The 72,089-nt window shown below is 34.8% G+C and overlaps 4 protein-coding genes and 1 long non-coding RNA gene across 6 annotated transcripts; 1 reads left to right on the forward strand and 4 right to left on the reverse strand.

Moving 5' to 3' along the window:
• Nucleotides 1-5,647: 5,647 nt before the first annotated feature.
• Nucleotides 5,648-5,989, reverse strand: LOC115985715 (keratin, type I cytoskeletal 13-like). The gene has a single exon (XM_031108627.1). It carries the CDS (start codon nt 5,987-5,989, stop codon nt 5,648-5,650), a length of 342 nt encoding a protein of 113 aa, XP_030964487.1.
• A 2,953-nt stretch (nt 5,990-8,942) lies between these two features.
• On the reverse strand, nt 8,943-11,537 carry LOC115983989. Its single transcript, XR_004090328.1, has 2 exons — nt 11,381-11,537; nt 8,943-11,283 (listed from the first exon to the last, which is right to left on the reverse strand). It is a non-coding gene; the product is annotated as an uncharacterized LOC115983989 (long non-coding RNA).
• A 4,621-nt stretch (nt 11,538-16,158) lies between these two features.
• Nucleotides 16,159-17,754, forward strand: LOC115987986 (heme-binding protein 2). The gene is made up of 2 exons (XM_031111603.1): nt 16,159-16,522; nt 17,112-17,754. Exons 1-2 carry the CDS (start codon nt 16,236-16,238, stop codon nt 17,542-17,544), a joined length of 720 nt encoding a protein of 239 aa, XP_030967463.1. The 5' UTR covers nt 16,159-16,235; the 3' UTR covers nt 17,545-17,754.
• A 167-nt stretch (nt 17,755-17,921) lies between these two features.
• On the reverse strand, nt 17,922-20,314 carry LOC115987740 (protein POLYCHOME-like). The gene has a single exon (XM_031111332.1). The coding sequence runs from the start codon at nt 20,204-20,206 to the stop codon at nt 19,727-19,729; it is 480 nt and encodes a 159-aa protein (XP_030967192.1). The 5' UTR covers nt 20,207-20,314; the 3' UTR covers nt 17,922-19,726.
• A 6,303-nt stretch (nt 20,315-26,617) lies between these two features.
• Nucleotides 26,618-39,977, reverse strand: LOC115986427 (ubiquitin carboxyl-terminal hydrolase 15). Of its 2 annotated transcripts, none has more exons than XM_031109432.1 (14): nt 39,856-39,977; nt 37,843-38,273; nt 34,297-34,738; nt 33,769-34,216; nt 33,533-33,684; nt 33,342-33,430; nt 32,835-32,920; nt 32,568-32,730; nt 32,234-32,357; nt 31,956-32,113; nt 31,759-31,843; nt 31,025-31,237; nt 28,529-28,590; nt 26,618-27,935 (listed from the first exon to the last, which is right to left on the reverse strand). In XM_031109432.1, exons 2-14 carry the CDS (start codon nt 38,127-38,129, stop codon nt 27,239-27,241), a joined length of 3,006 nt encoding a protein of 1,001 aa, XP_030965292.1. In that variant the 5' UTR covers nt 38,130-38,273; nt 39,856-39,977; the 3' UTR covers nt 26,618-27,238. The 2 variants fall into 2 exon arrangements, with proteins under 2 accessions (XP_030965292.1, XP_030965291.1); XM_031109431.1 differs by having other exon boundaries at nt 33,760-34,216; nt 39,856-39,976.
• Nucleotides 39,978-72,089: the final 32,112 nt, after the last annotated feature.

Raw genomic sequence — 72,089 nt, forward strand, 5'->3', positions numbered from 1 at the left:
TTCAATTATCTCATGTCAACCATTGAAGACAAGACAAAAACATGTGTTTCATTAAAGTAAATTTAGCGTGAGTTTGGCTGAAAATTTAATGGATTTTTTTTTTCATAACAAATTAATGATATTTAAATCATAAAATTAAAAAGATTTGTGAATGTTGCTATAAATTGGGTACTTCCTTGGGTATCATGCTAAAATATTAGTTTATAAAACGGGTACTCTTGTCATCTGTGCTCATTAGATTTACAATATTTAATGTTTTGCTTATGGGTATATGTCTTTGTATGTCTATGCTTTGTATTTGACATTTTATACTCTTCGTATTTCAAAAATCTTTGGTTAAGTTTCGTATTTCCGAATACCTTTTATTCTTTTTAACACAAGTTATAGATGTCTTTTCTATAAGCTTTCACATGGTAAATTGTGTGCACTATATCTATAGATGGAATTGCCATCATGTGAGTAGAAGACAAACTCTCCTAAATGATCATTATGTCTAATCATTTCTCTCATCTCTAAACTAATTGCACTGAAAATCAAAATAGTACTTGCGGGTGTTTTTGTTTTAGGCAAAATTTGAACATTGAGATCTTAATTAACTAATCTCATCTATCCCTACTCAACGCTAATTGCCATGGTTGAAATAAAGGAAGTACTTGTTGATTTCGCTTATCACTTAAATAAATTTGTGTTGTTTATAAAATTTACTTCACTTTTTTTTTTTTTTTTAGTTGATTTAAGAATAATAACAAAATAAAAAGGGAAAAGGGCATGGAAGAGATAACATGGGAAATCACACACTTCTCTACGTAGATACAATTTAGTACATGTGTGTACGTATTAGGTAACTACCACAAAGAACTTCTTGATATTGTCGAATTTTCATTTGGAACATATAAAATAATTTGTTGTCATTTGAAGCCATTTTTTTGAAAAACAATTTCATGTGTTCTGTAATTATATTCATATATCATTATATATAAAAGTTACCCTTATTTCTTCCAAGGATCCAACGGTGAAAGCAAACGCTCAATGGCAACAGAAAAAAAATTGTCGGATGTTGAGATTGAGTCTGATGATGATTATGAGCTTGATGAGATTGAAGAGCATGAACTAGATGTAAGTTTATATCTTGCACAAATTATTCAATATTCGTTTCCTATTCTTATTTGGTTTCTTATTTTGTACTTTTTTACAACGTAGATTAAATCAAAACAACTCCAAGAGGAGGCTGAGGCTCTCAAGAAGGAGTGTAAGAGGTTGGAACTTGAAATAGAGGAATTTACAGCTTCTAATGCTTCTTACATTGAAAGTACGAATTCCATTGAACAGGGAACTGAGGTAATAAAAGCTCTTTTCCAAGCATATGAACTTTATATCGCCTTAAGGAGCAATTGAAGGCATCACAAGATCTTCTTAGTTGGATCTAGACTCAGATCATGTAATGGTAGAATTTTTCTTTTGATAAATGTGTTCTTCGATTTTCATTTTGGTTCAATGGCTTTGTGAGTGTAGGGTTTCTCTTGAAGATTACTATTAATTTTTGAATGTCTGTTAATTAATATAATACCCTTTAAATTTAATATCTTGTTATCTCTTTCTTACCTTTAAATATGATAACGTCACCACCCAAGTTTCCAACCCTATACAAGCTTTAAAGGATTAGTAAAAAAATACATTCATTGTGGCTCGTCGCTTGTGTTCGTGAGTCATGATTGTCATTTTGACTCCACCACAAGAGAATCTTAGATAGACGTTCTTGTGGGCAATCATGCACTTTATATTCTAGAGCATCGCAGAATGTTGAAAAACATAGCTAAGCTGTTAAAAACTTGATATGGGTTGGGGCTTACGAGAAGACCTATAGATCCTTTCGCCATGTCATTTCCTCAACGTTAGATTGTTTTTTCTTTTTTTCAGGGTTTTTTTTTTTTTTTTTTTTTTAAATAGTTCCTCCAACCCCTTGCCTACTATTTTACAAGACCCTTCACATATAATAACATGTACAAGAAAGTTTAGTTTTTTTTTTTTTTTTTTTTTTTTGTTAGCAATTTTCTTTTCTTCATGAGAATGAAATAAATTAAATAAATAAATAAAAAAAGAAGAAGAGAGAAAATGACTTAGCATTCTATATTAGCTGTGGGTAGTTTGTAATGTTTGTAAGACTTTTGGGAATAAAGAATTATAATAACAAGTGAATTTTGTTATTTTATTGAACCGATGGTACATTAATCCATGCAAGTATCAAACAGGACCAACACCATACCCAAAACCCAGAAAATAGATTTCCAACTTACATATCACTCAGATTTTATTCAAAGCCCAACAGAAAGCAAATGGATTTATTTAAAGCACTAGAATAAAGAGGCAGGCTACCAATTGAGTTGATGTCAACTGCTGGTAGTAACATAACTAGATGCAAGAGAAGCCTTCTATATTGATATCTTCTTATCAAGTTCCACCACACCCTCCACCACCGTGATGGCCACCACCACCAAGATGGCCACCGCCACCACCACACCCTCCACCACAGTGATGGCCACCATCACCACCACCCCCTCCACCACCACCTGCACTAGCTACTACTGCAGCTGTATTATCATAAGTGGAATGCTGAGTTTCCTCCTTCTTCTTATTTCTTGTTCTAAAGAAAATACAAGAGACTAGATAGACGGCCAAGACGATTTCCACAGGTGTTCCCATCCACGTTGGAGAAATGGAGCTATATAAATTTTTGTTTGATATAAAGAGTACAAATACTTGGTGCTAACTGTCTATCATCAAAGCAAATAAAAGCACAGAAACGAAATTTAGAATTTAGATGCAAGAATCACTTAGCTCTTATTTATAATGAATGCTGGTGACATTGTCTTTGAAAGAATCAACAATAGCTCTCAGTGTCAGTGCACTTGTTGTGACAATTCCAAGGTTTAGCACATACAATAGGAGAGACACACAGATCTTTTTATGACTTGTGGAAAATTTTACAACCCCATGTTCCTGTTCTTTAGAGATACTTATCCAAAAGAAACAAACAGATATAGGAGCAAAAATATCTAACTTGTGTTGGTATAGTGGGGTGCATGTTATTGGGCCACCACGATTAGAAGTTTCTGCAACTCCACCTTTTGCTCAAAAAGGAGTCGGCATCAGCCCAGTAAAAGAGTTTGAAATTTTTGTTTTGGCTAAATATTCTTTAACTCTGGTTACGTCCATTATTTCACACACATATATATTACGTTCTCTCTCTTATATATAAATCCTTCACTTTTTTAAATAGAGAGTGTAGTCTGAGCTAAACTATTTTGCAGATTACTCTCTGCACATTTCTCTGGTACTCCGTGTCTCGCTCTTTCTTTATCTACACGAGTATGTCTGTGATATTAATGGTGGAGAATTGGATTGAAATACTTGCCTTTCCAAACAAAAAATTTGCTATCCGTGTTTTTTATTCGTTTTTTGAAGCACTAGATAGATCTTTGTTGGTTTTAGCTTTTGTTGAATCCGTTTGTGTACATGAGGGTTTTTGTTAATCTTTATTAGCTAGATGCTAGTAAATGTGATTTATATGTTTTGTAATTCACTCTATATGCTTCTTTTACTTCTAATTTGAACTTTATTTATTTTCTGGTAGTTATTATTTTCAACTGTTTGAAATTCTAGCTCAAATGGTTAAACTTGTGCTGGAAGTTGAACTCGATTACATTTCTTTGGACTCATTAAGAATATGTTTGGTTGCCAAGAAATCCTAGGAAAATATGAGTTTGGAATGAATCTGTTTTATCTGGGATTTTTTTCTTCATTCGAACTTTTTAGTGTTGTTTTTTTTCATTGCTTAAATTTCTAGCGCCAATTAAATTGTTAACTTTTGCTAGAATTTGAGCCTGATTATATTTCTTTCTTTCATTCAGAATCTGTTTGGTTACCAAGAAATCGTAGGAAAATAAATGAATTTTGGATATATTAAGCTTCTATCAAATTGGGAAAGGATAGAAAATTAGTGGTTGGACCTGGTTCAGACTAGCATTTTTAATATTAGAGATGCAAAAATGGAAATAGTTCTAACAATTTTGTGATAAAAGTAACTGAATATGTATAGAGGTTAGGGCATACTCTGTGTTGAGCCAAATTTTGGATATAGTAAGCTTTTAGTTTAACTTAATTTTAACTATGGAGATCTTTTTTACCAATATCCCAAATTGATAATAACTTCATTACGTGTGATTGAATGAACACATTATCCTTCTGGTGGATAAACTTTTGGATTCAATAAACAATGCTGGAAGCAGTTTGTGTACTAGAGTGTCAAGTGTCATTCAGGAACAGCATAGGAACTGGATGCCGGCCAGATCAAAGGCTGTAGTTGACATTCAGATCATAGTTCATCAGTTAGTGCTGGTTGAAAATGAAAATTTTACTTATTGAGAAACTTGGAATGCAATTAGGAAAAAAAAAACACACAACATGCAGTAGAGTTGAAAATTAGAACAAACAAAGCTTCTTGGGCACCTGAAACTTTTATCTGTTTCCTGCTTCAGAGTGTAAAAATGGAGACTGAAAAGGTAGCAGGTTTTTAACTATATAGCTACAACACCATTAGCCTAAGCATTTCATCTAGATCTCAGGACCTTCCTAGTGGATCAGTTGGAGCCTGACCTCACACAAGGACCTCTGTAATCTGTATCCTTCAACAAGGATGAAAATACTATCTATATATGCATGTGTGTTTGCATACATACAAGAAGATGAAAATCTGATTTCTGTCTTCACCCTGAGTTTCAGTCCTGAATTAAAATGTGGCGTGGATAACATCCGAAGTTTTAAAACTACACCAAGAAAATAGTGATCAATTGTGTCTATATCCCAAAATTATATCACCATGTAGTTGGGAGTAAGAGCAAACAATCCTTAATGGTGGAATGACTTCAGAATTCATGACCCCTTGTCTATTTTTCTGGTTTTGCTTAACTTTGTTTATCCATAATGATAAGTTTGAAATTTCTCTTTTAAGTTTATGAAAGCTTTTTGCTATTAGTTCCTTGAGTACATGTCTGCTAATTGTCTCTTTTTTTCAGTATTATTACACAAAAATTCTCTCCTTTTTTTTTTCCCTTAAAAAATTTCTTTTCTAAATGACAATGAAATATAAAATTAAAAAAAAGAAAGAAAATGAGAAGCCATTCTATTTTTGGAAGCGGCTCTTCATATATAATCTACTTTTTTTTTCTTTTTTTTTTGTGAGAAATAAACACACACATTGAGCGAGAATGAAATTTTAGCACAGAGATACATTACAAAACCCACTTATCATGGTAACTTTTATACATTAATAACACTTTTGGTAATAAAGAATTATAATAACTAAGGTGAAATTTTTGTTATTTCATAGAACCACTAATACATTTCCAACATCAAACCCAAAAATAGATTTCCAAATTAAAAAAAGAAATACAATCTTCTATTAACAACTAACAAATTCACATGCTTTATAACAACTTACAATTCACTCTTATTTTATTCAAAGCCCAGCAGAAGACAAATGGGATTTATCTAAAATGAGGTAGAATAAAATAGGAAAGGTACCAGTTAATTTCAACTGCTGGTAGTAACATAACTAGATACAAGAGAAGACTTCTATATTAATGTCTTCTTATGAAGTTCCACAACCCCCTCCACCACCACCACACCCACCGCCACCACACCCTCCACCACCGTGATGGCCATCATCACCAGCACCATATGTACTAGCTACAACTGCAGCTGTAGCAACAGCAGCTCCCCCCAAAACAACCATCCCACCGTCTTTTCCACCACTTCCTGCTGCATTAGTAAAATCTAGTTGCTGGGAAGCAGCACTCACATCTCTCTTGGCAGTGGAATGATTAGTTTCCTTCTCCCATATTTTTCTTTTTCTAAAGAAAATACAAGCAAATAGATACACTACTAGAGTCCCTGCCAAGACGCCCAAGATGATCACTGCAGGTGTTCCCATCTAAGTTGGAGCAATGGAGCTATATGAAGTTTGTTTGATATAAAGTTGGATATGTAGTACAATACTTGGTGCTAATTTTCTTTCATCAAAGCAAATAAATAACCACACTAGGCTTTGGAACAAATCATAGAATCAAAGAGACGAAATTAATTAGATGCAAGAGTCACTTAGCTGTTGAGGAATGCTGGCGGTATTGTACAGTGCAAATTCCAGTGTCCCAAAAGGCCAACAATTACTGTGACAGCTCCAAAAATTTAGCACAACCAATTGGACAAACTTGAATGGCAGGTTGAAAATTTATAAGACAAAGCCAAGGTGCTGCAAGGAGAGAGAGAGAGAGAGAGAGTGAAAGAGAGAGGGGGAGAGAGATCATTATATGAGTGAAGAAATAGTACAACCACATGTTGATCTTGCTCTAGTGATGTGAGATAGTGGAGGAGATTGTGGTACCAAAAATTCTGAGCCCACAAACTTTTACACATCTTTTGTCTCAATCATCCTATCTAGTTGATTGTGATTTAAGTCCTAAAGAAAAAGTAGTGGATTTATATGAAAGTGTCAAATAGTTAGTAATAATCTACCTTATATGATAGTTGGAGGAAAAGAGAATAGCAAAAGTTGTAATCCTAGAATACTCTTATAATACCTATGAGTGCTCAAAAAGAGAGACAGCAAAAATTTCAACTCATTACATTAGTCAACTCTAACAACTCATTATTCACTTCTAAGAGCACTCACAGCAGTAGAACTATAACTATTTTTTTTAGCTTTATTGCTACAGTACACATCTATAGATAAATGTGCACTGTAGCTGAAAGCTAAATATATATATATATATATATATTATTAAATTTCTCTCTCCTCTTTCATTTAAAAAATATTTTCTCTTTCTTTCTTTTTCTCTCTCTGGCTTCTCTTCTTTCTTCCTTTTACCTTCATTTTTTTTTCCTCCCTCATCTATTCTCTGCTTCGCCAATTTGCTTCACCGCTGCCAACCCACCCCCACGCTACTGACCCATGCCACCGACACAACGCAAACCCACGCCGCCAATCCACGCTGCCAACCCATTTCACCCTAACTTTTTTTTTTCTTTCCTGCTGTGGGCTATGGTGTGGTGGTGGTTGTGATTGTGTGGGTAGATCAGCGTTAGTGGGTGGCTGGGTTCGTCAACATCAATGGATATATTACCTAGTGAGGAATGAAGTAGATCGACGTTGGTGGTTGTGGTTGTGTGGGTAGATCAGCGTTGATGGGTGGCTGGGCTGTGGGTGGGTTTGTGGGTAGATCAGTGTATTCGCAGTGGTGGCTCGGGTGGGTTTCGTGACGATGGGTGTGGGCTTGGTTGATTTTTTTTTCTTTCTTTGTTGTGGGCTGTGGTGGTGGTGGTGGTGGTGGTTGTGGTTGTGGTTGTGTGTGTGGCTGTGATGGTTGTATGTAGTGAATATATTATTTTATTGTAGTGAGATGGATTATTTTATTGTAGTAGATATATTATTTTATTGTGATGTTTATATTATTTTATTGTGTTAAAAGCTAAAATAGAATTACTACTGTAGCATGTGTGTAGGTAAAATAGATAAAACAACTTTTGATGGAGCTAAATAGCTAAATTTTTAGCTCCACGGTTGTGGATGCCCTAATAAGTGCATTGTCCGTACTATTTTGTTTCAAAAGTCAAAACTATATATGATTTCTTAGCATTATTATATCTGGCATTGTTATACGTAGAGTAATTATATAATATTTTGGGAGTAAAATAATGTCGTATTCCTGCTAATTGCCATAACAAATTTGAACAATACCAGCGTTATAAATGTTGGCTATGCTACAGCACCCAAAAACGTTGGTATGGAGCCAATTGGACTATGCTAGCGATTACTAGAACCACCTTTCAAGTGAAAATTTTTTTTTTTTTTTTTTGGTGATTGGGCTATATTGGCACTTTTGCTAACCGCTGCTATGAATTTTTCCTGAAAAAATCTTATTCTTAATATGAAGAAAATAGGTTTTAGGGGCAGTTGCCGGTTTGAAAATTGAAACTACCGTTATATGTCTAATGTTTTTTTTTTTTTTCACAATGAATATTTTTAAATCCGTTTAGCGTAAAAAAAAAAAAAAAAAATCAAATATATTTCATCCTATCTAGATGAAAGCCAGCGTGCAGCACAGAAGAGGAGAGAGAGAGAGAGAGAGAAATCTTTGTATGACTGAGGAAATATTACAACCACATGTTCCTTTCTCTCTACAGATAATCATATCCAAGGGACACAAACGTGGGTTAGTACTTAGTACAGTGGGGCATTATTGGAGCAATGATATTATGACTTTTAGTTGCGATTGTGGTACCATCTGTGAGTGCTCATAAAGAGACGAAAGTGAAGCATTCTGATGTGTCCCAAGACAGAATTACTACCACCGGTTGATAGACCAAAAGTCTAGTGGTACGTTTGGATTGAGAGAAAAGGAGGAAGAGTAAAGTAGAATAGGATAAATTAGGTAAATCACAAAATGCCTCAATTAGGAGTCAAACCATAGACTTCTAGGTTTATAGTTAGTCCAGACACTCTCCCTTACTGCTGAGGCATCCGAGTGGAGGGCCCTTTTAGCTAGGAGATTGGTTAATTGTTATCTTTTATCGTCTATTGTTATTTGAATTTAGCTTAGCATTTAGGAAGGATAATTGTTATCCTATCTATGCAGACAACTGTTACGGCTGATTTGAATTTGATTTTCAGTTCCCATAAATTTCTGTTTCCTTCTTCGTTCTTGAAAATTGGTCATCTTGAATTGACTGCATAGTCTACATTCCTTACAAAAACAACAGGGGCAGATCACATTCCAACTCAATTCTTATGATGAGTCAGTTATCTATATTCATCATTAGCAACTATCGATACAACAAAAAAACTCATAATGCAGTTTTTGCCGCATACAATGATGCTAAACCTAATCTCATAAACCCCACATCTTATTTCCATACTGACATTGCATCCAATATCATATCCTATATACATATAAATATAATCTAACGAATTTTTAAGGTTATGGTACAAGTAAAAACAATTTTATCCAATTTCTCCAATTTACAATAACTGAAATGGATAAAGATCTAGCAAGGAAGACACTCAGATGAGTAAGGCAAACATCATATACAGCCACATAACCACCTGCAGCAGTAAGCTGGGCAGTCATGAGACAACGATCTGCCACTTTGTTTCCTCATGGTCTGCCATTCGCATGATGATATAAAAGCAAAAGTAAGGCTAACAGAAAAAAGTAGCAGCAAAATTTTTACTTACATATACAGAACATAACTTGGAGACCTGAATTTGTATTCTGTTTTCCTTTCGCCACATAGAAATTAAATCCTAGATGAAAAATAAAAAATAAAAAGTATCAAGCACATGGCTCCACACAATAGACATTAGTTACTAAAAACCAACTTTACATCTAGGTCCAATAGGAGATAAGTACATCCAGTGCTCCAGTTCTCAATCCTGGCAATTAGGATTCATAATGAATGTGAAATTTTGGATATAACCAACAGCAATAAATAATGCAGCACGAGAATTGCTTAATGCTTCATATTTAGTCAAATATAGAATGAATAAGACATCAAATTTTCAAGTAAGGCCCCATATTCTCATCACATAAAAATTACTTAAGATTAAGAAGCTAGGAGAAGGTATTTTCTGCTATGGAAATAATGGAAATCAAAACATATAGGAGTATCACTGAAACCTGTGGAGATTTGGAGTCTAAAAAGCATCTTAACTAGACTTGATATACTTTAAAATGGGCAATGGAACCAAAAAGATGAGACATTTAAGCAATCGTATAGCTTTTTTTTCAATAAGTAAGCAATCATATAGTTCTTAATTCTCAACACAATAGATGAAATTTGGTTAGTTCACAGATTAATCCATCCTATAGGAGAGAGAGAATAAAAGGCCAGGATAGAAAATGATGAAATATGATCCGCCTGAAATAACATTGTTGCAACAAGTCAGCTAAAGTCTTGAGATTAATTTCCTATTAACTGATAACACTTCAAAAGAGAATCAAAAGTTAAACCCAGCAAAAATTTAAATGACAATGATCAATCATTTCATCATAAAGAAACCAGAGTATCATGCATCAACTAGTAACCTTTCCAGAAAGTCATTTCAGAACTTGAGAGACACTACTTGTCTCAGAGCTAAAGATTGGGTTTTTGACGAGAAATAAAACCTTTTTTCACAATTGCAACCATATACATAATATCAATGGTATTTTTCCATAATTCCTCAGTAAGGAGCAAAGTAAACATGACATAAGAATACATATAAAAATTAGAAAAATAAACACCAAAATTACCTTTATAAGATAATTGCCATTGCAACAAAGTTTTATTTCCCTAATATACAAAGATATTCAATTTCCCCCACACTACCGCATGAGCTCTAGCTCAAATTGCAATTCCTTCTTCTACAGAAATGGGAGGATGGTGAGGTTGGTTTAGTTCACCATCTAAGAAAGTAAGAATTCTTTGCATATAACTAGAGATTAGCAAGAGAATGCCTGATAAAAATAAATGCGAAAGTTTTACTTCTTTATGGCATGGTGAACATTGAAGGTAAGCATAACTGCATAAAGATCAGGAAAACACCTTGATCTTCCCAATATAATTGAGATGATACAGTCAGGACAGACTTCAACCAATTAGTTTCCAACAAATATTTTAAAAGGGTAATGCTAGAATTACTACCAAGTTTACTATAAAACTGCAATGAACATGATTGTTAACTTCAACAGCATTAGAATTTATAAATTAAAGTCAAATTTGTAGTATCTTTAGCATCACTTTAAAAAAAAATTATATAATAAATAAAAAAGGAAACAAAGAACTAATAAGCTGCAGTAGAAAATACAAGATTGGACTTATTTCAAAAGCCAAACCATAGACTAAAACATCTACTTAGCTCCAGCCCAATAATAACAGCACATCAAAGACATTAATGCTCTCTAATAGAAGCTCCAAGAGTAAAAGTTGAGTGCACCAGAGAAGAATAACAACAAATAGGGGGTATGGAAAACTGGTTAACTCAAAACTAGTGAGCATAAATTGCATGATAAATAAATGCATATCAAATCAAAACCATCATATACTGTTAACAGAATCAGAAACATAAACAATAAAAAGAACCCATTATGATATAAAAAATAAAAAAATAAAAAAAAATAAAAATAAAAATAATCTCTGCAATGAGATTTTTTGGCGTAATCTTGAATTCTCAGGTACCCATAATTGTAGCTGAAAAAAAAAATGAAAAAGTACAATCATGAAAAGGCAAATTTAGGGCCCAAAAGCACAGCTTAATACATACAGACTACTTATAATGAAAAATTACCTTAATTTTGCTAAGGTAATGGAGGAGAGAATTCACCCATCAATATGAAATATCGATGCTTTTTTGGCAGCTCCGTTTGGGTGGCCGCCTTCCTAAAATTTACCGGCCGTTTCTACTTTCTAGGGTACTCTCTACTCCTCCTTTTTCTTTTACTCTTTTTTTTTTTTTTTTTAAAATGTTCAATTAAATAGGCTTTTTATCATTTTCTAAAAAAATAAAGTTAAAATATAAAATAAATAAAAAACAAAAACAACCGCAATTAATTTGGGCGTGCAAGCCAATGAATTTTTGACCCTTTTTTGTTTTTGAAAAAAGAATTATTGGCATTTAAAAAGAAAAATATGCATTATAATTAAATATTGAAAATTTATTATTCATTAAGGCGTGCTCATATGGCACTCGTAAATAAAATGATTAGTGTTTGAAGTCTTTTCTGCTCTCTTGTCACACATTACAAATTAATAAACCTTTTTTTAATGGCCCTGAATTAAGTTTGGGAAGTCAAATCCACTACTTGCATCCACACAAGGGATGAGGAAGGCTAATGGTGTCTTTTTCAATCATGCAACCAATGTGACAAAAAAATAATAATAATGCTAGATAGAGCTCTCACAGCTTAAGAAAAGTTAGACATTAGCTTTAAGAGAACAAGGAAAATAGAAAATAATGAGTTGAAGGAGAAATGAGTATCCCTATTTGTGTATTCTAGAACTCACAAATGCATTTTATATACTTGTTGAATGAACCTATGTTCCGAGATATATGAGAATTAAGAGGCTTCAAGAAGGAGCCAAGAGTCTTGTAGATCAAATGTTTGGCATCTCTTGAAGTTTCGAAAATATCTAAAATTTGAATGCCACCTCCTTGTTTTGACAATTAAATTATCAAAATGAGGTTTCAAGTATGTTACGTGATTGTGTGAGTACTAAAGTTTTATTAGACGAAACTACATTATTGGTCTTTAAAGTTTATCTTGCAAGCACAATTGGTCCCTTAAATTTCAAATAAATGCTATTAATCCCTCAAGTTTTAAAAATGAGTAATATTAATCCTTCTATTAACTATTATTAATGGTATTACTTATGTGGCTAACGAAAAAAATGACTTGTAATTTTTTTAATGATGTGTCATTTTTTAATAAAAAAAATTACAAAAATTATTTTACACATCATAACCTATTAATACCAAAATAAGGGACCAATAGTGTTTCTATTACTGACCTAACCTTTTTCTCATGCCTTATGGACCAGCCACATAACAAAAGCCCATGGGTATTTTTATATAACACTTGTGGGCCTATCCTACTTGATTGTTGTCCCAGTTAATAATAAGGCCTATTTATTTAGACTAAACCAATTCATGGGCACTTCATGGGCTTTGTCCCATTGATGAGTTCTTGGGCTAAATTTTGGAACTTTTTCTATTAGGAAAATCAGTGGGCCCTGGAGGTTAATTTTGCAGGCCGAACTTAACCGTTATTTTCGGTTCTCAACTTTATAGATAGTGAGGTAGAAGTAGGCTTTGGATTGACTTTTTGGGCCTTATGCTTACTAGTCTGTTGTCAAAAGTAAAAGCCTCTTAACGATCGGCAAAAATAAATGAGTGATAATTGAATCATTTAATCCAAAACTTCAAAGGAGAGCAGGTATTGTGAAAGCCCACTACCTAATAATAAGGACAGGTGATCAAGATTCAAGGCGATGGATAAAAGGAGCGTAAGCCTTGAGAGGAATCGTCAGCTCTATCCAATGGAGAAAGTAAGACCTAAAAAAAAAAAAATTTGAAAACCTATTTCAAAAATGATATTTAAAGGGTTCTACTCTCTTTTTTTCTTTTTTCTTTTTTGCTATAGTACTTTTAGCAAAAATATCAATCAGCTTATTTTGTTGGGATAATTACATTCCTCTAGAGGAATAACATTTCATCCCAAACCTTAAAAAAAAAAAAAAAAAAAAAAAAAAAAAAAAAAAAAAAAAAAAACTCCCCTTTCTTAAAATATGAAGAAATTAACACTCTACTCCATTCTGTTTATATGAGTAATGAAATATTCTAAATTTCTATTTAAATATTTTTACAAAAGTTTAACCATGATTAATAAAAAATAACTTATAAATTTAAAATAAAAATGCAAAATTTATCAAGCACCATAACACTTGCAATGGTAAATCTCTCCACAACCTACTAAAAATAATTAAGCAAAATGTATACTAATATTTTAAAATACACTATAACTAAAAATTAAAAAAATGAATTTTAATTTTGAAATAGATGATTATTTTGTAAACCTGCTCTTAAACAAAGTATATTTTAGTACACAGCTTTTTAAATATTACTTTAACAAAGTTTTTTCAATTGAATGTCCAGGGGAAAGCAATTTTTTTTTTTTTTTTAAGTCTTCAAATTTGGGGTAAAGTGTCATTTTATTTAGCTTTTATGTGCACTACTTCTAACAAAAGACTAGATATGCTATTCTAAAAAGAACATTGTATATTTATTTATTTTTTTATAGTTATTTTTTTTTAGAAATATTTATTTTGATAGTTATAACAATAAAGATGGGTGAATTTGAACTCTTGATGTTTTTGCAAGAAACACTTAAAAATACTAAGGGCATGTTTGGTAGACTATAATAAACACTGTAATATAATAGATATTCTTATGGCATAACTATTCGGTTGTTTGACTATGTTTTATTACAATGAATAGTTATTCTTTATGAATAGCTATTCTTCAAAATGAGGAATAACTATTCCTTATCAAAAGTACTGAATATTTATTCCTTCACCTTATGTAATAACTTCTTTAAAAAATTTCCTAAAAAGCCATTAGTTGCCACATCTTCAAAAGGAAAGATAATAAATTTTCCTTATTGTTAATTATTAGCTCTATTTTGAACACCATAAAATAAGTGTATTTTAAGAAATTTGACTTAAAAATTATTTAATTACACCTTCTTTTTTTACTCTACTAAATTGCGGATGTATATTCAGGATTCTATTCCTAAATAGTAACCAAACTAATGAATAGTAATACTTATTACATTCCAGCTTAATGTCTTCCTTGTAATACTTATTCCGATTCTCATGTAATAATCATTACAGTGTACCAAACGTGCCCTAATTAAACTACAAAACCCTAAACGACATAATGTATGCTTAAACCTTAATTACTTGAAAGCATATATTTTAGATATATATGGTAATAATTTTGCAACAGCACAACATATAAAAGAAAATTACAAATTCTATGATATCTAGACAAACATTAAAATTAATATAAGCGAATATTTTCGTAAGCAATAGTTATGGGATAAAATTTAATTTAAAAAAAAAACACAATGAATGATTATGTTTGATAACAGTTTTTGTTCTCTATTTTCAAAAACTTGTTTTGGGAATATAAAGAAAAAAAAAACAATTTTCTTTTATTTTTGAAATCAAAAACATGTTTTGTTAGTTGAAATTAAAAAAATAGTATTTTGAAGAAAAAAATAGAAAATATTTTAATATGTTGTTACTAGGATTTGAACTCTAATGCTAACACATTAAATAAGACAGATTCATTAAATTAAATACGTTTTTTCATTGACTTTTGAAAATTAGAAACTGAAAACAGTCTTTTACATGTTTTTAATTTCCTTTACAAAATGAGTTTTGAGAACAGTTTTTGTTTTCTATCTATTTTGGATTGCCAAACAAATTTTTTAGTCTCAAAAATAGAAAAATTTTTTTGGAAACAGAATATAAGAAAAAAAACAATTACCAAACATTGTATAAGTTTAATTAATATAAATATAAGTAATAAAAATTAATATAAAAATATTATTTTTGCAATTGCCCCATGAGTCATGGTAAAATAGAACCCGACCCGACCGAATGGAAGTACAAAGTATAAGGGGCCCCCGTTTATGTCGTCATCTTCGTAATGCCCATTATTATGCACAAAGTACAAAAAGAAAAAGTTAAATGAAACTTATACGTAATTTGGAACAGTTGCGAGGTCTTATGGATTTGATGCCGAAATTGAGATAACCCTTCGACCACGTGCACTCATATGAGCCGTTGGCACATAAATGCCACTACAACTTCCTATAGCCACATAAAATAAAAGTGCCATTTTCTCACCAAATTCTAGCTGCGACTTTGGACAGGTTTTTTAAAAGGAAAGATATTAGGATATATTTTAGTATTAAAATTCTATAAATAAATTTTTCAAATTTTCTTGTGTTTGATAGCAGTAAATAAAATGGGTTAAAGGAAAATAATTTTGATAAATAGAAAACTTATGATTTAATTTTAAGAAGTTATTTTTTCCTAAAAATTTTCAAAAAACAATTCTATCTCACATCTTGTTTTAGTAAAGATTCACGTTTTCAAACTTATTTTTAATGTTGTTACCAAGCACAAAGAAATGAAATATTTTTCTAGAGAATATTTTATATAAAATGACTCATTTTTCCTTTTTTTTTTTTTGAAAAATAACTCTATCTCACACCACAAAGAAAAGTGGAATGGCAATTTACATTTTTAGGCTTATTTTTACAGTTAGTTATCAAATACAAGAAAATTAGATATTTTTCTAAAAAATGACTATTTTTTAGAAAATGCTAATGTAAAAATGAACAGAGAGATTTGTAGTTTCATTTTTTTTTTTTTTTAATGGGAGATTTGTAGTTTCAATTACAAGCTCCTAGAAGGTGGTATGCAATGGATATGAGATGGGATATACCATGCTCTATATATTTCTTCATGTTATCTTAAAAAGTCGACATGTATAAAATAAGTGGCTATAAAACATTCATATTCTCTTTAAAAGCAACCATTCGTTTCATCTGCATTTATTTTTGTTGGCCACAATGAAGTACTCCAATTCCATGGCTGCTTTCAACTTGTTCAAGCTTTCAATCCTCTTGAGCATCCTCTTAAATTCACACTTTGGTCTTTGTTCAGAGACTAGTAATAAGCAGATAAGCAAAGGGGTATCATCACCACCGACATGTAGCCGCATAGAGTGCCCCAGCTATGATGTGATTCATGTTGGCAATGGCTATGAAATTCGTCGCTATAACTCCACGGTGTGGGCGTCAACCTCTCCCATTCAAGACATTTCTCTGGTTGAAGCTACCAGAACTGGCTTCTTACAGTAAGTTTTGATTATATTAATTCCAGCTTGTCTGTTAGCTTCTTGCATTAGAATCATTTTCCTATATAACTTTATTCATTAGGTGACTCCATTGAATTGCATCAGACATGGTAAGTATTTTGTTGACTTGTTCACCTAACAAAGTTGTTATAAAAGTATGATCAACTAATTTGGTTTAGGACATGAATTTAGAAACAGCACTGGAGCTGTTGTCATTTGAGCAGTTATGACTATAACTACTAAGGACTAATGACATGTATACTGTACTGAAACATGTTCCTGGTCCTGGCAATTTTTTCGTTTCCGTTTAAACCTGTTCTTACAAAGATTCACCACTAGTTCAACCTGTCCTCGTCTAATTTGCATTACTTTGTCCTTTGCAAAAGTCTGTGAATAGAGGCTTAAGCTTAAAAATTAGGTAATCAACATTTACATAACCGGCTTCCATTAACCTAGAACTAGAGAGAACAGATTTGTTTAGGCTTTTACCATGGACCATTGTTCCTTAAATGGCTCTCATTGGATTCAATTATCTCCATATTGTTAAACCAGATTAGGAAATTGAAGTCTTGTTTCTGTCTTCTGGCAGGCTATTTGACTATATTCAAGGAAAGAACAATTATGAAGAGAAGATAGAGATGACAGCCCCAGTGCTCTCTGAAGTCTCGCCTAGTGATGGACCTTTATGTGAGTCCTCATTTGTTGTTAGCTTTTATGTACCAAAAGTTAACCAAGCAAACCCACCTCCAGCCAAAGGCCTTCAAGTCCAAAGGTGGAATCCTGTGTATGCAGCAGTGAGACAATTCAGTGGATTTGTGGCTGACTCAGATGTTGGAGTGGAAGCTGCTGCCTTGCAAGCCAGCCTTGTTGACACGGTTTGGTCTGCTGCCATTGAGAAAAGCCATGGAGCTGATCACACATCAGTCTACACCGTTGCACAGTACAATTCCCCATTTGAATTTGATGATAGGGTGAATGAGATATGGATGTTGTTTGATATGGAAGATGATTTTACAGAGTAAGGAGAATGTCTGAAAAGATGAAAGACTATGCTAATTACATCAATTTGAAGAGATGTACTCTTATGTAGAGGAAAAATGGTTAAGCTTAATGTGGGAACTCAATATGCTAATTACTAAACTTTTCTGTTAGGAGAAATCTTGTATGGCTTGATTACAAGTTACTCGAGTTGTGTCTGATATATTGAATAAAGTATGACTTACTTTTTATGATGGTTGTTCAGAATTCTATTTTTAGTCAAGTTACCCGTATTCTTCCATGCAAAACAATAAGATTCGAGATGCAAGCATCTAATTTATTCTGCACGGCAGTTGGGCAGTAGTAACTCATGAAATTCATGGTAAAATTTACTATATCATGGACATTAAAGGCATTTTGAGCAAACCAATGCATACATTTTTTTTTATATTAAAAAATTTTATTCATACAACACAATGAAGCAACAAATATTCAAATACAAGCAGCACTAGCTGCAGACCTGCCTGGCTGCCTTATCAGGCAACAAACTGCTTCTATACATTCAAGATTCAAACACAAAGAAGAGAATTCTCCACAAGGAACTTCTATACATTCAAGTTCACATCTTGAACTACTACCCTCGAGTCAGTTTTGCAATTCACAAAATGAATTCTTAAGTTTCTTTCGATACCCACATGGTAAACTGCTTCCCATGCTTACTTGCAGATAACTTTCTGCAGATTTTTGCCTCAGTTTTTTCGCTTGAACTCATCATTTCAAATGCTAATCTGTCTGGTTGCGAGGCATCTATTCAAAACTGCCATATTCTTCAGGAAATAGGAAAACCAACGTAGATGTGATCTTAAGACATTATCCCTGTACAGAAATACATAACCGATCTCCTTGATATCCCTATTTAGCCAATCTTTCTCTGTTCAATTATCTGTCTTTCATAGCTAGCTGACAGATATAAGCATGTTTTACTACGTGTTCAGATCATCTCATCAACTCCACTCATCATCTCATCAATTGCTCTATGACCTTTTTCTCAACAAGATCAAGTGAGTTGAAGAGTCTCTGCGCAGTTGCTAGGGATGATAAGATTCTCAAGCACTACAGCATCATCAGTTGTGTGTAAGGCACCAGAAACTGTAACCAATCAGCCGAGATTGGAATTGGAGATGGAGAGATCAACATATAACGCCTGATTCTAGCAGCATTTACAGGAGTAACAGGACTCCCAATTTGTTCTTCTCGAGATGAGAAAAACAAAATGGGAGTAACACTAATAGGAGTTTTGGGTCTCCCAATTTGTTGCTGCTGAGAAGAAGAGTAAGGAAAGAAGCATCTCTTCATTACAGTCATTTAGATCGTCAAAAAATATTCCCCCAAGCCCGCCTCTCACCTTGGTACTGCATATACCGTTAGTAGTCAATACAGGGCCTGACTGTCAAATATTCAATAAGTTTCACATGTAAGATAAATAGAGCCAAATTAGTTGTAGAAGATCACTGTTATCCTATTCAACCAATGAAAACATACAACCAAGAAAGAAAACTGCAGTAAACAAGCCTGCTCTCTGATTTGCACCAATAAAGAGACAAAACCAATAAACATCAGTCTGTTGATGAGGAGGGTGATATAAAGACTATGTTAACCATGAAAAAAAGAATTTTGCAGATCATTTTAATTTTGAAATTAAAGCCTCCAAGGGCAGACCAAGCTAGAGTTATCAATGTACAATGTTTGGGTCACTTTGAATTTGGTATGTCCAAAATTGGCCAGTGCAACCTGCCCCATAAAGGGTTAGGAAACCTGATCCAGAGCCAGAAATAACAAGATAATGAAACTCACTTTAGATTCCTAATTAACTCTAAACTCACAAATTTTATAAGAACCCATTATTCAAAATGTTAGTTATGTACTTATGTTTCATAATGTAAATCAAAAAGAATCTAATCCTTACAGTTAGACATTCCTATCAACAACAAATTTGTATTATTTGAGGACCAAGACAACCAAACCTAAAGCAATAAGTAACAACAACACAGAAATTATCAGAAATCTAATAGGCACTATGTTAGATTTCCATAAAGTGATGCATATTTGAAGTTAGTATTTGATGGGTTTTCTGAAAAAAAAAAAATCCCATTTTGGTGAGTGAATTATGGTACTGTTGGTGTAGTGTAGTGTGCGTGTCAGCGTGTGTTGTAATAAGAATAAGAATTAGCGCATAGACATCAAAATTCGAATTTTCTTATCTCTGACCCCCATCTGAAAAGTGGGGGTCTCTTTAATTCTCTCCAATTGCTGCGTGACCTTTTTCTGAACAAGATCAAGCGAGTTGAAGAGCCTCTGAGCAGGTGTTAGGGTTTGGGACGATGAAGAATTTGATTTCATCATAACAGAGCGAATGATGTGGATAAGATTCTGAAGCACTACATCCTCATCAGTCGTGTACGGCACCCGAAACTTGAACCGATCAGCAGAAGAGATTGGAGAGATGGAGAAAGTAGGGTTCATGATTTTCGGAGCATTGAGAGGAGTAAATGGAGTCCCAATTTGACTTTGTTGTTCTCGAGATGAGAAAAACGAAACAGGAAGAACGCTCGTCGGACTCCCAATTTGTTGTTCTTCTTCTTGAGATGGAGAAGGAGAAGTGTAAATGACAAAGGAAAGAGGAGCCCCAGTGAATCGAGAAGCCATGGATGAAGAATGTCAATTCAAATTTCAAACCCCAAACGCAGAGAGAGAGAGAGAGAGAGTGTGTGTAGAAGAAGAGGGTTTAAGCGTTGGAGTGAGAGTGACTTAAATAGGGGCAGAACGCAGAAGGCGGTTTACGGTTAGCGTTTGCGTTAAGCTTAAGCTGAACCCCGCGTTTGCGTTAAGCTAACGCTGCTTTCATTTTTTTTTTTTTTTTTCCCAAAAAAAATTTATTTATATATATATTGACTGTTATTTTTTCTAGATTCTAAAATAAATAAATAAATATAAATTCTACACCATTTTCAATTAATTAAAATTTAAAAAAAACGTAAAAATTTTGTGTGTACTAAAAGGTGAATTTTTATAAGGTTTGATGGTTTTTGTATTTTTTTGAAATTGTTGTAATATGGAATAGAAAATTAATAAATAATAATATTATAGTATGAAAGTTTGCAAGACGTACAAATTGATGTGGCATTATATTATGAATTAAAACTCAAATATTTTTTATTTTATATTTACAAAATATAAATTAGACAGAGAAACTAAAAATTTTCAAATTTCATAATGGATTGAACACTAAAACAGCAAAACTAGGGGCATCTCATCATTGGCCTAAAGAGCAACGAACAGTAACCTTGTGTTTTTTTAATAAAACGGGATCCCTAGGATGCCAATTGTCATTCCATAGAAAAATATTGTCACTTTGCCCTACTTTATTTCTAATCACATGTCTAGTGTCTTGCCCTAGTTTTTCTATTGTGCATTTCCACAAAAATAGGAATTAATATTTTTCTTTGACAAATAAATAGGCATTAATAATAAACCTTTAATACACCATTTTTTTTTTTTTTGAAAACTTTTAATACACCATTTTGATTGCTCTCTTTGGTAATATGAATAGGTTGGCCCAAGAATTTTTTTTTTTTTTTTTTTTGAGATAATTACATCATGTTATTAACTCTGTAATTCGAACTCTTTCTTCTTAGACCCTCAAGTACTTTTTTTTTTTAATGCCAGAAAAAAGAGGGGCAGAGGCGACTATTGTGACTCATCCCTATGGGCGTGACCATAAGGGTACCCCCCCTACTAGAGAATGTTGGATTGAGCATGGGCGGTGCTAGATGTATATCAAGGGGTTCATTTGAACCCTCTGACTTTTTATTAAAAAAAATATATTATATATACATATAATATTTTTTTTACTTACTTAATTTATCATTAAAAATATTTTTGCACATCGTGGCTTAAATCTTGCGCATCCTGATCACATATTAACTTTACCATGTTTTTTTTCCTCAAATCACTAACTTTATAACAAAAAATTATTATAACATGATAACAATACATATACTTGTATCAAACCCTATGTATTTCCTAATTATTAAATTATATTAAGTTATATAATGTTTACACTATATATGCATATATTCACACACATCACAATTCACACAAATTACTTTATAACAAAATAATAATAATAATGCACATATCATACACATACGCATAACTAACTATTGATGCCCATTTTTGGCAAAAGGATCCATTGGCAGAAGAAGCCCAATAATATGAAAGAGAGAGAAAAAAGAAAATAGCAAAGTAAAGACCACTGGGCCAGAATGGCAGGAATAATGGTCCACAAGCCTACAAAATAGTAAAAAAGGTCCTAAAGAAAGCAAATGGGTCCAAGGGAGCCCCAAAGAATGAAGTAGTAAGCCCATGAGAATCATAAGAATTAAGAAATAGAAAGAAATCAAAAACAGGTCGGAGGAGCCCAAAGAAACGAATTAGTAAATGGGATCAGTTCAAAGGCCAATGAATCCAAAGGTAAAGGATGTGGTAATTGGGCCGAGGAAGCCCAAAAGATTTAGTAAAAGTGATGTGCATTGATAATAGCTTAATTTCGCATGTTTATATCATTGTTAGAAAGCATTATCATACTTATTTTGAGGTAATTCATGCATTTTATATTTGGTTTTCTTCCATGACAATTAGTTTTATTTTATTTGTCTAGCTTAATGTTTAGTATTTTATTCTTGTGTTTTCTTTCAATTACTATGAGTAGCTAAATTTATAATTAAGGTTGTGAATGAAACATTATTGAGGATTATCAGTATTATTTATGTGATTTGATTTTTCCCACAATAGTTGTTCTTTAATGATTATAATTGTTCTTACTTCATATCAATTAACTAAAATGTTTCTCATGATTTAGGATTTGTATTAATTAATTGAATGCTTAATTTATTATTTTTTTATTTTAAAATTGGATATCTCTTGTGATTTGCTTGGCTACGGATACAATTGATGATTTGATTTTATACTTTAGAAGCGAAAAAGAACATGCTTTAGATATTTAAATAGAAGTTTTAATGATAATATTTTCCATGATAGCAAGATTAATTTCTAGATTATCAAGCAGTAGTTAGAAAAAATTAATGATCATAAATATATGTTGATGTAAATTAACAAGGCGGATTCCAAAACCTTAATTCATTTCTCTAGATTTTTAACATCTCTTTACTGCTTTTATATTATATCTTTGCTTAGTTTAATTATTTGCTTAGTATATAATTGCAAATAACCAATTTTTATTAAACTAAATTATGATTAATTTGATTAAGATTTGATTAATTTTCCTGCGTTCGTTCAAGTCCTTGTGGGTTCGACCTCGTTCTTGTCAAACTATACTTCGTTACGGTTCATATACTTGCGAGTACTTTAAAATTTCACAACAAAAAGCCCATGAGAATGTAAGAAGCAGGAAAAACGAAATGGGTCAAGGATACCCCAAAGAATGAAACAGGCCTAGGATGTCCAAGGAATAAAATGGGTTAGGGAAACCCAAGATGTTATATGAACTGACCTAGCAGGAATACTGGGCAGTGTAAACTAAAAGAAGGAATAACACATGAAACTAGCATGGCAAGGACTTCAACCTGCAAGCCCAAAAGTGGTACAATAAACAAGGGTAAACAACATCATAGTGAGAACAATGTAGTGGCATGGTAGGAGCACCAGCTAGCCCACGGACCAGAAGTGAAGGAAGATAGGGGCCGAATTAAAGAAGAGAAAGCCTACACCCAAGCAATGCCCAATCCAAAGAAGAAATGAGACGCAAAGAATGAAGACTCAAGAACTCATGGGAATGTAAGAAGCAGGAAAAATGAAATGGGCCAAGGATGCCCCAAAGAATGAAACGGGCCTAGGATGCCCAAGGAATAAAATGGACCGAGGAAGCCCAAGATGTTATATGAACTGACCCAGCAGGAATATTGGGCAGTGTATACTAAAAGAAGGAATAACACATAAAACTAGCATGGCAGACACTTCAGCCCACAAGCCCAAAAGTGGTATAGTAAACAAGGGTAAACAACATCATAGCGAAAACAACGCAGTGGCATAACAGGATCACCAGCTAGCCCATGGACCAGAAGTGAAAGGAGACAAGGGCCGAATTAAAGAAGAGAAAGCCCACACCCAAGCAATGCCCAGTCCAAAGTAGAAATGAGATACAAAGAATGAAGACTTAAAAACTCATTCATGCCACAAAAGTTAAACAAACACCAAACATACAGCAAAGGCAGACAAATCTATGGGCAATGGCAAACGCATGAACGCCAGAAAAGCAATAGACTCATATGTAAGTGGTGCCTCATATGGAAGTGGAGCATGCACAAGTCTCAGACACTACTTACATGAACCCAGCCAATACAAGGAAGGTGGGTCAGGGGTCTGAGATAAAAGAGGGTGTGGTCTGGCGGTGGGGAAAAGGGGGAAGCCTATTTTGGGGTTCCCGCTCAAGCTCTTTTGGGAGAAATATCCTACTAGAATGACATACCACTCAAAAGAGGTAAACGTGAGCTAGAATCACTAGGTGCATACTATAAGGGTTGGTAAGAGAGAAACCCAGCCCTTATCCGAATAGGAGTGCTAAGAGAAGTAGAAAACAAAAACAAAAACAAAAACGACTCTTGTCTGGGAATGAGGCATGGCTCGGTCAACGCAGTGCAGTGGTGGTGGCTAGGCAACCAACAGACTAGTAGGCAATCAGGAAAGGACACCCACAACAGGCCAAAAGTAGTTGAAGGGTAAAAATGGTAAATCTTATCACGATAGGTAGTATAAAAAGACCCTAGCCGTGCATAATAAATAACAAGGAGAAATGAGAGAGAACACGAAAAACAGAGAAGTAGAGGAGAGGAAACAAAGAAAACAAAGAAAATAAGATAATTGAGAGTGAGGAAGAAAATAGGAGTGATAGGAGTGAAAAACATGCATGAGTAGGCTACCCACTTCTCTCCCTCTCAATAGCCCACTCTCTAGCAAGTTAAGAATCCGAGATTAAGCCACTTAAGTCCATTTTTCAAAGTGAGTAATATTTATGGTAGGATTCTCCTGTGAGGTTACCCACATTGGAGATTGGTTCCCTTCTTGGACTTGAATCTGCCAAGGAGCCAAGTTTAGCATACTAGTCCTCTTCCTTCTTTTGTTATGATTGATTAAGGACTAATGTTGTTTTCTTGTTATTAATTTACTCCTGTCATAATTATATTATCATATTTTCCCTTTGTAGAATTGTTTAAGCATTATCGTTGTTAGTAGCAAGTACTTTCGTTAAAACATTTTAGTTATCCTGTTATATTATATTTCTCCTGTTATAACGTTTTTTGTGATAGCATTTCCTACCATGGGCACGCAACTCCACCAAGATTCATACTAGGGGTTCTAATTTGCGCACAAGCTAGCCTAAGGTAAGTTTTAATTAAGCCAATCCCAACTCTCCTACCCTAGAATCATTGGGCCGTAGTACGACAGGAGCAATCCAGCCCAAGACATAAAAAGGCCCACCACACTAACAAACACTTAATTTTTACTCTTAGAATGAAAGATATCAAGATGGTCAAATAGAGAAGAAAGATGAGATGAGATTCATAAGAGAGATTCAAGCATTTGATTAGTTAGGTAGACACTTGGTATATTATTGATGTATGGATGTGTGTGGCTGTATTAGTCAATAATTCATACAATGCAAGTGGGATGAGTTTTGCCTTTTAGTTTAAACTATTTTTATAGAAACAATTACAAATACTTAGTGACAATTGCATAAAAATAAAAATGTTATACAAACTCAATAAAATAAAATGGTCATATCTACCCACATTGACAATAGATAATAACAATTGATAATAAATTTTCATGTGATGATTTCAAAATATGAAAACTCATAGAAGGATATTGTAACATTTTATGTATTTGCGACTTTTTGTTTTTGTTTTTTTTTTTTTTTTTTGGGGTCAATAACTAAAGATATTTTTCTTTTTATTAAATTTTGTTAAATTGAACTTTCTAAAAGAAAAGGCATTAAATTAGGTGTTTAGAATACCAACATTGGATTCTACCATTCTACTAGTGATCTTATCAACTAGTGGTTTACAGTCATGCATGCAAAACTTCCTAGATCGCACTCTATTGGAAGTCTTCCTACTCTAAATTGCAGCTTGGCAAGAATCTAATTTTTAATCTCTTCGGTAACCAGTAAAATATTTTTATGTTGCTAGCATTAGTTGATAAAAGAGATAGGTTTTAAATCCTCAAGAAGCTACTGTGCTTAAAATTAAAATATTAAAAATAATAATTAATAAATAAAAATTAAAAAAAAAAAAAATCAAAGGGTTGACCTAGTGTTGTGTAAGGCTTCATAAGGTCCTAGGTTTGAAACACAAGAGACCATCTTTGGGGACTTTCTCATTGTAATTATTATTTTTTGTTAAGAGAACTACATATCTAAGAAAATAATCAGATACTTGTGGACTTCTGGATACTCTAACTAGCCAAAAAAAAAAAAAAAAAAGTTGTTAAAAAGAGCATAACCAGAGTAACGACCATCAGCATTTAAGGTTGGAACTTGAATCAACCACCTAAAGTAGCCCGCACCAGCTTAAAAAAGGCATCCATTCCTATTTCCTATTATAAAAAGATAAGAAGATAGAGCATCTTCTTGCTTTAAGCCTTTTCTTCCATTTAAAATAATCGATGGGCAGACAAAATCTCTATTTCTTGGACATATCTGAGCCTCAAATACACAATCACTTTTGCATATTTAGCATGGTCCCATCAAGTTTTACCTCACAGATAAACAATACACAAGTGACAAAGCCCAGGTAAACATTAGGCAAAATGCAATTGGTAGTGCTTTGTGGAAGTGAAGTAAATGGAACACAATTGGTGGAATGAATATAGTAATTTACCACATCCTTCAGAAGCCTACAAAATCATAATCCTCAAGGGGCTTACAAATATAATCCCTACAACTCAAATGAGAAACACCAAACTAAAACCAATTGATCCACTTTAGCTAATACTCGGAAACACTTTTCAGCTTCAGTTAGTGAATAATTTACAGCTACATTAAGGACAAAAATTTGGGATGCAGGATTTAAATAAATAAATTTGATTACAGTATATTTAAATTCAATACAGCAGAGCTCTTAAACTATTAGACTGAATTCCCCAAGGTTTTAATTGATTGCTAAGAAAAATAAAGTGAAAAGCAACAATTGTTTTAAAGATCCAGTGAAATATAGAACGATTTGTGATTGGTCCCTCTTTTACAAGCTTAGATGAGTCCTCATTTACAGCTTATAGAGTACTAGAGACTCATTCAGTGCTGTAGATTATGCTGATTCATGCAATATAGATGCAATTCAGTCAATCTTCAACAAGTTATATGCTCCAGAATACTCCTGCAATTTTGTTTCTTGTAGAAAAGTTACAATACTAGGTTTGTCTCTGAGCTACTCATGAGCAAACCTAATGAAAATTTTATTTTCTGACAGTCGACAATTTACACAAAAACAGGACGGTTTGTGAATTGCTAGCTCTTTTCTCCTAACAACAATTTCAATGCTAACAAGAATAAATTTTTGTTATTCTAATATAATCACAAGCCCCAAAAACAATGTACTAAAACCAAAAATTTTGAGGCAACTCCCTAGCTAACTTATCACTATTGTAGTTAAATTTCATGGACTACAGTTTACAATGATCAGAAGTTCGTTCAAAACCATGTATTGGGTTACTCCCATATTTTACAAACATGTTGCAGTTACTGTCAGAAGGGAATTGGCTTGAAGGATCACTGACCTGTTTTGAAAGCACTCGTTTCTGTACTTTGTCAAGAGGTTGTGTTGACAAATATGAGTCCAAAATATGGCCCTTTTGCTCAGAAACGAACCTCGTGTGTGGTCTACAATTTGAAACTTTTCTGCAAGAATCAGAATTGTGGGAGTATTCTGGTGCATATAATGTATTGAAGATCGACGAGATTGTATCTGCATTGCATGTATCAGCATAATCTACAGTACTGAATGAATCTCTAGTACTCTCAGTTGTGAATGAGGCCTCATCTGAGCTTGTAAAGAGGGACCAATCACTTGATGTTGCATTAGAGAAGTCCATGCAGACTGGTTCAGCATATGCTTCCATCACTGGCTGGACATTTCTGCTAGCACTCTTGAGGATGCCATTTGAAGTATGGTTGGTAGAACGGGGAGGCATATCTGGTCTTGGATTTGTTGAATCTTGTAAGCCAACAGATTGGCTGCTAGGTCTGCTTTGACTGGTCCTTGCAAGCTTCTGAGCTTTTGATATGCAGTTCCTTGCAGAGTCAGGAACTTGCTGCTGGATGGTTTTCTCAATATATGTTCTTTGAGGACGTGGGCAAGACCTAAAACAAAATCATAGAGCATCTACAATCTGAAGAGCATATAAATGAATTGCAAAAGAATATATACAAAAAGACATAGCATAAAGATACAGGGGAGGGATCCACTGAAATCCTTGTAAGGAGATTGATATAAAATAAAATAAAAAAAGGTTGTACCTAGTGCACAAACTCCCACTTTTGTGGGTCTAGGAGAGGTCATGGTAAGCAGTCTTACCCCCAACTTATTAGAGAGGCTAATTCAAAAACTTGAACCCCTGATCTATTGCATTTGGTGGATGGCACTTGCCATCACACCAAGACTTGACCTTTGACATAAGTGATAAAAAAAAGAGGTCCAACATACACTTGCCTATATGATGTAATACTAAAAGTAGAACTGATCTCCCTTGAAATGCCCAAAGTATCTACATCACTATAGTTTGGGAAGTACTTGTCATTACTTATCAAACAAAGTACTTCTGAGTGATATAGATATACAGGGTTAATTTAGGCAACATATAAAAAAGGGCAAGAGTAACCAAACAAACAAGGAAAGAAAAAGGAAAAGAAAAAAAAAAATTAAGTGAGGACTTTTAGCCCCAGACAATGCATACCTCATGTAAAACAAGATATATGCTCCTTCAGACATCACCTGGCTCATTGGCACGGGCTGAACCTGTCAATGCAATTCATTAAACCAGAAAATCATAAGAAACAATAGGAACATCAATGCTAAGTGTAGTCCCAACCTTTTCAACCATTAATATTTGCATTGAGAGGAACCATGTCAAGCATAAAGGGGAAATAAGAACATGAAGGCTGACTATGACAGTTGTTTCTGATCTGCTTATGTGAATAGGAGCTAGAACCATATCAAGTGAATCATATAGTTTCACATCCATAAAATAAGTCTAGAGGATTCCTCACTTTTTTTCACTCATTCAAAACCATAATGGACACAATTTGGATATTTCAATTATATATATATATATATATATATGTCAATTTAACAATTCATGGAGGCATAAATACTAATTATACAGAGATGTCACATTTGAAACAACAAAATATAGCTATCTCAACTAGCACTCTCCTACAGCATCTCAGATTCGCATATGTATATCAATCATCCAAGAAACATAATCTCCTAAAAGTAAATATATTTGCATTTAATCCTAAAAAAGTATGTTGATTAAAGATGTTTTCCAGATAAATCTCAAAACATGATGCATTAAATGACAAGGCTTCCGACCTCATTGCCACAGCATTTAGTTGACTGAGCAAAACTCTGAATTCACAATTATCATCAACCCCTTACTGCTCACTTAGCTTATGAGGGCCTCGTTGTAAACACCAGATTGGGTCATTTAGATATTAGTAAACTAAAGAAGCAATTTTGAACCATATGATTATAATTTATAAGTAGTACAACTTATTTTTGCATAAAAAGCTCTCTTTACATTGCCTCAACTGCAATGCAAGAGCACTTAATTTCTATTATGAGAAAAGTTTCTCTTGGTAGGTGAATATATAGAATGCACTGTAAAATCTGTAAAAGTGAGGTTTTTTGAAACTCTTCTAATACTATCACAATTTATTCATAACTTAAAACATTCATTGATATTGATATTATATACTTATCAAAAAAGAAGAAGAAAAGACTCCTCTTTTTGCAAGACAAGGTCGTGCTAGAAGGGAGTACTCTATAATTGGAGAATAGGTAAGGGCACCAATCATCAACAAGAGAACCATGTCTAAGCATCTACGTTGGTTGTAATGTTATAACCAAAAGGAAGAATAAGCAACGTGTCATCACACTCAATGCAAAAAGCATAATAAAAAATTTAATGGAACATGTAGAGTTTACGATACATGATATAGATATCACTTACAGCTTGTTTGGAAGGGTGGATAAAAAGGGATCTTTCTAGAATATTCAATCTATTCCCTATTTGGGAATTTAGTAGGAAGGAATGGAATGACTAGGAGGGAATGTTCATTTCATTCCCTCTTAAGCATTCCTCCTAAAAGTGGAAAAAATAAGCATTCCTTTAATGAAAGGGAGTTGAAATATTGATTGTATCTCTAGTATAAGAAGATAAATAAAAGGTGACGGATATATTAGTGAAATTAAATATTTCTTTCTTTTCTATTTCTTCTCATATAAACTCCCAAACATACTAAAGAAAATAAATCATACTCCATCCCATTCTTTAAACTCCCAAACCTAATGTTAGATAAGGTAGATTTTCACATTCAGTAACTAAAGAAATTAAGACTGATATTGAAATTTCTTTCATTTTGATATGAAACGCTAAATATTATATAAATTAGTTAATTCAATTGAACTTCTATAAAGAGAATCTAATTATGTTTAGCCTTGCCAAAAATTGGATGTGAGGTTGTCTACCAATCATCCACCTCTCCTAGACCTTGCATAAGTAGGAACTTTGTGCACCAGGTATAAACCTTTTGGTTGACCAACACGGCTGATTTGCAGACAAGAGATATATTTTATGACATTGACAAATGCAGGTCTTCATTCATGCTTTTATCGTTAGCTTGAAAAGGCATCTTTGGCATTGATGCATCAATTTTAAGGTTAATGTGACAATATCACATATTTAAGGGAGTATTTAAATCTTGTATTAAAACCTCAAGAATACAAGCAATCTTGCAAGAATATATTTCCAAAGTCAATTTTTGTTGTTCCCCTGATTCTCTTAGATAAAAATTTACCCAAAAAAATACACCCAACCAGACTATCAATTCTTAAAGTTTGGAACATAATCATAACATAAGTATAAATGTGTTCCATTATTTTGAACAAAGGATCAACAAATGATAAGAGCAAATCATCAATTAGAAACAATGATCACTGACCTTTCTTTTTTCTTTTTTCTTTTTTCTAATTTTTATGAACAACAGAAGAGGAAAAACACCATCCAAAAGACTAGTGACATGCCTTGAAAAAATTTGTCGAAATGAACCATCAAATGCATCTTTCAAATGGTCAAATGCCAAGACAAAAATTCTTAAAAGAAAAATAAAATAAATTTTGAAACACATAATCAACGTATCCCATAACACTTATAAGGAGAAAAATTTACCTCAGTGTCATCTATCCTGAACCAATTTCCACGCATATCTTTCACATATGACACGTAATGTCCAGAGAAAGATGCATTTAATGTGTCCAAATGCACAACAACAGCATAAAGCAAGTAAAGTGGTGGCATGTCTTCGGTCCTAGTCATAAAGGGAATCATATCCAACATGTCGGGAAAAGTGATCCGCTTACTTATTTTCCCATATCTTCCCTCCTGATGAAGCAAAATCCAATATTGAAGATTCCAACAAGTTTTTTCACAAGCATAAAACATGTAGATATCTATTAGAAAATGTGCCAAAGCCAAATCCAGAAATCATTTAGTGTAGTAAAAACATGATGGTGTCCCATGTTTCAACTTTCAAGTGTTGACCCTTGTGTAGGTTCTAAAAAACAGAGAGATAGCATATGGCTTCACCTTTGATAATATAATCATTGGGGGAGGGTCTCCATTGGAAACACTGAGAGGAGCCAATTGAGAAATAATTTCTCATTACTAAATCTTTTTTTTTCCTTGATATTACCTAATGGGTAATAAAAGCAACTTATGTAGCTGCAAAGCAATTTGTCAACCACTTGTAGACAATTAAATTAAGACTCAAATCTAATTCTGTCTCAATCATGATCTCATGCACTGATGTTTAATGTCTAATTGAAATTAATAGAGAATCACAAAGACACAGTAACATATGGCAGGACCTCCGACTCATCACTAATGCAGTTGCACAGTGGTACCTGAAATCTCTTCAAGACAATTGTCAGGATATTTGGAGCCTCATGTATGCTCAATTCCTTCCTAGCTCGAACATATGTAGCACATCTGTACATCAAAATATATGAACAGCTTATAAGCTATTTGAGTTGAAACCCAAAACTTTTAACTTCTACAATACATGGTTACGCTAAGAGTTAATAAACTAAGGTCATCAAACCTTCCACATCTGTACATGTTTTCTCCATCCAAATCTTCAGTGGCCGTAAATTGAGTCAACGCATCTTCCAATGATTCAACCCAACCATATATCTCTAATGTGAGATCCATCATGTTTTCATATCGTTCTGATTCTTGATGACATATCATACACTTGACCTAGTAACATTGATATTAACTTTAGATGATCATTGTAGGTAAGAAAAAAAAAAAAAAAAAAAAAAAAAAAAGATTTCACAACCAAGCTTTAAGACAAAAGTTAAAAGAAGAAATAAACACCTTTGATCTAAGACGGCCACCAAAAATATGTTGTATAAAAGTTGTTTCTTGCAATATAGGATCAACCTTTTTCTCGCCACCTAGTCCTTCCAAGCATATAGATTGCATTGACGCAATAATAAGCCTGGATAAGACAGCATTATATAATTTTATTTAATTAAACTGATGTAGAACATCATCAACATAAGATACTTCTTTAATTCAAATTTGACTAAGTCTTTTCCATTTTTGCATATAAGGAAACAGACACAACAAAGAGAACCAAAACCAGTGTTAACAAGAAATAAATTGAAAAAAAAGAGAAGACAAAATTGGTTACTAAATCTTAATAGACCTTAAAAATTCATGTGCATCTTCCTGACTTCCATCACCAATTTGGAAATTAATACTTCGGATATGCATAAGGATCCTGCTCAAAGACAGAGGGCCCCCACTTTCTCTTAACATCACTGCATGTTGCTCTAGTTCACACATGAGACACCAACCTTTTACACAACCTAACATGAATAAAATAAACCAGAGTAAGTACAACATCAAAACAAAAGTAAAGCTCAAACATTTGACAATCTAACAATGAAAGTAAATGAGAAGACTTGAGTACATGCTCTTGAATGTGATCTATGAATCAGATAGGTGATGAGAGGCTTTGTGCAGGTCAAACACTGGAAGACGGCATTAGCATAGCAACTGCAAAAAATAAAAAATAAACAATAAAGAATAGAATGAAAGATTCTCAAATGTCTAATACATTAGAATTACCCCAATAAAAATTTTCAAAAATGTGTACTTTCATTCATGGATCTATGTAGTTGATCAACCAAATATTTACATCTGCTTTCTTTTTCACGTTTCATCTACCTTGTATGTTCACTATGTCTTCAATAAATTCTATAGAGTCTAGCAAAAAGAATACAAAAGCAAGAAACTAATGACAGACAATTGCATGAAGTACAGCAAATTCTAGTCGTCGCTTAAGTTTATAAACAAAAGCACACAATAGGGACAAGAACTCTGTTTCTTATTGTTTTTGCTTCCCGGTTTTGTACTTTTGAACTACAAGTGCTAAACACAGTCTTCATTTCTTTTAGAAAGTAAGATGTGGTAATACCTGTTACCACAATTTAAAAGGCCCCTAGGTGATAGGTCAAAGACTTCACACTGGAAGAACTTTACAAATTCCTCATAAGGAAACAGCATCTGATACAGAAAAATAGCAGATAATATGTGAGAAATTCCATTTAACTACTTAAGACAGAGGAAGCAACAAAATCAAATAACGTAGGGTTAACCAGAATTGACCTTTAATTTGTTGTTTCTTTTGCCATTATTTATCGGAGCATCTTGTCTGGTAAGTTTGGTTGACTTTCTTAGACCAACCATCTTCATAATTCCCATCCTTTCAACCCCATTGCTTCCTTGTGCAGCTTTGATATCTCTCATTCTGGCAACATCTGCAAAATGCATACAGAATTAGGGGAACAATTAAGTGCAAGGTACATAAAAAATAAAAAAATAAAAAAAGTTACCAGTCTGACTTGATTCATTGGCAACATGTCCTTTCCTCTCTAATTCTGAACAATATTGCTCTCCAGAAACTTTCATTGTTGATTTTGGCAATTTAGAAATTTTCGCCTGTAAAGCTTGTGACCCACTTTTAGCATTTACGTTTCCATTAGTTGCAGTCATTTCATAGGAGCTATTGAAATTTATTTTTTCAGCATTAGTAGAATTTTCCCATTTAAGTAAATCTCCTTCATCCTGATCATACTCCATTTGATGTGCATTTGTTCCATTTCTAGTCAAACATGATGAGCTTGAGAATCCACAACTTTTTCTTGGTTCAAATGTATTCTGAGGTGGGGTAATATACTTATCACTCCCATGCATCGTATCTTTTGAAGCAGCTTGTCCTACATTAGAGCTATTGACATTGTGCTTTCTTAAATTTTCTACTTCTGACACAACAGAATCACTCTTTCTTGACTGCAGCCAATTAGAAATTATATCATAAGCAGAGAAAAATTATTGCTAAAAATAAAATAATAAATTCCAAAGATACTGACCCTATGCCTTGTAAATGCCTCCTTTGATGAAATAAAATCAGAAGTCAAATGGGTAGCCCTACTTTTGGAGGCATCTTCACAAGAGTCAATTACATCTTTATCCTCTCCTCTCAATATTTCATTCTGGGGTTTATGAGACACCCGTTTGTTCACTGTTCTCTCAAGAATGGGGATTTGAGAGTTACCAATTGTAGAGAAATCAACAACACCAGGAACACCAAAGCTTAATGAAGTTAAATCATCTGCAGAAACTTTTTCTCCCTGATCATTATCATAACCAAGGAACTGTGAGTTCATGTAGTCATTAAGTAAAACCCTGCCATGAAGGGATTCTTCGACTGAGACAGACTTAGGAGATGAGCTTGAGCTGCTAGTAGTTTCCAATTGCTGGCACTCTTGCTTGTGAGCTTGCCTCCAGTGGATAATTTGACACTTTCCAGAACTGTAAAAAAGTTATCAGTCCAAAATTTGATAAACTTTCAGAGTCCGAGTCATTTCAAGAATGCTATTGATTCTCAAAAAACAGGATTTTTTTTTTGGCTCCTCTCAATAAGATAGTGAAGCAAATCTACAGCATGTATAATTGTGCAAAGTTCTTTCAAAAGAAAAATGATAGGTAAACATTTCAATCAAAGAGAAAATACATACAAATGATGATTATAATACATCCTAATGTCAAATTTCAATATAAAAATTCATGAATGCTATAAATTCTAAAAAAGAATCACAGTGCTAGTTTCCAAAAGCGCATAGTCAATCATATAAAGTGCTTTAAAAATACTTGTCAAAGAATTCCTGGTCTACTCTGTACTATTGAAGATATGATTATTCCTCTCTCTGGATTGTTCACATGATACAAAGAGGGGAAGCCCTGCAAATCTCACCCTTCTCGCCACAGCAGACCTCCCTTTCTGGGAAACAAATACATCCTTCATCCTTCAAGGCATTACCTAATGCACTCCAAACAAAGTGAAGACTTAAGGACCAGAACTCATCGGCCACATCACAATGTTAAAGAACATCCTACTGATTCATTGCTACTTTTGCTCATACAAAATTTATTCATAGTAATTATACCCCTATGGTTATTCAAAAAAACCAAAATGAAGAACATGAGAAATAGGCTGTGCTAGAGCTGGTCAAGGTAAAGGTAATAGGTTTAACAGGAGACAATAAGCCTGCAAGAGCAAAGTGGGAGGGTCCAAAGAAAATGCATGAGCAAATGAAAGTAATAAATATGAAGCTTCTCTAACAACAGTTTTGGGTTTTTTACTTAGAAAAAAATTTTAAAAATTAAAATAAAAAATAAAAATAAAAAAGTTTTGGGTTTTAACTTTTAAACTTCCAATTTTAAATTTTGGAGCCCCCAAAGTTTGGCCCCAAAACTCCTGAATTCAGTATTTTCACTCCCCATGATGGTCAAGTGATTGCTTGAAAGACCTTGATAGTTAACATCTCTAGAAAAACAGGCACCAAAATACTTATTAAGTAGACGGGAGCAATTGAAAGTGCTTCTTCCTTTTTATTTTTAAATCCACAAAATGCCAACAAAGGATGATGAATGGATATTAGATTGTTCCAAGAAATTTTTCCAATTGCTTGGCTGTAACCATTATAGGCCAGTGTTTCTACAAAACACTAACCAATACAAATTAATAACACTGAATAAGAACAAAGATACATTTTTGTAACTAGATTACTAGACCTCCAATTAAACCACAAAAATGACCAGTGAAATCGATGGCTGCACCATGGAGTCAACCAAGAAAAACCACGATGCCACCATGATGTAAAAGTTATAAGAGAATAATTAGTTATATAAAAAAAATAAATAAATAAAAGCACAAGATTAAATAAAATCCAGGACAAATTCACTGGAAAAAGGATTTGAAAACTTTTAAATGTTTTCTAACAAATTTAACAATTAAGTTACTATAAAACACCTGCAAATGCACACTAGTTTTTATTTCTTTTGTAGGTGAAACAGATATGTTCAAATAAGGGAGAACTCCTAGGATTCTAATGCACTGTGTATTTATACAAAAAAATGGTGTAAATTTCTTCATTTCCTTCTTATTTCTGTTTCAAACACAATCCCTTTTTCTTTTGATTTTAAACCATATGATCCTTCATACCAAGAACAGCGTATCAAAGAAGATTCACTTTCCGGAATTCCAAGTGACATGATTCCTTCAGAAGCTAAAGTTGAATGATTGAAGTCTCCTCCAGGTTCAGTCGAAGAGATCAGAGTGAAGTAAAATCAACCAGCAACTTGTATCCCTCACTCCTTCTCCCTCATACCAAATTCAACACCAATTTCTAAAGCAGCGGCAAGAACTCATGCCAACGTCCCATATGGAGCTGCCATTGCTGCTACTTGTTCGGTTTTCTTTTCTATTTTAATCTCCTTCCTGTTTTCTTACCTTTGACCGTCAGCTTTCTGAGAAGTGTAAAAGGAATAGAATAGGCTGCTAAAGAACTTTGCTTGAACTCTAAAAATCTTAAAGTTGAGCTCATTAGTCATTTTCAAGTTGAGTGGAACAAGCCAAGTTGAGCTCAAGCTTGGAAATATTTGTATGAGCCAAGCACAAGCAGGCTTGATGAAGCTTGTTTGAGCTGGAAGCATGCCAAGCTCAGACACACTAGAATCTGGCTCAGTTTGGCTCATTTGCATCTAACAAACCTAGAGAATTGATATTTATTTATTCCAAAAAAAAAAAAACACAAACACATTTTTCATTAGCCATGATTGTTCAGTTAGAGCGCAACCAAGGCCAATTCAAAGACATACTAAACACTACCATCAAAGATTAATAGAAAGCGAAAGTTGGAAAGTGGTACTAGCCAGAGTATTATTCACTTGGGCTATCAGTATCCAAAAAAGTGTCTACATTTCAGTCAAACTAGCAGGTATATAATTAGCATTTTAAAAGAAACAGGTTTCCAGCATTGTAGTGGTATCTGGTATGTCGATATCAACAAAACTATTTCAAGAATTCAAGTAAAAAATGTATAGTAAAGCCAAAATGATTTATATGAAGTAACCCATTCAAATAAAACTCCTAAAAGATTCACATCTAGATTTTAATTGCCAAGTTGGATATATCCTATAGCTCACTTTTGTATCTTACTTCAGGCAAAGACTTCCAAGAGTCTTCCAATATTCCTATACAGTGATTCATTCATAACTATATACAGTGACAAGCTATAGAGAGGGAGGACATTTATTGAGTGACCAAATAGACAATTCCTAGGTCAGAATCAAGGAGATAAACACACATGTCAGATGAAGGGCAGGGGCAAGGCACAGTTCATCAGGAACTGGCAATTATCACCATCCATGATCAGAAAATTTTTTACTTCTTTCAAAAGTGAAGTAAAAGTTCTACCAATCAAATCTGGGGATGTAAATATTTTGGCGCTGTTCTTAATCTTATTGACAATATTTTTCCTACTTTGTTTACTTCATCGAATTCCAACAATGGCAAGAATACAGTGCTCGAGAAAAAAAGTTGTTGCAATAAAAGTACAAGGAATAAGACATACCAATATCTAATAGATTTGCATCTAGAGCAGCGGGTTTTAGCAGGAGCAAAGCATCTCGCACACACATGAAGTCCACTCTTTGAAGAAGACACAAGAGGAATAGCATTACCCACAGCCATCGCTTCTGCTTTAAAAGCTTCTTCAGCAGCCAATTGAGCTAGCAAACTTATTCTTTCTCTCTTCTTTGTAACCTCACTCCATTTTCCAAGTAAGATGTAAGCAACCAAAGGGAGCACAACCAAGACAAGAAACAATACAGGTATATCAGCTTCCCTTGGTTCAAGCATGTCACCACCAGCATTCTCATGACCAATATTCTCTCAAAACCACTATCCCGGAGACAGCTTATTAAAGCTAAACAATTCTAAGTAAATTAACATCCAGAGGCAACAACATGAATTGCAACACCGAATATGACCCACCAAGAATACCTGCAAAGTTTTTTATTCGTAAAATTCACAATGTAACTAATCAAACTTAGAAAAAAATAAAACTACACCATTCTTGTTTTAGTACAAAAATATGCAATCATTTACATCAACAGAAAACAAGCTATTTCAAATTCAGAGTTTAATTTGTCCAGCAGGGTCTCCTTTTACAAAGAAGTGATTCTCTATCTCTTTCCAGACTTGAAATAGAATGATGGAAAAAAAAAAAATATATATATATATATATATATATAAAAAAAAAACTGCAGAACATCTTCTTCCAAATATGTAAAGCTAATCCAAAACGAAAATAAAGAGATAAAAGCAATAGAGCTATATCTCTACCATTGAATTCAACAAAGCGGAAATGCCTACTTGTTTCCTCCAAATCCTATTATCAATATAGGAGAACCTAATAAACTACGCCATTAGACAATTACAGTAGAGCCTCTATTCAATATACAGACAAATCAGAACATCAAATAAAAGGATGCAGCAACAAACTATGATTTCATGATTAAACTACTTTTGAGATTTTATCAAGAAATATGACTTATACATAAAATAAAAATCATGTTTTGAAATCACAATTTTATGAGGAACTTCAAGAGCCAATAACCCAATTTCATCATAGGCAGGAAGCATGAAACTAAGCTTTTATCATGATCAGAAACCAAACCATAGCTAGATCAAAAGTATTAGTTTTTTCCATACATATCTTTTTTACTCAAGAGGATCATGTAACATGGGAACAATCTACTTAAGGAGAATATATAGCCTATTATCAGCTAGGAATGCAATTAGAGGTACTCATCCTAAAGTGCCATGGTGGAAAGTAATCTGGTTCCCTAAGAATGTACCTCAAGCATAGCTTTATATAGTGACATGATATCCCACATCAATAAATGCAAGGAATTTATTATAAAAATAAGAAACTTATAGTATTCCCGGAGGAATTAGTAACATGTCCCTATATTCCAGGAGTACTAAATAGATTATAATTCTTGTATCAGGTAGCTTGCATTTTTATGCAGAGTGCCACGTCAGCTGTATTCCGGGAGTACCTAATAATTACTCGGGTCGTTAAAAAATGGAGACCCCATTTTCCGCTTTAATGTGTACACTGGGAAAGACCCACTAGTATGTGAGAACAACATTATTGTACTCCCAGGTACTGTATAATTAGTATTCTGCAGTAAGAGTCATGAAAAAGAAAACAACAAAGAACAACTTGTTTACTAGAGATTTGATTGATAACTTGCAAAAAGGGTAAAGGGTTTTCTTCCTATGACAGAAGATTGTGCATCAATATAGGCATCTCTGATTCAAGTCGGTTTTACTTTTCATATGGGTGAAAAACAAAAAAACCATGGGAAGCTGAGAATATGATTCTTAACCCAAAACGAAAGCTAGAAAATAAGGAACAGAGAAAGAACCTAATAAAGCTTTGTGGAAAAAATTTTAGGGGTTACAGTTTGAGAATCAAACGAAAAAATGCCCTGAAATTTACACCAAATCACACCCATTAACTTCATAGTTTGAAATGCAATGAGAGAGAGAGAGAGAGAGAGAGTGAGAGACGTACCTGCCTGAAGTGAAACGGAGTCGGCGTGACAGTGTGGATCACGGGTCACGTGCAGTTCTCAACTGAGAGTGAGAGTGAAGAGTGTGAAAGTGGGTTTTGGGGAATAATAATAGAGTCTAGTAGAGAGTGGGAAAGGTCTTTAAGGAAGGAAGAGACAGAGAATGTTGACTATAATTGACCACGATTTCTTGAATTCGTTTGTTGAAGATTCGGTTTCGTGGTTATTTCATTTTTGGCAACCTTTTTTTTTTTGTGCAAAGAACTCGGGACTTATGAATGCGGTTTCGAAAGATATAAGACTCGGTTTCGATGGATTTGACTCGAATGTTACATATGCTATGGTAGATGCGGACATAGTTTGAAATTTGACAAATCAGTCATTTTCACGATCCGCTTTTAATACTCATTAAGACAAGAATGAAATAAGAGTATTGATAATGATTAATGAACAAACAACTAATGAAATAAGAGTAGAGTATTGATAATGATTAATGAACAAACAACTAATGAAATAAGAGTATTGATAATGATTAATGAACAAACAACAAATGTCATTCCTATCAAAACAAAAAAAAAAAAAAACACTACCTTAGTCATTTGAAAATAAATTATTCTAGGAATATTTTGATTCTACTCTTATGAAAAATATTAAAATTTGTCAAAAAGATTTTTTTTTCCCATAAAAAGTTTCTATAAATATTTCTTAAATCAATGTCCTTAGGCATCCGTTAACTTTTCTCATAAAACAAAGCTAAATTATAGATTTCAATTAGCTTCACTAATAAAATTTATTAGTCGACCAGTATATTTGGGATTTCAATCCTAATCTTAAAAAAAAAAAAAAAAAAGCTAGATAAAGAAATGGGCGAACAAAAAGAGTGATTTATGCCGAGAGTTTTGTATCTCAACTTATTGACACAACTTGATATTTCTAATATAGGCATTTAAGATTCAAATTATAAAAGATAAAAATAATAAAAAAATAATAAAAGGTCCATAAACAAAATCTAGACCAAATAAGATGCGAATCAATTTTCATAATATTATAAAAAAGAAAAAGTTCATCTATGAATATCAATAAAATTGGCTTCTAAAGTATGGTTTACAAATCAACCAGAGAAAGAGTTGAGTGTGCTTCTAACTTCCTCAGTCATGTGCTCAATAGACTAATGTGGTGTCATGAAATGGTGTTGAGGATCGTTTTTACACCTTAGACATGTGTCTTGATATTATTGGATATCTTCTAGTCTGGGCTTTTTTTTCTAAGAATGAAGTTGGGTTTGACACTTCCGTGAAATGTGCTTTAGGGTCCCATTCTACCGCTACCAGTTTGTGTACAAACATTAAGTCCGATCCAAGGAGCATTGCTGCGAAATGGACATATTCTCCTCTTCTATTGCCATATAAGGGGTTGTTCTCCACTTTTTGCAAATGGAACATTTATTATGCTCTGTAACAAGACTTTCTCCGCATAATGGGTTGTTTTCTACTTTATGCAGATTGATCATTACTCACTTTACTATTATAAGTCTGCACACAAAGGAAAAAAAAAAAAAAATCTAAAATCCAAAGAAAGTATTCATCAATCAAATGTTAGTTTACAACATGTTGGCATACATATTCTCAAATATATTTATATATTTACACTTATATATATTTGTATATATACATATATGTATTCACACATATGTATAAAATACATTATGTAGAACGAATTGGGCCAAAAAGATTTCAAATCCAACTCACATAGTCTTATTGCCTTGAGTTGGCACAAAATTGTGAGGTTTGGAATGTGAGTCAGATTGGCCATATTAAGATAAATATTGAGAAATTCAAGAGATATGTGTCTTGTGGGAGAGAGGAAGTTTTCCTAGTGGTGAATATTAATACTACTATTCTGCGATAATCTCTTTCTCTCAAGGTGTTTTCTAGAGAAGAGTGCAAGTACTCTACTAGGTACAAATTCTCAACATTTTCTTTACTAATTTTCTCTTATTTATTTTTCATTATATTCTCTCGTTATTTTTCTTTCTTCTTGTTCTCTTTTTTCTCTCTACCCCTCATGTTTCCTCTTCCCTTGGGTAATCTACTCCTTTTATACTTGAAATTGAGTGGGTCTTTTACCCTTTTTGATTTCCTTTCAATTTCTCAAGCCACATGTTGTTTATCTCTACTGACTATTTTTCCTCTCCTTTTTGGGTTACAACCACGGAAGAGTTATTTGGTTTTTTTGGTGGATTCATGGTTATAACTTGGTTTCTATTTAGCGTAAATGGTGGAAGACCATTATTGCTATTTGGCTTGGTATGAACTGATCCTATGACATGGACCTCGTGATAATCCACAACTTTTTCCTCTTTTGGTATGAGTGCTTTTCCCAGCAAATGCAATCTCTAAATAGTTGTGGCAAATTATCACAACTAGGATCTTCCTCCCCTTCGCGAGACCACACCTCCCTAAATCTTGGTAATGACAAGTTAAACCTCCTTTGTATGTTTGGGATACAGATTGGGTGAACCCATTCGCCTACCTTGCTTTACCCATTTGATCTCATCCTGTAATTTGAAACCTAGGAATTTTCCTGTTCTATAATGTTTTACTTGTTGGATATTCTGCAGCGTTTGATATCTTTTTACTTTACTCGTTGGGCATTTTGTAGCATTTGATATCTGAGAGCTTTCTCCTTTTTATTCACAGCATGTTTTATTCCTCTATGCTTTCTCATTGAAGTACCCAGCTTTACCTTACTTTATTTGTTGGTTTCTCTTCTGTAGTTGGAATTTAGGAAGTCTCCCTTTTTGGGTCTATTACTTTTTCACTATGCTTTGTTTTTCTCTGTTTTACCTGTTAGCTTTTCTAATCTTCTTCTTTTTGTCGTGTTCTTTCTTCTCATTGAAATGTTCAATGAAGATTCCAGGTTTCTCTAGCTTCTTCTAACTCATTTATACAAAGTTGGGCCATTTTGGGCTTTTTCATGACATTTCCTTAATATAAGGTCTTGTGTCACTTATGGGCCCACTTATCCTTATATCCAGGCATTCTGCAACGAGACCCTTTCGTAGGTTACTCTTAGCCAATTTAGCTGAGACATGGATTTAGGTGTTAATCCTCATATTTTCTCTCCATTTTCCAAGACTTGACCTGCTGGGGTTTAGGCCTTACTTATTGGCTAAAGTGTGAAAATTTGGATATCAACATTAACCCTCGATCATGTGTATTATTCACAACTACACGTATGAGATATATATATATATATATAATTTTTCTTTCTTTCTTCTCTTTATTTTTCTTTTTCTCTTTTTCTTTCTCTTTCTTCTCTTTCGTTTTCTTCTCTTTCTTTTTTTTTTTTCTTTTCTCTCTCTTTCATTTTCTTTTTTCTCCTTTTCTCATTCTCTTTTTTTTTTTTTTTTTTTTCCTTTTCTCTTTCTTTTTCATTTTCCTTTTTCTCTTTTCTCCATTTTTTTTTCTTTCATTTTCCTTTTTCTCTTCTCTTATTATCTTATTTCTAAAGAAAGCAATTATTCCACTATTACCTTTCCAAAGAATTTTTTTTTTTCTTTTTTGGGTTTCATTTGCTATTCCTTCTTTTGTTTGAACTACCACTGCCATATTCAAAGGTTATTCTACTAGAGATCATTTTACGAAAGACCATTTTTGTGTCGCTTTCTATTTCTTGCCCCATTCAAAGGGAGATCATTCTTAATCATCCTAGTGACATTTTTCACACATTCAAAGGGATTGTTGCCCTATTCATTGGCTCTTAGTTCTATTTGTTACTTATTCCCTTATTCAAAGGGATTATTACCCTATTCAAGGGTTTGCTCTATAGGACAATATTTTTAGTCTTTTTTACATGTATATTTTTTCTCATACAAAAGGATTTTTACCCCATTCAAGGACTTGCTCTATAGGGGACTATTTTTTCACTCTTTTTGATATTTTCCCCCATACAAAGGGATTTTTACCCCATTCAAGGACTTGCTCTATAGTTGACTATTCTTAGTATTTGTTATATTTTTCCCCCATACAAAAGGATTCTTACCTCATGTTGCGATTAAAATATTGCAAACTTAAGTGCAGATTTTTCACAACTAATAATATCTCGGTGAGTCTGAGGTTGATCCACAAGGAATGATCGACACTGATGTAAAAACCTCTACTATTTAGTAGTAAATAAAAATAGTTGTATTTTGATTGTTTTTCCACCCAAAGATAGAGTAAGATCATTTTTTTTTTTTTTTTAATGAACTGCAAGATAATATTAAAACTACAATTAAAAATAACAAAATAAATCTAAGAGAAATTAAGGGGGAGAAAATACTAGAAATTCAATGATCCACCTAGTATTTTATCATATGAACTTGATTATTTTTAACTCAATTAGGGTAAAGAGCCAACTTGCCTAATTGGAAGATAAAACAATAAAGTATTTAAACAAAGCGTAAAGTAGATCGAATAATAGTGTTTGTGCAAATCATTCAATTTGCATGTTACTGAAGAGATTAATCATTCAATATATTCCCAAATCATAAAAAATTAAGGAGTTCAAGCATTTGATATAAATAAAAATCATATTAAATCTTAAAAACTTGTCAACATGAAATGATTCCAAATAGTAAATCAATCCATAGAAAACACATAGATAATTCCAAGAACACATGATAAAAATATTAAGTTTCACCTCTAACCTTAACTAGAGATTTAGCCACATATAGTTATGCAAAATAAATCCATAAAAAACAATGCTAATCATCTAAAAAATAAAATAAAACAAAAGATGAAAAACGTTCTAGGGCTTTTCCTCCTCTATAACCTCAGCCTCCTCCAAAAGAAAAAGTGAGAATCACTCAAATTTAGGATGAGAATCCCTTGATTTTTGAAATTTTATCCACGGTTAGCTTCCAACCCACTTTTGACCCCCAAAATGATTTTTTTTTTTGAATTTGTTGTAAACTACAAAGTTGTAGACCTTCAAGTCTTCTTTCTATGGCCGCAAGAATCAGGTTAATCTTACATCTGTGCAAGAATCTCTTTTTTTATCTACTATTAATCAAAACCTAGGGACAAATTAAAATAAAGTACCTAACACCTTTCCCACGCATAATTGAACTCCCCGATCCATGAATCTAATCAAAATTGTCTTATCATTGTTTAGATTAGAACAAATGACATTTTTTAATCATGGCTTGGTAATAAAATCAAGTAGGCGTAGGTGATTAGTCACCTTAAAAATCCTTATGATTGGTGACAACTCCCAAAATTAAAATGGATCACTAATAATCTCACAAACAATGTACATGTAGGCTTCACACACTCATATACAATCATCTCCCTTTCTCCATGAGAAGGAAGGAGGAAAGGGGAGGCCCTTGTTGCCCTCTCTATCCTAATCCACACATGTCTCCTATTTACGAGTGATCGAAACTGTCTCTAATTCGCCGAGAATGATGGGGGTATCAACAGACCACATATATCAATTCATTCTATAGAGTTGCGCTTGGTTATGAAAAAAAGGCAAGTATTAAATTGATTGAATTGGGTCTTCTAGTTAACTTTGCTTTAATGTCAATTTCTACTAACAATATAAAAACATGGATTAGCTCTTTCTACAATAAAATTTTGGTTTAGTCAATTGGTGAGCAAAACTCAATAAATATATTTTTATCGCAATATTTTCATAATTGTCAAGATCTCAATTTCTTATAGATCAAATAAATAAATAAAAATGATAAGCCCATAAAATTTTCATATTAATTTTACGACAAATCATAGGTTGTAAACTACTATTGATGGATAAAAAAGTGAAATCAGTCATGGGTCCATTTTAAAACTAATAACAACTTGCCATCTAGAATTTGTTATGAAAAAATTATGGAGGTAGCATTTATATAAAATAAATAATAAAATATCATATTGAAACTTACCATAGCTGAAAATAAAGGTATTGTGAAAATGTTGTGACATTTTTTGTGTTCCTAGACTTACCACAGCTGAAAATAAAAATTATGGAAATCTCCCTTATTGGGAATCTCACTTTCCACCATGCTTTGCTTTTCTCTGTTTTACCTGTTGGCTTTTCTCATCTTCTTTGTTTTGTCGTGTTCTCTCTTCTCATTGAAATGCCCAATGAAGGTTTCAGGTTTCTCCAGCTTCTTCTAACTCATTTATACAAATGTGTTAGGCCATTTTGGGCTTTTTTCCATGACATTTCCTTAATGTAAGGCCTTGGGTCACTTAAGGGCCCACTTATCCTCATATCCAGGCATTCTACAACAAGACCCTTTTGTAGGTTACTCGTAGCCAATTCAACTGGGATATGGATTTAAGTGTTAATCCTCATATTTTTCTCTCCATTTTCCAAGACTTGACTTGCTAAGGTTTGGGCCTTACTTATTGGCCAAAGTATGAAAATTTGGGCATCAACATTAGCCCCTTGAGCACGTGGATTATTTACAGCCACAAGTGTGAGATATATATATATATATATATATATTTTTTTTTTCTTTCTTTCTTTCTTTCTTCTCTTTATTTTTCTTTTTCTTTTTTCTTTCTCTTTCGTTTTCTTCTCTTTCTTTTTCTTTTCTTTTCTCTTTCTTTTTCATTTTCCTTTTTCTCTTTTCTCCCTTTTCTTTCTTTCATTTTCCTTTTTCTCTTCTCTTATTATCTTTTTTTCTTTCTTTTCTCTCTCATTCTTCTTCTTTCTTTGTTTTTTTCTTTTTCATTTTGTTCTCTCTTATTTCTAAAGAATGCAATTATTCCACTATTACCTTTCTATAGAATTTTTTTTTTTTTTTCCTATTCCTTCTTTTGTTTAAACTACCGCTACCATATTCAAAGGTTATTCTACGAGAGACCATTTTGCGAAAGACCATTTTTGTGTCTCTTTCTATTTCTTGCCCCATTTGAAGGGAGACCATTCTTAATCATCCTAGTGACATTTTTCACACATTCAAAGGGATTGTTGCCCTATTCATGGGCTCTTAGTTCTCTTTGTTACTTATTCCCTCATTTAAAGGGATTAATACCCTATTCAAGGGTTTGCTCTATAGGAAAATATTTTTAGTCTTTCTTACATGTATATTTTTTCTCATACAAGAGGATTTTTACTCCATTCAAGGACTTGCTCTACAGGAGACTATTTTTTACTCTTTTTGATATTTTCCCCCATACAAAGGGATTCTTACCCCATTCAAGGACTTGCTTTTTGGGAGATTATTCTTAGTATTTTTTATATTTTTCCCCCATACAAAAGGATTCTTCACAAGTAATAATATCTTGGTGAGTCCAAGGTCGATCCACAAGGAACGATTGACACTAATGTAAAAACCTCTATAATTAAGTAGTAAATAAAAATAGTTGTTTTTTGTTTGTTTTTCCACCCAAAGATAGAGCAAGATAATATTGAAACTACAATTGAAAATAACAAAATAAATCTAAGAGAAATTAATGGGGGGGAAATACTAGAAATTCAATGATCCACCTAATATTTTATCATGAACTTGATTATTTTTAACTCAATTAGGGTAGAGAGCCAAATCGCCTAATCGGAAGATAAAACAATAAAGTATTCAAACAAGGTGTAAAGTAGATCGAATAACAGTGATTGAGCAAATCATTTAATTGGCATGTTACTGGTGAGAATAAGCATTCAATGTATTCTCAAATCATAATAAATCAAGGAGTTCAAGCATTCGATGTAAATAAAAATCATATTAAATCTTAAAAACTTGTCAACATGAAATGATTCCAAATAGTAAATCAATCCATAGAAACCACATAGATAATTCCAAGAACACATGATAAAAATATTAAGTTTCACCTCTAACCTTAACTAGAGATTTAGCCACATATAGTTATGCAAAATAAATCCATAAAAAACAATGCTAATCATCTAAAAAATAAAATAAAACAAAAAATGAAAAACGTTCTAGGGCTTTTCCTCCTCTATAACCTCAGCCTCCTCCAAAAGAAAAAGTGAAAATCACTCAAATTTAGGATGAGAATCCCTTGATTTTTGAAATTTTATCCATAGTCAACTTCCAACCCACTTTTGACCTCCAAAACGATTTTTTCAGAATTTGTTGTAAATTACAAAGTTGTAGATCTTCGAGTCTTCTTTCTATGGCCGCTAGAATCAGGTCAATCATACATATGTGCAAGAAGCTCTCTTTTATCTACTATTAACCAAAACCTAGGGACAAATTAAAATAAAGTACCTAACACCTTTCCCACACATAACTAAACTCCCTGATTCGTGAATCTAATCAAAATTGTCTTATCATTGTTTAGATTAGAACAAATGGCATTTTTTTTAATCTAGGCTTGGTGATAAATCAAGTAGGCATAGGTGATCAATCACACCTTAAAAATCCTTATGATTGTTGACAACTCCCAAACCTAATTAAAATGGATCACCAATAATCTCACAAACAATGTACATCTAGGCTTCACACACTCATACACAATCATCTCCTTTTCTCCATGAGAAGGAAGGAGGAAAGGGGAGGCCCTTATTGCCCTCTCTATCCTAATCCACACATGTCTCCTATTTACGAGTGGTTGAAACCGTCTCTCATTCACCGAGGATGATGAGGGTATTAACAGACCACATAAATCAATTCATTCTATAGAGTTGCGCTTGGTTATGAAAAGCAGGCAAGTATTAAACTAATTGAATTGGGTCTTCTAGTTAACTTTGCTTTAAATGTCAGTTTCTACTAACTATATAAAAAGATGGATTAGCTCTTTCTACAATGAAAATCTAGTTTAGTCAATTGGTGAGCAAAACTCAATAAATATATTTTTATCACAACATTTTCACAATTTTCAAGATCTCAATTTCTTATAGATCAAATAAAAAAAAATACTAAGTCCACAAAAGTTTCACATTAATTTTCTAAGTCCACAAAATTTTTATATTAATTTTACGACAAATCATAGGTGGTAAACTACTATTGATGGATAAAGAAGTGAAATCAGTCATGGGTCCATTTTAAAACCAATAACAACTTGCTATCTAGAATTATGGTATGAAAAAATTATGGTGGTAGCATTTATATAAAATAAATAATAAAATATCATACTGAAACTTACCATAGCTGAAAATGGCATTGTGAAAATGTTGTGATATTTTGTTATGTTACTAGACCTTTTTTTTGGTTTAGTCAAATTTGGTGAGCCAAAATTCACTATTTCACATGCAATTTTCTTCAGTTGGTTTTTTGTTTTCTGTTTTTTTTTTTTTAATTAAAAACCAATAATAATTTTTCACCTAGGATTTGTTGTGAAAATGTTGCGGACGTAGTATTACTCTAAAATAATAAAATATCATATTAGGGCCCACCATAGCTAAAAATAAAGGTATTTTGAAAATATCATGACATTTGTTGTGTTCCTGCTCTTTTTTGGTTTTGTCAATTTGTTGAGCCAAATTTCACAGTTTTACGGACAATTTTCTTGGTTTTTTTTTTTTTTTTTTTTTTTTTAAATTGTTTAAAGTAAAAAACACATAGTTTCATCAACAAAAAAAATATATGGAAAAATTACTTTCCCCCTTTATGTTTGGGGTAGTTTGTGTTCCTGCTCTTTTTTGGTTTTGTCAATTTGTTGAGCCAAATTTCACAGTTTTAAGGACAATTTTCTTGGTCTGTTTTTTTTTTTTTTTTTTAAAAAAAAAAAAAAATTTTTTAAAGTAAAAAACACATAGTTTCATCAACAAAAAAAATATATGGAAAAATTACTTTTCCCCTTATTTTGGGGTAGTTTCATTCCCCCCCCCCCCCATCCCCTCCCCCTAAACTTTAAAGTTAAATAATTTCCTCCTTTATATTTTGTAAAGAAACATATACTCCTGGTTGCTACTCTCTTAGTCACTCTACTGCTACAAGAGTTAGGCCATCTTGTTGTTAAGTGTGTGTATGTGTTTCGCCTTTAGTTTGTTTAAAAAAAAAGAAAAAAGATTAAACCCTAACAAAATCTTATGATTCCTAGAATATTTTATTGTGCAATATCTAAAACACCTCAATAAATTTTAATGTCCTTAAAATTTTCTTCGTGTATTTTGAGTTCTATGTGTTTGTTTGATGTATGGTATTCTATTTGTTGCCTAGAGAATACTAACTTATTAGAGTTTTAAATCTTCTAGATTTATAATTTTATCTAATAGAAACTTAAATGACATGTCTTTTGCTATCTTGTTCTTTTTTCTTTTTTAAAAAGGTGTTCATTAAAAATTAAGTAAGCTAAACATCGTAATTAGGCATATAAAATTAGATGATAAAGAAGGAAGTATGAATAATGAAATATTAATTGTAAATGGTTGCAAGTATTTAATTTGATGAAAAGTTTCAATTATAGCATATGTCATTATTTATTGTGAAAATTTAAATATTATGACAATGTTTTATCCAAACTTAGTTGCTTATAAAATATTGTCACAATAGGGAGCGGCTCTCCAAACCCTAGCAGTTAGTAGAAAAATGTGCCTACTGTCAAAGTGAGGCTGCAAGTATTTTGTGTTTTAGTTTTTACACACTCTATTCGAAAATGATAGGTATTGTGTTGACTCCATTTACGAGGGTACACCAATGGAGAGTATGTCAGCTATGTGGGAGAAGCTATCTCTTACGGACTACGAAGGGAGTAAGTACTCAGTGAAGGATGAACCTATAATGGGGGACTATCTCTTGGCTACAAAGTTCTACACAAGGAGAGTCCTCAGTACGGAGGCAATTGCGAAAACTTTTAAATTGGTATGGAGGACTAGGAAAGGTTTTGAAGTGAGAGATATGGGTAACCATCTAGTGCTATTCTCCTTTTCTGATGAGTTAGATGTTGCTAGGGTTATGCAGGGTGAGCCATGGTCTTTTGACAAACACCTAATGGCTATACAAGTGATGGAAAGAGATGAAGATATCACCTCTCTGGATTTTGACGAGACTAGCTTCTGGGTCCAAATACATGGGCTCTCGGTTGGAAGTATGTCTCACAAAATTGCACTAGAGGTTTGCTTGGTGATGGGGAAAGCTGTTGAGAACGTATACAGCGAATGGAAATAGGGCTGGTACAATTTCCAAAGAGTACGGATAACCATTAACAATTCCCAGCCTCTGTGCAGGGGATGAAAATTATCCCTAGCAAATGGAAAAGAAAGGTGGGTCCAATTCAAGTATGAACGACTCCCTAATATTTGCTATTCGTTTGGGAGACTAACACATAGTGATCGGGAGTGCTCTTTATGGATCCGAAGCGAAGGAAATTTAAAAGAGGAGGATCAACAATTTAGTGCATGGTTACGTGTTGCAACTCCTTATCCATCTTGCAAAACGGTGGTAAGGGTGGAAGGCTTTGAAGAAGACTCCTCTATGTGTGAAAGCAAAGATGATGTTGAAGATGGCACTGCAAAGACAGGTCTGATTAATCAGGGTAAGGATAATGCACCGAGACCATCTGCTTTCCAAGCGGTGGCAACAGCTAGGTTTCCACCTATGTCTGGGGTGGATGCCAACATGGGAGTTGACCTTCGAAGAACTCTTTGGTAAGTCCTTCTTCTCAGGGTATTGATGGAAATACCCCTATTATTACGGAAGATACTATTTCCATGTTTGTTGATCCGAAAATAGGTGTTGAAAATCGAACCACAACCTTCTAGGAGCCATTGGCAGGAATTGATGCTGAGCTTGCCAAATTTAAGGAGGTGGTGGGCCCGAATGATCAGGTGAATGTTGGGCCTGTGGGTGAGCAAGCTTCTATGGCCTCTTCCATTTTACTTAATGACCTGATGCCTAACAGTGAGCCCATTTTTGTTCTAGACCTGCTAGAGAGTAACTCAAAATACATGGCCGAATCTTTGGGCCGAGCCTAGCAGTTTATTTCTAGTGGTGACCCCGTAAAACAAACCTCACATAGATTGAAAAGAAAAAGAAAACCTAAGGATAGTTTGGAGGAGGAAGAAGAAGATGGTAGGCGCAAGAAGAGAATGGCTTTGGAAATCTCTGAAACAACAGTGGAGGCTGGTTACCAACCCTATCAAGATCAATTAGTGCACTAGCCTGGAACTGCAGGGGAATAGGACTCACCATGCAGTTCAAGAGCTAGTCGACATCGTACAAGCGCATGATCCCAAGATTGTGTTTTTATCGGAAACATGATCTAATAAGAAGCAAATGGAAAAGGTTTGTTCTGAGTTGGAGTTTGATGGTTTGTTTATCGTTTGCAATAATGGAAGAAGTGGTGGATTGGCCTTGTTGTGGAAGTCTGAGATTGCTGTTTGGGTAGATAGTTTTTTGAACTACAATATCGATGTGATTATTAATAGTTGTTCGGAGGATGCTTGGAGATTAACTGGGTTTTATGGGGAACCCAAAACTAGTAGAAGAAGTGAGTGATGGAATATGTTACAGATGTAGGGCTTGAAATCGAAATTGCCATGGTGCTGTTTTGGGGATTTCAACGAGCTATTACAGGTTGAGGATAAGCGAGGGGGATTACTGCGATCCCATAAGCTAATCCAGATGTTTTGCGATGCTTTGGATCATTGCGGATTTGTGGACCTCGGCTTCTCAGGTACGGAGTCTACATGGCATGGAGGACAATGGGGGGAGCTAATTTAGGAGAGATTAGATCGTGGGGTAGCCAATTATGATTGGTTGGCAAAGTACCCCACAGGTAGGGTGAGACACTTATCTTGCTTTACCTCTAACTATCGTCTTATTCTTTTGACTCTTGATGCTGATGGAGAAAAATAGAGGTGGAGACAAAAGCCATTCAGATTCGAAGCAATGTGGATGAATAACCCTAGCTGTTATAATACAGTGACTAGAGCATGGTCTACCAATGTTCAGGGCAACAAAGAAGTTGAAGAAGTGTACAAAGCTGCTGAATAAGTGGAGTAAAGCCCTTTTGAAATGTTATAAGACAGATCAAGAAAGTTAAGGAACCTTTGTGGAAGGCAGAGGAGGAATCGGTTAGGAGTGGTGAAATCCATAAGGTAGTGAGGCTGAAATCCGAATCAAACTTGTTATTGGATAGAGAGGAGCAAATGTGGCATCAACGGTCTCATGTCAAGTGGGTTTAAAGCGGGGAACAAAATACAAGGTTTTTCCATGGCACTGCAACCCAAAGGAAGAGAAGGAATTTTATTAGGGGTTTGAAAGATGAGAATGGGGTTTGGAAGAGTGAGGAGGATGTTTTCTCATCTTTGCTAACTAATTATTATACAAGTTTGTTTACATCTTCTATCCCACAGGATTTAGAATGAGTGCTGGATGGGGTTTAGGAAGTGATGACAGAGAATATGAATGCAAAACTTGCTATAGAATACATTGTTGAGGAAGTGGCTTATGCAATTAAAGAGATGACTCTTTTGAAGGCACCTGGCTCGGATGGAATGCCGCCCCTGTTCTGTTAGTCCTATTGGCCAGATATAGGTATGGATGTAACTTAGGCTATTTTATCCTGCTTAAATTCTAGCTCTATCCTAAGGTCTATTAATCATACATTTATTACCTTGATCCCAAAAGTGAAAAACCTTAAAAGAGTAATTGAATTTAGACCGATCAATTTATGTAATGTTATTTACAAGATCATCAGTAAAGTAATTGCAAATAGGCTTAAACCTTGGCTCAATGATATTATATCAAAAACGTAGAGTGCTTTCACTACTGATAGACTGATCAAAGATAATGTACTAATAGCATTTGAATCCTTGCACCACATGAAGACTAGTTGCTTTGGGAAGAAGAGCTTCATGGCCCTCAAACTAGATATGAGCAAAGCATATGACTATGTGGAGTGGCTATTCCTAGAAAAAATTCTTTTGAAGATGGGATTTCAAGCATCATGGGTTTCCCTTATTATGGAGTGCATCACTATGGTGTCCTATTCTATCCTAGTAAATGGTGAGCCAAAAGCTATGATTTACCTAACGAGGGGCATCAGGCAAGGTGATCCCCTATCTCCATACCTATTCTTGTTTTGTGCGGAAGGTCTCAATGGAATTCTTAAACAAGCTGCATATGCTAGGGAAATCCAAGGTTTCTCTATATTCGGGAGAGGACCGAAGCTAACCCATTTCTTCTTTGTGGACGACTGTTTGCTCTTTTGCAGGTTGACTCTAGAGGAGTGTGAAAAAATTCAGGAGTTGCTAGTAGTATATAACAGTGCATCTAGCCAAATGGTTAATAAGGAAAAAACTACTCTATTCTTCAGCAAGAATATTGATGAAGTCACTCAGGATGCTATTAAACTGTTTATAGGGGTCCTAGCCATCCAACATTACGAGAAGTACTTGGGTTTACCTTCTTTTATAGGGAGGAAAAAAAAGGCTTGCTTTACTCATGTTAAAGAATGGATTTGGAATTGAATGCAAGGCTGGAAGGAGAAGCTTCTCTCTCAAGTTGGCAAGGAAGTCATGATCATAATAGTTATTCAGTCTATCCCGACCTATTCCATGAGTGTGTTCAAACTGCCTATTGGACTATGCAAGGATATTGAAGCTATGATCAGAAAGTTTTGGTGGGGGCAAGGAGAAGTAAAGAAAATCCATTGGGTGAAGTGGAGCACTTTGTGCACTTCAAAGTCAACGAGGTATGGGGTTTAGGGATATATAACAATTCAATTAGGCCTTACTAGCAAAGCAGGTCTGGAGATTGTTCCATCAAAAGGAAACCTTACTGTACAAGGTTTTCAAAGCTAAATTCTTTCCTGAAGGCTGTATCTTTGATGCTGCTGTGCCATCAAAGTGTTCTTCTTATGCATGGAGGAGCATTTTACAAGCAAGGGAGGTTATTCAGAAAAGGGCCATTTGGAGGGTTAATGATGGTGCTTCCATCAAAGTCTAGGATCATAAGTGGTTACCGGATATGTCCAACAGCAAAGTTCTATCTCTAAGAGGTACCTCTCCTATCACTTTGGTTAAGGAGCTTTTGGTGCCTAATTCGTATAGATGGGATATGGATTTGCTTGATAGTACTTTTGTTCCATAGGAACCAGAAGAAATAAAGAGGATTTATATTAGTGGTCATGATCAAGAGGATGCCTATATCTGGCTGCTAACACCAGATGGGGAGTATTCAATTTGAAGTGCTTACTGAATGTTGGCTAAGGAAAACTTCAGTAGTGAGCCAACTTCTTCAAATCTAGATTCCTTTACTTAAGTGTGGAAGGGTGTGTGGAGAATTTGATCTCCAACAAAATTAAGCACTTTATTTGGAGGGTAGAAAATCTTTGTAAGATACAGATTTCGCTGGATGCAACATGCTCACTCTGTAAGGATCATCAGAAAATACTTTGCATGCTTTATGGCTATGTGATCAAGCCCAAGCAGTGTGGAAATCTGAGTTTAGCTTCTCTCACTTGTAACAACGAAAGTATAGGTCATTCATGGATCTTTTAAAGGCAGTGCTTGATAGAGGATCAGCTTTTAGTATGGCCTGGTTCTTAACAATAGCGTGGAGCTTATGGCAGAGACGGAACATGATTAGAGAGAAGCAACAGACATGGCCTTTCCATGAAGTTAGTAAGTAAACAAAGGACCTGGTGCTGGAGTTTTTTAAGATCAATAGGAAGCCGCCTAAGCCAGTAGTGAGATCTGCACCAACCTAGTGGCAACCTCCTCAAGAAGGTATGTATAAAGTTAACTTTGATGTTGCCTTCTTTGATGGTATCGGTATGGCTGGTTTGGGTGTTGTGGTTAGGGACTACATGGGGAATATTATAGCTGCTCTCAGTCAAAAAATTTGAGGCCCTCATTCAGTGGAGATGGATAAAGTGTTAGCTTGTAGCAGTGCTTTATCTTTTGTTTAGGATCTCAGTCTGTTCCAGGTGGTGTTTGAGGGAGATAGCCTTCGGGTTATACAAGCTATAAATAGTCCGAGTGCAAGCCTAACTTTATTTGGCCATGTTATTGAAGAGATTTAAAGTCTATGATCCAGTTTATTGTATTCTTGTTTCTAGCATGTAAAGAAGGGGGGCAACAAGCTTGCCCATGCCCTTGCTAGATGAGCAGTTTCATCTATTGACATTGATATCTAGGTAGAAGAGCTACCTTGTGATTTGGAGGATGTATTCTATTTTGATTTCATTCATCAATAAAACTTTACTTTCCTTTCTCTCAAAAAAAAGAAAAAAGAAAAAAGAAAAACTTAGTTGCTTGTTGTTGGAAGATGATGACATTCATTATCATTCTTAGAGCATCCACAGCAGGTGTGGCATAATTTATGCCATTTTGCTATATTAAAGCCCTACTTTATTATTTTACCACATCATTTTACAACATCTCATTTATCAGATGTTTTATCATTCAATTCTATACATTAAAATAATATTTACTACACATTAAAATAATATATTTCCTCCTCCCTATCATCACGATTAACAACAACAACCCACACCCGCAGATCAACCGCCATAGCCCACAACCACCGGCCACCCCCACAGATCAACCATCGACCACCAATATCAGCCACTACTACCACACACACACACACACACACACATAAAAAAAAAAAAAAAAAAAAAAAAAAAAAAAAAAAAAAAAAAGACCCTCAAACAAACATTACACAGCCACAAATCTCACACTCACAACCCGATCAACCTACCACCATTAACCAAAATCAACCAACCAACAACAATCAAAACAACCAACCACCAAAAGAGAGAGAGAGAGATTGGCGAGATCGGATAGCGATGAAGATGACGATGGCCCTTCTCGTCTTGGACATTGGCGATGACAATGGCTCGTGTACCGTGAGCGGTGAACTCGCGAGGCTCGGCGATGACGATGGCTCGTGCGCCGTGAGCGGCGAAATCGCAAGGCTCGACGATGGCTCGTGAGGCTCGGCGAACTCGCGAGGCTTGGCTCGGCGATGGCTTGCGCCTCCAATGATAGTGGCCATCGTTAAACTGATCTTAAATTAAAGGGAAAAGAGAGAACGGAGGGAATCGGTGGCTAAGAAGAGAGGGAATCGGTGAGAGAGAAGAGAAAAGAATAAAGTGAAGAGAGAAGAGAGAGAAAAGAGATTAAAAAAGGATTAAAACTTATACCATCTGATTCCGTATTTGCAACGGTACTATAGCAGTGTGGTATAATTTTTGGGATTTGGCACATCTGATAAAGCTCTATTTTTGTGTTTGGTGTGGCAAATGTGCCAAATATTTGGCATTTGGCACATTTGCCACACTTGCTATGGATGCTCTTAGTAGACTTTTTTTGTAAGTAGATATTGCCTTTAGTGAATAGGTTTTAAGAAATTGTCATAGTAAATAGGTATTCATATGTTAAACAACTATTCTAAATTGAAGTATATGATTTCATACTACTTAAAAAAATCTTCTATCTTAAATTTTCTCACTCAAGGTATAGTACGTGCCTTGCACATGCAACCCAAACTAGGAATTTCTAAATGAGTCTTTCTTTACTAAACTTTACTACCAATTTTTCTTAATACTAGTTATAGGTTTGTTCATTGCATGGTTTTTTTCCTAAAACTTTTGTAAATTTTTATTATTGTGAGATGCATAGAAACTCATTATTATTGTTATTCAAAAATATTAAGTATAAATAAAAATTGTAAATAACTACATAATTATAATCAAGGAAAACAAATTTGTTATTTTTGCTTCTAATTGTTCATCGCTAGTCATCGCCCGCCCACCCTCAGGCCAATGGACAAGTTGAGGTCACGAATTGATCCTTGCTGAAAATCATTAAGACTCGACTCGACGGGGCAAAGGGTATATGGCTGGAAGAATTACCAAGCGTTTTATGGGCATAGGAAGGGAACCTACCACTTGGAGACACTGGACGGGCAAAAGTTGCATCACCCATGGAACATAGAACACCTGAAGAAGTACTACCAGTAGATAGGGGCACGAACAATGACATTGCTCATTTCCAGTTTATTTCCTTTTAGTTAATTTTTACTATTTACAATACTTTTAAGCCCAAGGGCAGTTTTTCATTTTTTAAGAACAATTTCTACACGTATTTTCACATAATAAGAGGAGTTATTCAGAAATATCATGCGCATATATGCATCTCTACAAAACCATGTCTACAACTAATTTCTTATGTGAACAGATGCTTAAAGTCCATCAGTGGACAGGCTCATCTTAAGGGGTGATCCAGAATTATAGTCCATAAGTGGACAAGATCATCCCAAGGGATGCTTTTAAAATTATTGAGTCCACAAGTGGACGGATTTGTCCTAAGGGGTGATCCAAAATTGTAAAGTTCATAAGTGGACGAGTTCACCCCAAGGTATGACCTAAAATTATTAAGTCCATAAGTAGACGGATTCACCCCAATGGGTGATTCAAGATTGATGAATCTAATTCAAGAAGTGCGTTAAATCCAAAAGTGGACGGGTCCAATAATGGACGGACTCATCCCAGAAGTAGAGCTAAAAATGTCAAGTCCAACTAAGGGACTGATTCATCCCGTGGGACGGTATGAGCTTATGAAATCCCTGAGTGGACGAATCCAATATTAGGTCTACAAGTAAACGGGTCCATTAATAAAGGACGGAAACATCAAGATCAACAAATGGATATATGCAAAGTATATATTCAAACAATGGATAAAATAAGAAACGATAGATAAGAAAGCCTATGAAAGGCAAATGTTTACATCCAAAGAAACCCAAAAACAATGGGTGACAGAAGGAATAGATACTATTCTCTCAAAAATAAAAAGTTAATGAATTACCAAAAAAAAAAAAACTACTACCGGATAGTGGGAGGTTCTTCATTCTTCTCAACCGTCTGGTCCCTTTCAAGTTGATAGGTGTTGTCCCTAACGGATTTTTCTTGGTCTACATGAGTGGCCTCCCTATCACCTTGAGGGTTGGGGTTGGTTTCATTAGCAAAAAGCTCATCGATTCCTTCGGAGTCGACTAGGCGGGCTGGAGTCTGGGCCTGGGCGTTGATGGAAATATGGGAAAAGTCCAAGTCTATGAAAGAGGCTTTGACCTGACGAAAGCAATCATTAAAGCCGTTGGTGAATGAGCCTCCAAGCTCCTTCAAGAGGGCGTCGGAGTCGCGATATTCCCTTACCGCGTCCACTTTAGCCTAACAGAGCTGACCCTTTTCCTCTGAGGTCTCTCCCTCTTTGTCCTTAAGTATTTTCTTTAGCGCCTCAACTTGTGCCTCCGATTCCTCTAAAAGCTGCCTTGTTAGGTCAAGCTTGTTAACCTGGACCTCTTTCCAAGCCGTCAGTTCCCACAACTCCGTCTCCCTAGCCTCCACCTTCTCTCTCAGACGACTCATCACTGTCTCGTAGGATGCACAGCGGTCCATCAGACCCTTCATCATGACTACTTCATACAAGAATAAAAAGCAAAGGTTAGAACGTGACAACAATAGGATGGAACAGAATAGGCTCGTCTCCCCTATGGCCCTAGTAGCATGATTGCCCAAGTCTTCATAGTCGTCGTCCTTGATGATGGACAACAACTGCTTTAGTGCATACCCTAAGTCTTTACAGAGGAGGACGAGGCGTTTTTTTAGTAACGAGATTAAGACCCTTGATCAGGCCTTTCCCCTTCCCTGGACCAGGCTTAGGGGGCAACTTGCTGGTGGTAGGGGTCTCACCAACAATTGACCTCGTCACTACCTTGGGCTGCTTAGGTGGATGGTCCACTTTTTCAAATGGTTTCCTTTTAGTAAACGGGTTAGCATGACCTGTCATAGGAGGTAAACTCCCCTCCAATTTTTTCTTACGAGTAGCCTATTGCTTAATAAAAGCCCTCCTCCTACTATCTTCCATTTCCGCATAAAGATGAATGGATAGATTGAGTTAGATAAGCTACTAAAAAGTTAAAAAGAAAAGCAAGGATGTGGCAACGAACTTACATTTGTGCACTTGTCTGTCATAGCGAAGGGTAGCCTCAGTGGGTTCTAGACCGTCACAGTACCAATGAAGGGTGTCCATGGTAACCAGCTTAATCCACTACCTCTCCGACAGCTTGGTAGTCATGAAGATCTTCTCCAAGAAGCTCCACTCCTCAAGAGTGACTTCTGTATGATTCTGAGCTACAATAAGAGATGGTTAGACTATCAAACGAAATAAACAATAGGAAATAAAAACCTAAGGCAGATGAACACATACCAGACGGGGGCAATATACCCCAGGTTTTGTCCACGGGCATATACTCTTGGTCACCAGGGTGACACATCCAGTCGTCCTCTTGGATGAAAAAGTAACGACTCTTCCAATTTCTGTTTGAGTCGAAGGTGTTGCACACTAGCCTAAGCAACGATCTCCTTGGCACCAAACTATACATGCCCTTTGATTGGGTAATCTTTGATGGACGGTAGCAATGGGAGAACTCTTCCACTATCATCCTACGTGCCCCATTGGACATCACCCTATACAAAACTTCTGCGCCTAGGAAGACTCTCTAGGCGTTCGGAGAGATTTAGGTGATGGCTAGTCCAAGATACTGAAGAAAACGACAGTGAAGAGCACTTAAAGGGAATCTAAGTCCCGCTTTCAACATCTGCTCATACACTCCGACATCTTCAGCACCCTTGTAGTAACACTTTTCACACTTAAAGGGTAGACGCATTGGGATGCCGACAGGAATCTGGTATTTCTCCCTAAGCGTATTGAAGTGTTGTTGTTTGATGGAAGAGTTGAAATCGTTTATCGTCCACAACGGAAGCATGATGAACTCTCTAAAACCATTAGGACCTATGAGGGACTGAATGAGGGGTTCACCAATGTCTAGATCACCATCATTTGAATCTTCCTCTGGCCCATCCACATCCAAATCCTCATCCTCCTCCGTGGAAGGTGAGTTGGCAGACGGAATCCTTTCATCATAAGAGGTGTTGGGGTCATCCTGACCTGACGGAAACATCTCATCGTAGCCCACTTCTCCGCGAACACACGATTGTTCACTCGACGCCTTACTAGACATCTGTCACCTACATGTGACGGGTAAAACCCTAAGACTCTATAGGTCTACGCAAGCTACAGGCATGCAATATTTAAATATATGGCAAAACAAAGAGAGAATTTAGCATAAAGTGCAGGATAATTACAATTTAACGATGCAATGAAGGTGACGAAGAAGGCGTAAAGGACAGTCGCACCAAGTAGACAGTGTGATAAAGAGAACAATAGCGCTCTAACTGGAAATTCATTGCGAAAAGTAAAAAATGAAATGAAGAAGCAACATATATATAGAGGGAACAACATGAGAGACGAAAGGACGCTTCGATCCGAGTGAATAACCACTAAAAACATGCCACGTGCCCCTATTGCATTAATGGCTCTAGGATGGCCTGTCAATCAGAGTGTGTTTCCTAAGGGATGAGCTAGATCGTCACTCCATGGGTTCGTCCATTAGATAAGGCGACGAACCCATAGAGTGAGGGGGCAACTGAAGAGGATAAAAGTTGAGGTAGACGGACTTGTTCAAACAGACCTGCCATAGGCAACGGTACTGAGATAATGGGGGATCAAAACATAGGAATAGGACGATGGATTGAGGCATTGGATGGAGAGTTCACATGACGGATGGTCATCCACAGTGGACGGATTCTAGATACACGAACACAAGGTGGACGAATATCAAGGCCATGTGTCACCCACATGGCTTAAATGAACTCCAAGGAATCCTAAATGGAAATATCTTGCACCCTACGATTAACCCTAGTTAATGGAATCCCTATATAGGAAGAATCCCGCAAAATATGTACATTTATTAGGATCCCCACAAGGAAACATCTTCTTACTCAAGAAATAGAAGTTGGTTTTACACCATTATAAAAAACCCAAGCCCTCAAAAAACAAGGCACGCATAATTTATTCCAACTCTAGCACTTTAGAGTTGTGAATATTTTCTAACTTAACCTTCAGAGGGTATTTGGCCAGTACCACATCGGTACTCTCTATAAGGTTTTCTTCTTCTTTGTTACGCAGGTTTTGTCTAGAACACGTGAGAACTGTGCGGCTTACTAACGATTTTCAGCATCATCATAGAGTAATTTTTGAGTTAAAACAATATGTAACCATTATTTAGGACTTTGTACATGTATAAAATTGAACTAAAAATTCTCTCTTAAAAAAAAAAAAATTTGAACTAAAACTTCTTGTTCAAAATTTGAAAGGAAATGGTCATAAAAAAATTGAGGGGAAACATAAAATATCCCATTCCAAATTACTGAGAGACAAAATTTTTGACACAAATCTAATAAGTTCTCATATACACGATAATTCAAATCATGCATTTACAAATAAACTTTTGAATCATGATTGGACAAAAATTATTCAAAATAACAAAACTATATATCACTCACCAATTTATTCTTTTTTAAAAAAGAAAAGAATATCACCCACTGATCATAATCTAAAGCATTTGGGACCTAATAATCAATCCAAAGTAAAAGTCATTTTTAAATAATCCAAACACAAAAAGTTAAAAACATTAATTCACATTAATAATAAAAGCCATTTTTAAATAATAAAAATAAGAATAATAATGCTAGAAATACAAAATATTTTCTAAATTTTTTTACAAACTACTAATGTGGTGAGTAATTATTGATAAATGAAAAAGTGATATTAATGACGGGTCTAAATGAAAACCAATAAGAGATTGACCACATTAATATTTTGTAAAAATATTATGAAATAGTTTGTGCTTATAACCACAAATATTGTTCAACCTTAAATTCCATATAGAGAAAGCAATGTGTAAAACAAAAGGTATTAAAACAATTTAGGGATGAAAAATCTTTGACACTAATCATAGAAACTTTGATATACAGCCTAACTTTTACAATCATGGAAATACAAATAAACATTTGGATCATAGTTGGACAAAAAATATACACAATGACAAAACTAAATATCACCCACCAATTGATTCTAAAAAAAATAAAAAATGAACTACTAATCAAAATTTAAAGCAGTCGAGACCTATTAAAAAATAAAACAAAGTACACCAATCCAAATACACCAAAAGTTAAAAACATTTGTATTAACATCAAAATTATAATTACCATTTTAAAAAATAAAAATAAGTAAATCAATCTTTGGTCGTATATATCATTCAACCTTAAATTCCATATACAAAAAGCAATGAGTAAAATGAAAATTATTAAAACAAATCAGAGAATAATATTAGAGAGAGAGAGAGAGAGAGGTACTATACATTTAGATAATTGAAGTATATATAATTATATTTGCTAAAAAGTGGCGTGATATAAACATAAAAACATTTCTTATCAATATCCAATTTTTTTTTTTAAACAAAAGCTAAATGTTAGCAGAATATTGTATACGTTTTATCACTATAAGAGTACAATTTAAAATTAATATGACTAAAAGGTAGAAAAAAAATAAACTAACTCCTGGGTTTCTTTCTTAATTGTGATGCATTTAGTTATGGGTCCAAAATAAGTTTTTTTTTTTTTTTTTTTTTTAAATCTCAAAATATAAATGTTAGGAAAATATTATATATAGTTCCTTCCTATATAATGTGTACTTTTAAAATTATGTGACAAAAAAAGTGAAAAAAAAAACTTTTGGACTTCGTTTCCCAATTGTGATACATTTAATTATGAAAAAAATTAATTGTCTTTCTCATGGATCTAATTATATGATTGTGCATTTAGTATGATTGTTATTTTCATAAAATAGGGAGCTTGTCTCTTTTCTAATTCTCCTTATGATCCAATTTTTAAAAACATGGTTTTGGAGCCAAATAATGTTCACATATTAAGACATATATTGAAATAACACACAACATCATTTCCTTTTTCAATATCCTTAAAATATAGGATTTAAAATGCAATTTTTTAAAAACAAATGATATAAAATGCGTGTGTCAAATTCTAAATTCACTTGAAGAAGACTACCAAAAAGACACTAAAGACTAATGTAAAAGTGAGGAAGGAAAGTGTTGGGAGAATAGAAAGCTTGGGGCATAGAAAATATTTTGATTTTTTACCATGTGTGTTTGGTTGGGAGAATGAAAAAGTGGAAGATGGAAAACTAATGTAGTTCTTTGTTTGGTTGGGAAGAAAAATGAAAGGAAAGAAATGTAGTTTTTATGCATTTACTCTCATGCCGCTATTATGTAAAAAAAATAAAGTTTTCTATTTTATATTATTTTGCCCACAAACATTTTAATTACATTTTATTAATAAGAAGCATATCAATCTAACATTTTCTTAATTAGTCAAATGATTATAAATAATTCCTAAATTTTATCCAAAAAATTAGTGTAAATAAAAACCCACACACAAATTAAAAAGAAAAAAAGAAAAAAAAGAAGAAGGTTATAAACAAAAAGAAAAAAGAAAAAAAAATCAAATACGCATATAATCAAATTCAGAGCCAGTCACACAAGTAGAGGATGTAAATGACACGGGTATGGGATTTCTTGAATGACAAAATCAATGGCGTGGGATTTATGGGCAACGAAGTTGATAATGGGATTTTGTAGTGTCGATACTGTATTTTGGCCGCTCTTGATTCACGTAGCAAAACAAATACCAAAATCTGGAAAAAAAAAAATCAAAAAAGGTCACATTATGGATAGTGGATCAAAGGGTCATAACATTCAAACCCCCTTTGATAGCAACTAAGACCAAAACCCTAGCCGAGTATGGTAAAAAAGTTGACTTTTTGATTTAGTTGTCCAATCGAGTTGAATTTTGGACCGTCTCATAGGCCATATTTTTCCCTTTGAAATGATAGTTCACGGGCCAAATTTGGAGTTAAAACGGATGAGATACCAACAAAATACCAAAACCCTAATTTAAAGTTTCACTTTTTTAAAGTAAAACATGCCATTTTTAGGCCAACTTTGCGCAAAAAATTGTACCGATTAGGTAAGAATTGGAGCAATCCGACTAAACCAGCTTAAAGTATGAGGTCTCAATCACCTTTCACAAAAAGAGCTTGATGATAATGGCCACAAATTGGAAGGAATAAAGTTTTAAGGAAAAATGTCACATTATTTCTTGCATCATGTCACCTCTCTTTAGGATGTGATATCTTGATGACATTAGCTCTAAATATCACTGATGATGCACAAGAATCAATAGGCTGAATGCTCCAGCCTATGTTGACGGTTTGATGACCTAAAGAGAAAGAAAGATTGTCAAGGGTGACTGGGTTGAATTGGCCAAGGATTCTCTGACGGTTAAGTCAGGTTTCTCTCTAAAACACAAGGATGGTGAATTAGAGAAGGTAGACTCGAATCCTTTTTATAGAGAGTTTTTAGTAGGTCTACTTGTTCGGATCCATTATCATCATGGGAGATGTGTGTAGTTAATGGAGAAAACTGGGCGAATTTTAGGGAATCCTCCCCATGTTCTGGAATGACAGATCGTGGTCCGATTGCTTAATGTTTGTAGAAAAATCCTTTAAAGTTCACTAAGTGTTATTTAGTCGTCTATGCCCTTATGTGACATGGATGACTAGGTTGCTTTAGACGATCATGATGTTTGTAGACAGATCATATTCATATCCATGACACTTTTTGATGGGCTCATGGTTTGGTCATGGACAACTACCATGGACGAATTGAACTTTATTTAGCTCACCATCAGTTGCCCCCTTGTCCATGTGTCATCCATACCACTGTTGAAATTATGGTTGTTATTATTATTATTTTACATATGGCAATTTTTTAGTGGTTGATGGATTTTCCACATGGCATTTTTGGGGTGGCTTGGGATCTGACGTCCTAGATGTCAACACATGGCTTGATTTAACGGTCTGCACGTCCCATTGTTTCATTCTTCAAAAAAGTTGCCACGTGGCACATCCTGGTTGGTTCACATTGCTTTAATGCCCCACCTTATTACCTATAAATAGCTCAATCCCTCTTTTACCCTCTTACTCTTTTCATATTTTCTTCTCTGACATTCTAGTCTTCGCTCATCCTTCACACTTTGGCTAGTAGTCCTCTTCATCTAGCATCAGGAATTCTCTTCCTCTTCATCTATAAGTTTTCTTTTTAAGAATTCTATAGAAATTTATGAAATAGAAGTATCTTCATCTAGTGATAGGGATGATAGGGAGATAGATGAGTATCATGACGAGAGCAATAGTAGTGAGGGTAGTAGTAGTGACGAGAGTAGTTTTAAGAGTAGCTCTTCAGAAGAGATTTATTTGTCTAGTACACCTGGGATTCCCTTATAGGGTTTCCAAGAAGAGATGAGGATAAGGGTAGCATCGGGGTCATTTGCTGGCTCGTCTACTGCTCCTCCAGCACCCATTCCTCCTTCTATTCAGCCAACAGACGACATCTTGACTTGTTGTGCTTTAAACATATCATCTTCTATAGACACAAAAAACTTCATAAACTTAGGGGTAAATATCAGATCCTAGACGACATCCATACTCGTCTTCCAGCTACTGGGGAATGGTGTTGTACTCCCAATTCCCTTAGGTTAGGTATATATGACGCATATATGCTAAATGTTCTTAGGCTTCCTTTAAATGCCTTTGCTAGAGAAATTTTGACTAGGTTAAACATTGCCCCCAACCAACTTAACCCTAATGGTTGGCGAATCATTGTGGCGATGCAAGTGTTGTGGAGAGAAGTTTTTGAAGGGAATTGTCCTCTTTCTGTGGACGAGTTTCTATATTGCTAAAAACCTTTTGGGATTAGTCAATCTCTTGGCTTTTATCAATTTTCTACTCGAGGTTCTGATTGTAGAATGATAAGGTCTCTTCCTACATCTGATAAAGAGTGGAAGAAAGAGTTCTTTTTTGTTTCTGGTCCTTGGGGACCCTGTCGAGGTTGGTAGGGATACTTTCCCTCCATTTGTCAATGATTCTATATGCATATTTTAACTTGGCTTTTCCTTTTGCAGTTGTAGCTTGTCCAAGACTGAACAACATGCTTTTAGATAGAGTTCGTTGAGCTTATTGCTTTCCAAATAGGAATTTTCACTCTTTAACAACTCGACATCGTCTTGCCCATTAGGGTTTAGGTCCCGAACCATCTATAGAAGCTTTATCTTACGAGACTACTACTCATCGAAGTAAGTTTCCTTTTCCTTGCATTATTTTATTTTTCTTTTAAAGGAATGGCTACGATGAAGGAAAACAAGGAGAAGGAACTTGCCAGTGGCAATGAGGTCGTCCAGACAGAAGATGCTACCCCTCTCCAGACTCATCCAAACGTTCCTAAAATGTTAAAGCTGGTGCCCCCTAGCCTTTCTGAGAAGAGGAAGGTTGTGTCTGGGATGGTTAACGTGGGGAATCTTCCCAGCCGTTGGGGTTTAAAAAGGGCTAAGGTCGACTTGTCCAACCGTGGTAAGGCTCTCCTTCTTCGAGTCCAATCCTCCCTAAGCTGAGAACCTGTTGAGGTCCTTCCTTCTCCTGAAGCACCCTCGTCTGAAGCTCCCCCTTGTCCTAATCTGGAGTCATCTAAGGCCCCTCCTATGTCTGCCTCTTACACTCTTATAAGGAGTGAGACCTTGGCCTAGAACAGGTTCAAGACGGTGGGAAAAGAAGACAATGTCATGGCTTGCTATGACATGTCTGTTAAGGAGTTTGAGCGTTCCATCGTCCATGATCTTTTCAAGGTACTTCCTTTCGTCCATAGCAAGCTATAAAATTTCCTTTTGTGAATCGTACTTTAACCTTCTATCCCTTTCAAGTCATGTCCGAATTCATGGCGGTGTCCAAGCAGGCTATAGAGTTGGACAATGAGAAAATTAGGCTGGACACCAAAGTTCATGCAATGGAGAAGGAGCTTAGCAAGTGAGCTGGGGAAAAGATGGAGCCAGAAGGCAAGGTGAAGTGTTTAGAGTCTGAGGTGAAAGAGTTGAAAATTTTGGTTGAAGAGCTATGAACAGACATTGTCGAGAAGGAAACTTGTCTTGACCACTTGTAGAAGAAGAGCGACCAACTTTCATCTTCCATGAGCAAGGCCAAGGACGAGGTAGTCAAAGAGTTCGAATCCTCTAGTGCTTACACTAGGCTTCTAAACGAAACTTATGGTGTTGGTTTCGAGGATTTTTGTCTAGACGCTTATAAAGCTTTTCTTGGAGTAGACTTTGACTCCATAAAGCTTCCTATGGCGGGCGAGACTTCAATACTTCCAAGCACTTTTGAGGACGTTGATATAGATGACGATACAACCACCTTTGATAAGCCCAAAGACGATGCTCAACCTATGGATGCTGCTCAATCTAAGGACGATGCCCTCACTAGTTTATCCCAATAGTTTCTATATATTGTTATAAGCAATCTCTTTCTTTTTCTCTTTTTTTTTTTAATATTTTTTTTTATTTGGGGTCCGTTGTTTTGGACTGTTTTCAATTTGCTGAAGTACATTCACTTCGTCCATGGTTTTAGATGTAAGTTTTATACATTGGCTTTTCAAGCTTAACTTTCAAGGGTTTTTGGACGATGGTCGTCTACCTTTTTTATGAACAAGTTAATATATTTTTTCTCGTCCGTGGTTTGGACTTTACTTAGGGACTTTGGACATTTGCCATCCTTTAGTATCGTCTATTTGTTGCATGCATACTTTTCTTCATTTATTATTTATCGACGAGTGTACGAAGAGGTGTTTGTTCCTTCCCTCTGTACTTTTGATTTTACCTTAAGGTTTTATTTCACCATGTGATAATTTGCCTTTTCCTCATCTAAGGATGGCTTAGGACGATACGTCTTTGTGCCCAGAGATTTTACACATCTATAGCTTTTAAATTTTCATGGACTTTAGTTTTATAGAGAATTATCAGCACTTAAGTTAGAAAATTCAAACTGCTTTATCTACAACGGAGAACTTTGTACATAACATCATCCATAGACATTGCTCGTGCTAGTAACTAGTTCTTTTTAGGGATTCAAACTACTTTATATACACACAGACTTTGTTCATGACATTGTCCATAGACAATGCACATGCTAGTAGCTAGTGCTTTTTAGGGAATTCAAATGCTAGAAAACATAGAATATTGCTACAAAACATAAGTGCTAACATAAATAGACTACTGGTGGGAACCAGTAGTCTTTAAGGTCATCCATGCTGACCTCTTTGATGAGTCTTCACTAATAGTACTTCCTCCACGTTTCATGGATGCTCCAGCCTTCGTCCATCTAAGGCTTCTAGATAGTACGATCCTTGTCTTTTGTAGTTGATGACTCTATGTGGTCCTTCCCAATTAGGTCTAAACTTTCCATGAGTAGGGTCCTTGGTAGCCAAGGACACCCTTTTTAGGACAAGGTCTCCAATGTTGAACTGCCTAGATTTGATCAACACATCATGATGTTTGGTCATCAAGTTCTTATAGCGTGCCACTCTTTGTTCCACGTCCATCCTTACCTCGTCAATGAGATCAAGGCTTAGATGGAGTTGTTTCTCATTTTCCTTATCCTTATAGTGGGCCACCCTATAGCTAGTCAGGCTAACCTTTGTGAGTATCAATGCAACACTTCCATATGCTAGCTTAAAAGTAGTTTTTCCAGTAGGAGTCCTTACTATTGTCCTTTATGTCCAAAGGATGTTGGGTAGTTGGCTATATCCACTTTGCCCCCTCAAGTGGAGTCTTGATGATCTTCAATATGGATCAATTTGCAAACTGATCCATATTGAAGATCATCAAGACTCCGCTTAAGGGGGCTGTCCATTGGCCTATGGGTGGGAGGGTGAGGAGTAGTGATTTCTGATTCCTAGCTGCTCACAGAACTCTTTAAAGGGTGTGTTATCAAACTAGCATCCATTGTCTGAGATGAGCACCCTGGGGATTCCAAAATGGTAAATGATATTCTTCCAGACAAAATTTCTAATGTTCTGTTCGGTGGTCTTCGCTAATGGCTTTGCTTCCACCCATTTAGTGAAATAATCGATTCCCATTACTAAGAACTTCATTTGCCTTGTCCCCATGTGAAAGGGACTAAGGATGTCAAGTCCCCACTAGGCAAATGGCCGAGGGGCCACCATTGGAGTAAGGTACTTTGATGGTCATCTAGGCACATTGTTGAAGTGCTGACACTTACCACATGCTTTGACATATGCTTCGGCGTCTATTTGCATGGAAGGCTAGTAGTATCCTGCACGGATAATCTTGTAGACAAGAGACCTTGCTCTTGAATGATTTTCACATGCTCCTTCATGGACGTCCCTCATAACGTAGTTCGACTCATTTGGGGTCAAACATCTCAGGTAGGGCTGAGAAAGACCCCTTTTGTGTAACACTTCATCCATAAGGATGAATTTAGCTGCCTTAACCCTTAGTCTTCAAGCTTCTTCCTTCTCCTCAAGAAGTATGCCGACCTTGAGGTAAGATATAATCGGTGTGGTCCAGTTGGCTTCTCCATCTATTTGCTATACTTCGGGGATATCAATACTTGGGATATATTGGAACCTAACTTGTTCATTTATGACGCTGTCCATAGAGATGGCTTTTGCCAGGCTATCCGCTTCCATGTTCTCTTATCTTCGGATCTGTTGAAACATGGCTAATGTGAAACTTTTGTCGCAATGCCTGACTTTGCTCAAATACCTCTTCATTCGTTCTTCCTTGACTTCACATGTTCCATTCACCTGGCCTATAATTAGCGGCGAGTTTCCCTGGACGAGAAATGACTCTACTCCAAGTGACTTACCCAACTCCAAGTCCTAGAGGAGGGCTTCACACTCAACTTTATTGTTGGTCGTTTGGACTGTAGATGTATCGCATACTCTAGATGATCTCCTTTGGGTGATTGCAACATTACACTGACTCCTCCTACATATTGAGTAGACGAACCATTTACATGGACGATCCACTATTTTGCCCCCTTTCCTCCATTTTGCTGGTCATAGGCTGAAGTGAATTCTGCGATAAAGTCTGCAAGTGCTTGGGCTTTTATTACTTCACTAGGGTGGTATCTTACGTCAAACTCATTGAGTTCCACTGCCCATTAAATCAGTCGTCTAGCTACTTCTAGCTTGTTCATAGCCTTCTTAAGCGGATGGTCTGTTAAGACGTTGATGACATGAGCTTGGAAATAAGGCTTGAGCTTTCTTACTCCTGTTACCAATGAGAAGGCTAACTTTTCTATTGGTGGGTACCGTCCTTCAGCTTCTCTTAAGGCCTTGCTAGTGTAGTAGACGGGCTTCTGTACCTTTCCTTCCTCCCTAATTAAGGCTAAGCTCACTGCATGAGGGGATACTGCTAGGTACAGATACAACTCTTCACCTGGTTTGGACGGCTCAATAAAGGAGTTGAAGTGAGATAAGCCTTAAGATCTTCAAATGCCCGTTGACACCCATTTGTCCATTCAAATGTTTCTCTTAACACTCTGAAAAATAGTAAACACTTATCAGTAGTTTTTGAGACGAACCTGTTGAGGGTTGCTACTCGTCCAGTGAGACTTTGTACTTCTTTGACCTTCTTTGGTGGCTCCACGCTTAGTATTGCTTAGATTTTATCAAGAATTACTTTAATTTTCCTTTGTGAAATTATGAAACCAAGGAACTTTCTTGATGAAACTCCGAAGGCACACTTGCTTGGGTTCAACTTCATATTTTATCGTCTAAGCATGTCAAAAGTCTCTTGCAGGTCATCCAAATGTTGTGTCTCCTTCGCGCTTTTGACTAGTATATCGTTTACGTACACTTCAACATTTCATCCAATTTATGGATGAAACATATGGTTGACTACCCTCTAATAAGTGGCCCCTGCATTTTTCAAACCAAAAGGCATTACTTTGTATCAAAACAAACCTTGGCTTATGATGAAGGATGTTTTCTCTAGATCTGCCTTATCCATCTTGATCTGATTGTACCCCGAGAATGCATCTATGAAGCTCAGTAATTGATGACTAGCTGTTGAGTTTACCAGTTGGTCAATGCGAGGAAGGGGATAACTATCCTTAAGGTATGCCTTGTTCAAATTTGTAAAGTTTATGCAAATCCTCCATTTTTTGTTAGCTTTTTTGACCATCACTACATTAGCTAGCCAATTATGGTAGTAGACTTTGTGGACGTACTCTGCCGTTACCAACTTTTGGACTTCTTCTTTGCAGGCATTGTCTCGTTCTGGGGTGAACACTCTTTTTTTCAGATGAACAGGCTTATAGGTCGGGGACATAATTAGACGATGAGTAATCACACTTGGGTCAATCCTAGGCATGTCTTCTTGGCTCAAAGCAAAAACAACCATGCTCTTCTTAAGGAATTGGATGAGATCTTGTTTCGTTTTCCCTTCCATACTTGTTTCGATCCTAGTGAACTTCTCCAGGTTGGACTCGTCCAGAGGGACAT

This window comes from Quercus lobata, chromosome 4 (genome assembly GCF_001633185.2).
Source record: "Quercus lobata isolate SW786 chromosome 4, ValleyOak3.0 Primary Assembly, whole genome shotgun sequence".
NCBI classification, from domain to species: domain Eukaryota; kingdom Viridiplantae; phylum Streptophyta; class Magnoliopsida; order Fagales; family Fagaceae; genus Quercus; species Quercus lobata.

What these genes read in the sequence shown, in the direction of transcription:
- LOC115987740 (XM_031111332.1), bottom strand. Translation starts at nt 20,206, where the DNA reads ATGGCTTCTCGATTCACTGGGGCTCCTCTTTCCTTTGTCATTTACACT.
- LOC115985715 (XM_031108627.1), bottom strand. Translation starts at nt 5,989, where the DNA reads ATGGGAACACCTGCAGTGATCATCTTGGGCGTCTTGGCAGGGACTCTA.
- LOC115986427 (XM_031109431.1), bottom strand. Translation starts at nt 38,129, where the DNA reads ATGCTTGAACCAAGGGAAGCTGATATACCTGTATTGTTTCTTGTCTTG. An exon ending in GATGCACATGAATTTTTAAG is followed by an intron (nt 32,358 to 32,567) that starts GTCTATTAAGAT and finishes TGTCTTATCCAG; the next exon opens with GCTTATTATTGCGTCAATGC. An exon ending in GTGGCCGTCTTAGATCAAAG is followed by an intron (nt 32,114 to 32,233) that starts GTGTTTATTTCT and finishes CAATGTTACTAG; the next exon opens with GTCAAGTGTATGATATGTCA.
- LOC115987986 (XM_031111603.1), top strand. Translation starts at nt 16,236, where the DNA reads ATGAAGTACTCCAATTCCATGGCTGCTTTCAACTTGTTCAAGCTTTCA. An exon ending in ACCAGAACTGGCTTCTTACA is followed by an intron (nt 16,523 to 17,111) that starts GTAAGTTTTGAT and finishes GTCTTCTGGCAG; the next exon opens with GCTATTTGACTATATTCAAG.